General features: G+C 37.0%; 5 protein-coding genes and 2 pseudogenes across 6 annotated transcripts; 3 read left to right on the plus strand and 4 right to left on the minus strand.

Annotated features, from left to right (window-relative positions):
- Nucleotides 1-23,385: 23,385 nt before the first annotated feature.
- On the plus strand, nt 23,386-26,362 carry LOC137713396 (ras-related protein RABA2a). Its single transcript, XM_068452688.1, has 2 exons — nt 23,386-23,671; nt 25,586-26,362. Exons 1-2 carry the CDS (start codon nt 23,507-23,509, stop codon nt 26,069-26,071), a joined length of 651 nt encoding a protein of 216 aa, XP_068308789.1. The 5' UTR covers nt 23,386-23,506; the 3' UTR covers nt 26,072-26,362.
- A 2,896-nt stretch (nt 26,363-29,258) lies between these two features.
- On the minus strand, nt 29,259-32,413 carry LOC137713403 (ras-related protein RABD1). Its single transcript, XM_068452700.1, has 8 exons — nt 32,347-32,413; nt 32,164-32,236; nt 31,974-32,021; nt 31,821-31,868; nt 30,970-31,041; nt 30,383-30,538; nt 29,781-29,884; nt 29,259-29,503 (listed from the first exon to the last, which is right to left on the minus strand). Exons 1-8 carry the CDS (start codon nt 32,358-32,360, stop codon nt 29,413-29,415), a joined length of 606 nt encoding a protein of 201 aa, XP_068308801.1. The 5' UTR covers nt 32,361-32,413; the 3' UTR covers nt 29,259-29,412.
- A 5,793-nt stretch (nt 32,414-38,206) lies between these two features.
- LOC137713414 (leucine--tRNA ligase, cytoplasmic-like) lies at nt 38,207-44,003 on the plus strand. Its single transcript, XM_068452708.1, has 3 exons — nt 38,207-38,397; nt 39,408-42,713; nt 43,636-44,003. The coding sequence occupies exons 2-3, from the start codon at nt 39,427-39,429 to the stop codon at nt 43,640-43,642; spliced, it is 3,294 nt and encodes a 1,097-aa protein (XP_068308809.1). The 5' UTR covers nt 38,207-38,397; nt 39,408-39,426; the 3' UTR covers nt 43,643-44,003.
- Nucleotides 44,004-44,133: 130 nt separating this feature from the next.
- Nucleotides 44,134-47,977, minus strand: LOC137713424 (uncharacterized; annotated as a pseudogene).
- A 34-nt stretch (nt 47,978-48,011) lies between these two features.
- On the minus strand, nt 48,012-56,688 carry LOC137728279 (tRNA (cytosine(38)-C(5))-methyltransferase 2-like). The gene is made up of 7 exons (XM_068467116.1): nt 56,442-56,688; nt 49,713-49,807; nt 49,501-49,611; nt 48,783-48,876; nt 48,587-48,705; nt 48,198-48,499; nt 48,012-48,083 (listed from the first exon to the last, which is right to left on the minus strand). Exons 1-6 carry the CDS (start codon nt 56,686-56,688, stop codon nt 48,233-48,235), a joined length of 933 nt encoding a protein of 310 aa, XP_068323217.1. The 3' UTR covers nt 48,012-48,083; nt 48,198-48,232.
- Nucleotides 56,689-57,418: 730 nt separating this feature from the next.
- On the plus strand, nt 57,419-60,621 carry LOC137713433 (receptor-like protein EIX1). Of its 2 annotated transcripts, XM_068452734.1 has the most exons (2): nt 57,419-60,000; nt 60,111-60,293. In XM_068452734.1, the coding sequence occupies exons 1-2, from the start codon at nt 57,602-57,604 to the stop codon at nt 60,145-60,147; spliced, it is 2,436 nt and encodes an 811-aa protein (XP_068308835.1). In that variant the 5' UTR covers nt 57,419-57,601; the 3' UTR covers nt 60,148-60,293. The 2 variants fall into 2 exon arrangements, with proteins under 2 accessions (XP_068308835.1, XP_068308826.1); XM_068452725.1 differs by having other exon boundaries at nt 57,424-60,621.
- A 4,281-nt stretch (nt 60,622-64,902) lies between these two features.
- The window catches only part of LOC137728289 (tRNA (cytosine(38)-C(5))-methyltransferase 2-like), a 2,746-nt pseudogene continuing 270 nt past the window's right edge, over nt 64,903-67,378 (minus strand).

Raw genomic sequence — 67,378 nt, forward strand, 5'->3', positions numbered from 1 at the left:
CGAAACTACTGACGAAGAACTCCGACGAGACATAACCAACATAAGTAGGTCACCTTTCATGGATGAGATCGACCAGGCAAAACCTATGCGCAAGTTCAACATGCCACATTTCACCTCTTTAAAGGGAGATGAAGACCCGGAAATAGACCTAAAACACTACCGTAACGCGACAAACCTCTACCGAAACAACGACGCCCTCATGTGCAAGATATTCGCCACTACTTTGCAAGGCGAGACATAAGATTAGTTCCACATTCTACCGCCGCAATCTATACAAAGTTTCAATAAAATTTCTTTGGTTTTCACAAAAGAATATTCATCTTATTGCTCGATCAAAAAGAAGTTCGACCACCTATTCAACATCAAGAGGAACCCAAAGGAGTCACTTCGTGATTATATGAAGATGTTTAAAGCAGAGAAGGCGAAGATAGTCGGAAGCAACGACTTGATAGCTACTGCAGCCTTCCAAAAATGACTCCCAACAGACCACCCATTAATCGAAGAATTGATCATGGAAAAAGATCTAAATCTGCCAGACTCATTCGCTCTGGCAGAGAAGCATACACTTTGGGACAAGGCTTGGCAAGCAGACAAGGCACTCAAGCAGCCTTGAAAAGAATTGGCAATAGTTTAAAAGAAGGAGGATGGAAAGCAGTACAACAACAAAAGTAGGCCAAAGACCAAGCATAAGGACCGATCCCCTAAAAGAGGCATGATGCCGAAGAACTATACTTAGTTCTCAATCCCAATCCACCAAAAAGTCGATCTACATAGCCCAACTTGTAGAAATCGGCTTGACACTGAACAAATGAAGCCTCTAGCCCAACCGTATCACTCTTCAGCTGCTCGTTCTCCTCGAGCAAACCAATACGGACGTACTGCAGGTCATCATTTCTTTCTTCAGACTTTGGTAAGCCCATATTCTGACCCCTCACCCTCCCTCACTTTCTTTAAAATATGGCAAACTCGAAGTCAAACGGCCTACCAAAGAGTCGATCTACATTGCCCAACTTGTAGAAATCGGCCTGACACTGAACAAGCGAAGCCTCTAGCCTAACCGTCTCAGTCTTCAGCTGCTCGGGATCTTCCACTGCGCGGATTTCCTAAAAAATGAAGTCATAGGCACGTACAGTCACAGCCAAACCTACTACTCTAAGAGCACTCATCCATAAACTAGTTACTAGTAAAAATAACATAAAGAAATGTAACCAACGTTTATTGGAAAAGCAACCCTAAAGATTTGGGACCAAAAACGATTAGCGATGACCATTGAATAAGTTTCTTTAGCTTGAGTTGGGTTAAAATCACGGAATGTATTTGCACCATCACCATCTTCAAATGTGTCAATGTGTCTTGCTTGTAGGTATATTATGTTTTTTTCCTACCTTTTAATTAGGCTTCATATCTCGCTTACAGGTATAATATAGAACATTCATATATTTGTTAATTGAGTTAAGGTAGAATGTTTTGTAGATTATTTATATTAGTATATTAGTTTTTTTTTTAATTTTTTATAAGATATTAATTAGATTTTTTGGATTTGAAAAATGCATAATATTAGAAGATTTTAATTGATTTTTAATATTTAAAAAATATATAAAATGAGTATAAAAGAAATAAAAACATGTAATTAGATAACTGGACTCATTTCTAAAAACCACCTATATTTTTGGATCTAGATCTAAAAGCCCCTTTTTTTTTTCTTTTTTTTTGGGGGGGGGAGAGAGAGAGAGAGAGAGAGAAAGAAAAAGTACTTAAACTAAAATCAATAATATAAAGAATTTGATGATTTTATGGATCTATTTGATTTTATGATACTATACATAGATATAATTTACAATTTTCTCAAGCCGTGCAAGGAGAAAACTTCTTATATGTTTCTAGGGGGAGTATTATTCATCTATCCCAATAAGCCCTTTATCAAATCATTGCAATTGATGTTAGATCCCAGCGAGAGGGAAGAGATCTTTATAAAGTGGGTTTTTATGCCGATAAAGAATCAAATCTATTTAAATGTTCCTACTATTCTATATGTCCTTGAAAAGGTGCTCAACCTACAGGAACTGTTCATGATAGTTTAAAAAAAATAAAAAATAAAAAAATTGGATGATTTGTATATAGCCTTATATAAATTTTTTGTTTCTTTGCTATTTCCTCTTTTGTTCTATTTATATTATTCCTATAAAAGAGTGTCTTTTATAACAACAAAAATCTATTTAGATTTTATTGATACTAACTTTATTGATATATAAAATAGAAAAAAAAAAGATTAAGTGAACAAATAATAAATAAATGAAGTAATCAGGTCTATAAATACAAAATTTGAGACTACTGTCAACGAGTCAAGGAACAAATAGAAAAACACAAAGGATGCCTGTATCATCCTACATCGCCTAGGGGAGTGGATTTTGTAAGCCTTAATTGTCACATCCCGGCCCGAGCCCCCACCACATTTCGGGCTCGACTCCACCATATCACGATATTGTCCGCTTTGGGCCCCGACCACACCCTCACGGTTTTGTTTCTGGGAACTCACGCGAAAACTTCCCCGTGGGTCATCCATCCTAGGAATGCTCTCACCTGAACTCACTTAACTTCGGAGTTTCAATATGCAGATGTAAGATGATGTCTTACTTGATTCAAAGTTGGATGATGGAAATAAAAATGGTATGAAAGTCGTATTTTCCTTTTGTATTGAAGTTTGGGCAGTGTTCTATAATTAATTTAATCATTATCCAATTCAGTTTATCTTTCCATCCGATGCTCATTTGGCTTTATATCTGGTCTACTGTTGACGTTGTAGCTGCGCAGTGTGTCATATTCATGTTCTATCAATAAGAATTATGAGAAGTTATTTGATATTTGTTCTAGGCGATGATTGTCGGGACACCTCGATATTCGTGTTAGGGAGTTGTAGTGCGGACCTTAGGTGAGTGGGTCTTTTCCTTTTTGTCGTATATATATGATTGATAATTCCATAAACGCTTTTAAATTTATTTATGCACTTTATGCCATGTCATATATATATATATATATATATATATATATATATATTCTAAATATTATGAGATGGTTGAGTTTTAGATTGCGTTATGGCATATCCATATCCATATTACCTACATATAATTGTTGTGAATGCTTTGAAGTGCTAAGGTGCACGCGGGACGCGCAAGTAAGTTCAGGTGAGTTTATGATGTTATTTGAAATGATTGAGTGATGGCATGACTATATGTATGTTATAGGCAACTCCGACCTTGTTGTACAGTTTGTAATAATAGGCAACTCCAACCTTGTCTTACAGGTTGCAATAATAGGCAACTCCGACACTGTCGTACATGTTGCAATAATAGGCAACTCCGACCCTATCGTACATGTTGCAGTAATAAGGAAACTCCGACCATGTCGTACAGGTTGCCCATGAGTCGTACAGGTTGCATTAGGAAACTCCGACTCCTGTGTCAGCATAGATTGAGGAACACCAGATTTTATTATACTATTGCTGATATGTAGTGATTTGGAATATTTATGGATTTACTATTGTTTTGCAATTCATTTCATACTATGTCGTAGTATGACTTTTTGGAAACCATACAGGTTTTACAGCGAGGGTTATAACGTTTTCAAAAGGTTTTTATTAAAACTTCATTTTTAGGCCCACTCACCTTTGTTTCTTTTTGCCCCTCCAAGTTTTAATAGGTGAGCTTTCTTATCGACGAGGATTTGTGGCAAATCTTGGTATTGAAGATTACCTTCGACGGTTTGATTCTCAATCCACTCTATTGTACTTTACTTATGCTCTGACGTCACACGTGAAATGGGTTCATTCCCTCTCACAGTGCACTCTTGTATTTAGGCACTTTTAGGTTTAAATTCATTCACATTTTCCACATCACTACATTTTATGGCTTCCTCACCTTCCAGGTGTCGGCCAACACAGCTCAATTCGGAGTCCTAATGGACATTCCGGGTCGGGATGTGTCAATGTCACTTGCTTATTATAGTGAATAAACCTCATTTTTTATACTTAATTTATTTTTCCACTAATATTGTATCAATGTTGTGTTGTATAGAAATGTTATATATAGTTCCAATCCAACACAAGGTCTTAGTTTTTTTTTTTCCCATATTTTTTCTTATGATTCTAACAAATTGAAATTGGAATTGTTAGTTATATGTATAAATTGTTTTTTCTTTTGTATTCTTTTCTCAACATTCATATTGACAACAGTGTATCAATTAAATACAATCTGATCATGGATAAAAGGATCCATTTATATCTTTGTCCCATAGCTTTTATTTCATTCAAATAATGGGTTCTTGTATTATTTGTGATACAAGAAGCCTTTTTTTTAATTAAGATTAAACTCAATAAAAATCTATATATAATATAGAATTAATGGATGACATAAGAGACAATGAACTATTTATAAGTATTTTACTTTATCTGTAACAACCCATCCCTAATTTTATAATTTTATTAATTTTAAAAGAGTGAATTGACGAAAATGCCCCTAGAGGCAAGAATGTTGATTTTCATTGACCATCGTATAGTGAGACGTATGACCCATTATTTAGGGTATTCTTGTAGTAATCGACGATAAGAACACGTGGGCACAAGCGGAACCGAATTCAGAGCTACAATGAAGATTCTACGAAACACCGATTACTGAGGACATTTTTGATAAATTCACTATTCTAGATATGCCCTTATTATTTTTAATATTTTCTTGGGAGATTTTTTCATTTTCTACCACCTCACCCCACTCCCATCTCTCAAGCTCTCATCTCTTTCCCTTCTTCCTCGGCAAGCACTGAGAAGGTGCAACAACCTCGAACCACCACCAATTGTCATCTCTGGCGAGCCAAACCTTCAAGCCACTATCAAATCTCGCCACGTCGATGAAGGTTATCAGCGTTCCAGCCCAGAAATACAACCAAGGTTACGAACTCGATCTCCATATTTCCCAACAAGAACATGATTTTTCGAGCAAGATAGGCCTGTGTTTATAGGGTTTAGGGACAAAAACCACGCGGGGATGCTTTCCCCAGTTTTTTCGATAAGGAGCCCGAGTTTTGCAGGCCATTTTCGACCAAACTCTGATCACGACTCAACCTTAGATTGGTATATTTCAATTCCTTATCTCATGAGCTTCATTTTGACTTTTGTTTCATTGAAAATGGTTAAGAATCAAGGTCGAACATAGCTCGAGATCCAAAAACCCATTTCCGAATCCAAACCCAGGATCCGACCAGGCCTATTTCTGAAATGAATCTGGAATATTGCTCGAAATATTCCTTGCGTTGACCTTTTAAAAATTTTCTTGGAAACCCTCCTAGGTTAATTTCGACGCCCCGGGTTCATTTTTGACATCCGTTTAGTGAAATTCCAAAGTTTTAACATAGTTGACCGCCTCGGCAACTCAGTTGACTTTTTCAGGTTGATTGTTGACTTTTCATTGACTTTTTACAAAAATTAATTGGGACCCTTCTTAGGGCATTTTGATGCCCTGATTTCAAATCCGCCCTCTGTTTTTTGAAATTCGATTGTGTAAAAATGTTCCTTTATTAACCGTACTTAGTACGATTATGTGAATTTACATTAGTACGTTATATATTTACGTGAGTGGTTTCATTTTCACATGAAATGCATTGCAAGGATCTTCGACGCCCTCGAGGCAGGTTCTACCCGACGACATGATTTATGAGGGGTTTTTTCTTTTATATAGTGTGTGTGTATGTGTGTGTGTGTGTGTGTGTGTGTGTATTTGTTTAGTTTCCATACATACATCTAATAATGAATTTTCTATGTGAAGCCATAGTTAAATTAACGTTTATAAGAAATGTTGTAATGATGAGAATTAGGAAATCATTATAAATCCTAAGGGATGCCTTAATTATAGTTATGGTTATGAATAGTATTATGTCGACATGAATTACCGATTTACCCCTGCATGATTTTATTTATGTTATCTGCTCATCATGTGCTACATTGGTGTTAGCGCTCCGCCAGGGCCAGGCTTCACGTGTATGTTCACATCATAATGTACGCTCACTTTGGATCCATTGTAGGTGTCAGTCCTGTCCTAGATTGATATAGGCAATTAGGACTCGTATGTGATGCGCATAGCTCCAGTGTTCACGTGATTGTAGTACTATAGCATAAATCATTATTACATCCAGTCATGTTCATGTTAGAATACCTCTGATGAGCTCATGTGTCAGTATAAGTCGATGGGCGCCTAATATTACATGTTCATTTATGCGAGATAGTGTGATTAGTGGATGTCATATGTTTTATATGTGAAGTATCATGATTTATTGTATTTATGAAGTATTAATGTTTACGGTAAGTGTGTTCATACTATACGTAGTATGCTATATTTGGAAACTAAACTTGTTTTACAGCGAAGGTTATATGTTTTCGAACAAGTTTTTTAAAGCTCTATTTTAGGCCCAATCACCCTTGTTTTTCGCCCCTCCAGGTTTAGTAGTAGAGTTTTCGTGTGGCAATGATTCTTGGCAAATAAGGGTATAGGAGAGTATCTTGTTGGCATAATTCTTATCTTACTTTTACTATATTTTACTTATGCTCTGCCATCACATGTAGACCTAGCAATTTCTTACATGATCCGTTGACACGACATGCAAATGACACGAAAATAATGAGTTTTGGGTCAACACGATAACAAATCGGGTCGTTATCTGGTCACACGATAAGAACCCGTTAATAACGGGTCCTTAACAGGTTTACACGAATGTGACACGAATAACTTGTTTCAACACACTTAGAAAAAAAAAAGTTTTTTGATGATTTTATTTCTTTTTTAACTACTAAAATAACATACTATAAATATTTATTACTGTATTATTATTTTATGTAAATTTAAATTTAAGTTTTATTTATTTATTTTTATAGTATACCATAGGCAAAGAGCGAGATTAAAAAATTATAAAACACATTAAAATTAAAGTATCAAGTAATTTAAAAATACCGAACACATTAAAAAAATTATAATAACTAATTTATAAGTGCGAAAAATGTGGAAACATATGCAAAGGCTCGTGATCGCATCTTTTACGCTTTGAGTATGGGTACAACGTCGTTTCAATTTTTAAAACCATACAAACCTTCATGAATAGTATTTTTAAGGGAGTTCAAAATAAATAAAATTCATCATCATTAATCTACAAGTCCAAAAAATGTGAAAGCATGTATAAACATGCAAGGTTCCTTAACCTTGAAATACAAGTCCCTTCATTCTACATATCCTTGAACACTTGGTATTCTATAGTAATGTACTAATATTTTTTTATTAGACTCTTATTTTGGAATATGTAATACTTGAAAGACAAATATTTTATATTTTTTATGTTTCGAAGTAATATTTATGTGACAATGTGGTATGCATATACTAATTTACTATTATGTTTTCTAGTTTTTTTTCGTCCCTTATGTTTTTTATTCTCATTATTTATTAATTTAAAATATATATTTTCTTCAACGGATAACGGGTCGAGTCATATTACCTGATAATACAAACGAGTCGGTTTCGGGTCAAGTCATATTATCTATTTACTTTAACAGGTACTACATGACACGACCCTTTAAGATATCAGGTATGACACGAACATGGAAAATATGACACGAATGTCAGGTCTAATCACGTGTGAAATATGTTCATTCCCACTCACATGCGCACTCTTTCAATTAGACAATTTTAGGTTTAAATTTACTCACATTTTCCACATCACTACACTTTATGGCTTCATTACATTTCTGGTGTCTACCAGCACAACTCGATTTGAAGTCTAGGTGGACATTCTGGGTCATGATGTGTTATTATCCCTATTTTTATCTGAGAGTTTTTTGTTCTTTCATCGGATCTGTTCATTTTTACTATGTTAAGAATCTAATAAATTAGAATGTTAATTTTTTTTTCTATTTTAATGTTTTGATTAGTTTGGATTGCATTGTGCAATTCAATCTTTTCTTTTTATTATTGAGATTCCGATTGTATCTACATATTCTAATTATTTTATTTGGGCTACTAACTCAACAGTAGAGTACTCAACTTTTTAGTGCAGCTATCATCCTTTACACATTTGTATGCAGTGGTGAAGTTACATAAGAGCAAAGAGGGGTGGCCGCCCCTCCCCTCGACGAAAATCAAGCCCAGGAGCAATGGTTCCGCCCTTCTGGTCCCGTCGGAAGTGAGCAATCCCTTCTGGTTCTCTGGTTTTTGGTGCTCTGCAACAACAGCAGCGTTACTGTGTTTCTATTTTCTATTTTCAAAACCTAGGCCAAAATGCCTCGTTTGGACCTGGGCAAAGAAAAAAAAATTTAGTAGAATGGTGCGTTTTGGTTTCTAATAAAAGGTGTGATAGCAGGGACCATGCATTGTTTTGTCATTTAGTAGCACGTGATCGTCGAAGCCTTAGCATTAACATCCTTCTATTCTTCTTTCTCGTGGGATTTTGAATGATTTCAACGCTGTATTTTTCTTAATAATTTTGATATGGAATTGGAACTACGTATGCTAGCAAGATAAATATTGGCTTACATTTTAGTAGATAAAGTGTTTTTTTTTCTTTCAATCAACCATGTGTCTCAATAAACAATTGCACATCATCAATATGTTTATACTAACACATTCGACGTACTTGTGCACCCATTACATATGTACAATCGACCAAACCACATGTATGTACCCAATTATTAAATTCGTCATAGAGTACAAGAATTTCATTTTATTTTCACTAAGTTCGTCATAGTGTGGCAGTTTGTAATTAATATTAATAAATTATTAACGTCATTGTTATTGTCTACTATCTAAAAGGATTTGGTTGTCTACATTTTTTTTTAACCTTACACCCATTTAAACCCGCCCCTCCCCCCCCTCCAATTCTTGGCTTCACCACTGTTTGTATGTATCAAAAGATTCGTCCATACCATATGTAGAGTTTGTAAGATCACAACTAATCCTGAAAGGAATAAATGGAAAAATCAGCATGTCGTATAAATGGATAATTCTGAGAATATTTCATTCTTACCAAATAGGTCCAAAACCTTATTTAAATTTTTTGAATTCTTATCGTGTAATAAAATAAATGAATTTGGTCGAGTAAATAAATGGGTAGAACCCTACTACGGTTCCAATTATAGGAAAACAAAAAGTAATGAGCTTCTATTCTTAATTTTTGAATGATTACCCGATCTAATTAGATGTTAAAAATATATTAGTGCTTAATACGGGAAAAACTTTTCGCATGAGTGGATTATAAATTTCTTATGAGTCCTAATTATTACCTATTACCCATTATGGGGTAGAGATAAATGTGTAGAAGAAGGCAGTATAGTGATAAAGATTATTCAAAATCAAAAGAGTGATTGGATTGAAATAATAAGGGACTTATATCCATCTTGTTACCCTAGAATGAACATAAATCAATTAGATGAAAAAAAAGAGGCTAGAGAGTCTATTGAAGAGTCTTACTTGTTCCGAGATATTTTCTTACCGTAATACCTTGTTTTGATTGTATTGTACTATGTATCATTTGGTAACCCAATAAATCCCCTATTTCTTTTCTTGTTCAAATTTAAAATGGAAGAATTTCAACGATATTTAGAACTACCTTGTTTTGACTATATCGTACTATGTATCATTTGATAATCCCAAAATTCACCTATTTCTTTTCTTGTTCAAATTTAAAATGGAAGAATTTCAAGGATATTTAGAACTAGATAGACATCAGCAACATGACTTCCTATACCCACTTATCCTTTGGGAGTATATTTATGCACTTGCTCATGATCATGGTTTAAATAGACCGATTTTGTTGGATAATGTAGGTTATGACACTAAATATAGTTTACTAATCGTAAAACTTTTAATTAGTCGAAGGCATTAGCATAATCATTTGATGACACTAAATATAGTTTACTAATCGTAAAACTTTTAATTAGTCGAATGCATTAGCATAATCATTTGAGTATTTCCGCTAATGATTCCAATCAAAATCAATTTTTTGGGCACATCAAAATTTGTATTCTCAAATGTTGTCAGAGGGATTTGCAGTTATCCTGGAAATTCCGTTTTCCCTACGATTAGTATCTTCCTTAGAGGAGACAAAAATTGTAAAATCTTATAATTTACAATCAATTCATTCAATATTTTCCATTTTAGAGGACAATTTCCCACATTTAAATTATGTATCAGATATACTAATACTATACCCCATTCATCTGAAAATCTTGGTTCAAACCCTTCGCTATTGGGTGAAAGATCCCTCTTCTTTACATTTATTAAGACTCTTTCTTCACGAATATTATAATTTGAATAGTCTTATTACTCCCAAAAAAAAAAGTGATTTTTTTCAAAAAGTAATCCACGATTATTCTTGCTCCTATATAATTCTCATGTATGTGAATACAAATCCATTTTACTTTTTCTTCGTAATCAATCTTCTCATTTACGATTAGCCTCTTCTGGTATCTTTTTTGAGCGAATACATTTCTATGAAAAAAAAAAAATTATATATATATATATATATATATATATATATATATCTTGTAGAAGTCTTCGTTAATGACTTTCAGACCGCCATCTTATGGTTCTTTCAGGATTCTTTTATGCATTATGCTAGATATTGATTTTTCTTAGAATGATACCCCTAATATCAAGAAAAATCAAATCTTTCTTCGAATGAAACCCCTTTTCTGATGAATAAGTGGAAATGTTATCTTATCTATTTATGGCAATGCCATTCTTATGTGTGGTCTCAACCAGGAAGGTTTTGTACAAACCAATTATCCAAGCATTTCCTTGATTTTTTATTTTTATTTTTTTGGGTTATTTTTCAAGTATGCGACCAAACCTTTCGGTGGTACAAAATCAAATACCAGAAAATTCATTTATAATGGATAATGCTATAAAAAGCTTGATACATTAGTTCCAATTATTCCTTTGATTGAATTTTGATATTATCGACCGATTTGTGCATATATGCAGAAATCTTTCTCATTATTACAGTGGATCCTCATGAAAAGAGTTTATATCGAATAAAATATATATGTGGTATCCCGTCCCCAGATTTATTGTATTTTCTTCTCAATAATAATGAAATTATCAAAACAACCTTAAGATACCAAGCAGACCTTCCACGTGGACCTCAATTTTCCCTTCACTTTTCAACTCTTATTTTTATAAACTAGTTATGTGTAAAACTATCGGGAGAATTTTAAAACTTGAATTGCGACCTTGTGCAGTGCATCACTGCCTTCTTGTGATGGGAGACTGATTTTGTGCAGTACACCCGTGTGAATCATGCATCAGCCTTATTAAGGCTTTGTGCATATCAATGTTTACCCTTAAATTTTTATTATTATATTGTCGCAAATGGATATTACATAAATATTTATTTGGGTTTTAAACACCCTACTCTCCCACTCCATCAGACACCATCATTACTTTTCCACTATTAAATCTCTCTCACTTCTTCTCTCTCGTTCCATTCCCCATTTTGTTCTCATGTGAGCCGGCCCTCTCTCGACCCCTCACTCAACTATCAATATACATCATTACTCACACTCTTTCTTCCACATTAAACTACACATCACCATCACTCCCTCTTTTTCCCCTCACTCTAGCCGGCTCACTCTCCCTCCCAATACCTCACTCTCTCTCTCTTTCACTCACATCCCACTGACATCTCTCCCACCTCTCTTAACTCTCTCCCGCAGCTCTCCTTATCCTTGCACACTCAATTCTTCCTCTCGACACAACCCAGGCGGCCACCATACCACGTCCAAACATGACCCAAACTCACTGAAAAATCACCTAAGCTTCTAGAACTTGTCCCTATACTCAAGAAAGCAAGAAATATGGAGAAAACGAAGAAATACTAAGATCAAAAAATGAACAAACCCGACGAATCGAAGCCCTCCATCTCAGTAAGGTGAACCTCCCTCCTTTAATCTGGACTTTTATAGTGCGTTTTACAAGCTTGCATGCAAGTTTCTGTGCGCTTAACGTATGTTCAATGGTCTGTGATGCATCATTTATCTCTTCAAATTCATAAGAATTCCTGAAATGGGAATGCAAAGCTCCACAATCTTCAAGAAACTTAGCATTGTTGCTCTCCACTATTCTGGTGAATGCATTAGGAGAGTAGAACCTGAAACCTTTGGATTTTTCTGCATAACCCACAAAATAACAACTAGTAGTCCTCATGTCTAATTTCTTTTCATTGGGATTATAGAGTTTACATTCACAGCTACAACCCCAAGTATGAATGTGAGCTAGACTAGGCTTTCTTCTTGTCCATCTTTCGAATGGTGTGGATGCAACAACTTTAGTTGGTACTTGATTTAAAATGTAAGTTGCTGTTTTGATTGCTTCTCCCCAAAGAAATTCTGGCATTTGTGAATGAGAGAGCATACTCCTTACCATCTCCTTCAAGGTTCGGTTTCTTCGTTCGGCAACACCATTTTGTGATGGTGTACCAGGAGTTGTATATTGAGCAGCAATTCCTTCTTGTTCCAGAAAAATGGCAAATAGTCCCTTTTGTTGTCCTTTCTCTGTGCACATTCCATAATATTCACCTTGGACCTTACAACTTTAATTGATTTCCCCAATTGTTTTTCAACCTCTAACTTAAATTTTTAAAAACAAGTTAAAACTTGAAACTTTTGAGAGATCAAAAATTTAAAAGCGTATCTGGAAAAATCATCTATGAAAAGAACAAAGTATGAATTGCCACAGATGGTTTTTGTTGGAAATGGTCCACATACATTAGTGTGTATAATCTCTACAAGATCTTTACTTCTTGTTGCTGTCCTTTTGCTTGTTGAGTTTGTGGTTTTGCCCTTAATGCAGTTAATACATTCTACAGATTCATTAAGGTTCAATTTTTGCAAAATACCATCCTTGATTAACCTCATTAATTATCCTTTCTTTCCAGATATGAGCAAGTCTTTGATGCCAAAGCATATAAGATTTGTCATCAAAGGACACACGTTTTGAGGCTAAATGTTCTATATTGAAGCATTCTTGATGGTAAAACTTGCCAAAGATCACCATTGGGAAATGCATAACCAATAAGATTGTCAAACTGATTCTTGAAATAAAATTTAACCTGATTAACATCCCCTACAAATAAAAAACCATCCTTGACAATTTGAATTACAGAAAATAAGTTCCTTCTCATGGAAGGAACATAAAGTAATGTTCCTTCTCATGGAAGGAACATAAAGTACATTACTTAAATTTAAAACATAACTAGTTGATAATCTTAGTTTGACAGAACCAACAGACTCAACTACAACTTTATTCCCATTTCCAACATAAACATTGTAGATCTCCTTACTTGTTCTCTTCTAGCTTTGAAATCCCTGCAAAGAATTTGTTGTATGTATTGAACAACCTGTGTCAAACCACCAAGAGTTTTGAGGAATGAAAACCATATTTGACTCTACTGTCACAAAAACATTAATTCTTGATTAACCAAGCTTTAAAACCAGGACAAACCTTTCTTAAGTGAACCTCAGAATGACCAAAATGACATCTTTTGACACCACTATTATTATTCTTAGGTCCATGAGCAATGGAGGTTGCTTGAGTTTTTGCAGGTAACACAGTGGATTTGAACTGCTTCTTGGAACCAGAAGTTGTGCCAGCAATTAACACAGATTTCTTGAATGCAATTGACTTCTTTCCCTTGTAATTCTCATTTCTATGTACTGTAGTAATCTTCCCCTTGCCTTTTCCAGCATTCACAAGGTTGGCAAATTCACTAGTCTCAACCCTCGTCTTCTTCAAATCTTTCCTCTTCTTGACAGCAAATAGCAATAACTCATTTATACTCCAAATCTCCTTCTGTGTGTTATAACTCATTTTTAGTTGCTCAAAATCATTGGATAAAGAGTACAGCGCCATGTGCACAAGAAATTGATCTGTAATACCAATATCCATTGCATTCAACTTATTTGCAATATTGACCAATTTTAGCAAAAGTTCACGAATGCTCCCAAAACCATCATGTTTTGTGTTAATGAGTGTTGACAAACGTGCACAAGTTTCAGCCTTGTCTGACCTCTTAAACTTCTCTTCAACTCTGTCCATATAATTCTTAGCCAAATCACAGCTAGGAATTCCTCCTCTGATGTGTTTCTACATCGAATTCTGCATGATAAGCAAGGTATTGGAAGTATCAGTGGTTATTAGGGTTTCCTAGATATTAGGATGGCTTCCGTGTTATCAGGTATTAAGAGGCTTTGTCAACTGTTCAAGCTTGTGTCTGCCCGAGTATTGGTTGTTCCCCAGGTGGTTAATAACCGGGTTCCTTGTGTTTAGGAGTCTAGGTTGTCAACTCCCCTTAATCATAGAGCCAATGCCCTAATTTCAGTATTGTTGTTTTGCCTTCCCTAAGCCATCTGTTGTGGCGTAAATTAAGGAAGGCCTTCTCCCTATTTATGTGGGTTGTACATTGTAATTACTTTTATGATGAAATACAAAAACACAACAAAGAAAAACAACATGGTATCAGAGCAGGGAAAATAACCTGCTTCTGCTTTACTACTTGTTGAGCGTGTTCATCCTCCAACATGGCTGAAGAAAATCCATTAAGATCAGATGCTGAAAGTTCACCGATGATTTCATCCGGGAATATGCCTGAGATGGATGTTAATCCAAATCAAAGGTTAAGCTCAATTCTGTTGAATGAGTTTAACTATTTGCCTTGGTCGAGAGCTGTATCCCTCGCTCTAGGTGGAAGGTCCAGGTTATGGTTCATAAATGGGAGCATCGAAGTACCTGATGCTTCCTCACCAAACTATGAATCCTGGCTTAGCAAAGATCAGCTGGTTATGTCGTGGCTCATCAATTCCATGGATCGCAAGCTAGCTGAAATATTCAGCTATTCGGAATCCTCATTTCAGCTATGGGAGACTGTCAAGGAAATGTATGGCAGTCAGAATAATGTTGCACGAGTCTTCCAACTGAAAAGGGACATATCCAATCTACAACAAGAAGGTAAACCATTTGTGTAACTCTTAGGGAGCATGAAAAGCATGTGGAATGAATTAGAAACATATCGTCCTCATACGATCGATGCTGCTGTGATTCGCAAACGAGCAGAAGAAGACAAGATATTTCAACTTCTGTCTAGTCTCGATTCAGAATATGAAGATCTACGAAGTCACATACTCATGAACTCTGAACTCCCTTCCTTCACCAGTGTATGTGCAACAATCCAACGTGAAGAAGTGAGGAGGAAGGTCATGAACATGGGTACAAAGGCTAGTGTACCTTATGCCAGGGCTTATCTGACCAACGAGAGGAAGTACAAAGGAAAGCACCCACATTTGAAATGTCAACACTGTAACTATACCGGTCATGTCAAGGAAATGTGCTGGATTTTACATCCAAAATTAAAACCGGACTTCATGAAGGACAACAAGGGTACACAAAGGATGAACCGTACTGTACATCGTGCCAATCATGCTTCTGCCTCTACTTCTAAGGGGTCTGACACATTAAAAACCTTCACAGCAAATCCTGCTGAACTCATGAATGAGTTTGCATTGTACCTTCAAGGCAGGAAAGGAAGTGATGGAAGCAACCAAGGAGACAACTTGGAAGAAGAAAACTCGATGGCTTTACTAGGCAAGTTTGCTGGTTTCCTGGAGGACTCAAAAGCCATACCCCAAGAAGACATGCAAGGTATCATGAAAGCTTTTAAAACTGCTCTTAATATAAATATGTTGCATGATTTTTGGGTTGTGGATTCGGGTGCCACAGATCATATGACCAACCATATATCTAAGCCTAATAAGTTTGAAAAATTATCAAATCCCTCTCAAGTTTCAACTGCAAATGGGGAGAATGCAAGGGTTTTAGGAAAGGAAAAAATAAACCTAATGTCTGATGTAATTGAGTCAGTGGCCCTATATGTTCCTTCCTTTCCATTTCAACTCCTTTCTGTGGGTAAAATCACAAAAACCTTGAACTGTTTGGCCATATTCTCCCCTCACAATGTCATTTTTCAGGATTGTGCCACCAAGAAGACGATTGGTGAAGGGTTTTTCCTAGATGGTCTCTATTACATGTCAAAGAACAATCCCAGGGGGTTCCAAGTCAAGTTCAATCCCATTCAAGAGAACCAATTGTGGCATCAACGTTTAGCTCACCCGGCCCCAACCATTTTGTCGACCTTGTTTCCAAATCTAGGAAAGGATGTAACCTCATGTGAAACCTGCCATTTGTCTAAGGCCACTCAGTTACCTTTCAAATCTTCATTGTCCAAAACTAGTAGATGTTTTGAACTAGTTCATTCTGATGTATGGGGACCTATTAATGAATCTTTTGATGGTTATAAGTACTTTGTGATCTTTGTGGATGACTTCTCTCGAATCACATGGTTATATCTTTTAAAGTATAAGCATGAAGTAATGGAAGTGTTCAAAGACTTCCATAACCTTGTTAAAAACCATTTCTCCTCTCAAATCCAAACTCTCAGATCTGATAATGGTACCGAATACACATCTCATATCATGAAACATTATTTAAGCACTCATGGCATCATGCACCAAACAAGTTGCGTTGGTACACCTCAGCAAAACGGTGTTGTCGAACGAAAAAACCGTGACTTGCTTGAAAAAACTAGAGCTCTAATGTTACAAATGAATGTACCAAAGAGATTTTGGTCTCAAGGGGTTATGGCAGCTGCCTATATCATCAATAGACTCCCCAGCCGAGTCTTGGAGTTCAAGTCCCCTCTTGAAGTTATGAAAGGAAGCAAGATCGACCTCTCACATCTTAGGGTTTTTGGCTGCATATGTTTTGTCCACATTCAATCTCATCACCGAGACAAACTAGATCCCAGAGCTGCTAAATGTATATTTCTTGGTTACTCTTCTTCACAAAAGGGATACAAGTGTTATAATCCCCAACTGAGGAGATTACTTGTGTCCAAAGATGTTCAATGTGAAATGACAAGCCAAAGGGATAGTAGTATTTTAGATGTGTTCCCACTGCCAAACGTCGAGCTTGAAGCCTCATCAGAACAAGGTCACAACCATGAAGTCACAGATGGTGACATTGACGGCTGCACCTCAGGAGATACACTGCACGAAGGTGGGGACAACCAAGATGATACTCACACTGAAATTCAAGGTGTCAATGGATGTGAGACACCTACTCCTGCTCCACGCCGAAATCCAATGCGTGCGAGACAACTTCCCACAAGGTTTCAAGACTTTGTCACCTACAAACCCACACATCCCATCTCCAACTATGTGACGTACAGAAGAGTGACACAGGAACATGCATCCTACCTAAGTAGCATTTCACGATATAGTGAACCTCAGAGTTTTGATGATGCCAACAGCCAAAGAGTGTGGAAGAAAGCAATGAATGAAGAACTTCAAGCCCTAGACCAACACAAAACCTGGACCATCACCAAACTTCCAAAAGGCAAGAAAGCCGTGGGCTGTAAATGGATCTACAAGTTCAAATTCAATTCAGATGGATCGATTGAGAGACACAAAGCAAGGTTGGTGGCTCGGGGATTCACTCAAACGTTTGATGTGGACTACAAAGAAACATTTGCACCGGTGGCAAAAATGAACTCAGTCAGGGTTCTATTGTCTGTGGCTGTAAACAAGGGGTGGTCCATATACCAAATGGACGTAAAAAATGCATTCTTGCATGGCGATCTCCAAGAAGAAGTCTACATGAAGTTGCCACCAGGGCATCCCCAAAGCAATGAACCTGACTTAGTATGCAAATTGCACAAATCTATCTATGGGCTGAAGCAATCTCCCCGAGCTTGGTATGCCAAGTTAAGCTCAGTACTCATCAGCGTTGGTTTCAAAAGTAGCAATGCAAATTCCTCACTCTTTGTTCGAACTGGAGCAGTGGGCAAACTGGTTGTACTGATCTATGTCGATGACTTGATAATCACGGGGGATAATCCTGACGAGATCTGCAACCTGAAACAATCTCTCAGACAAAGGTTTGCAATCAAAGACCTTGGAATCCTGAAGTACTTCCTAGGTATAGAAATGGCAACCTCTCACAAAGGACTATTCCTTAACCAACGGAAGTATGTCCTGGACTTACTCAAGGAAGCCAACATGATCGATGCAAAACCTGTCATCACCCCTCTCGACAGCAAAATGAAACCTACCTTGGATGGCACGCCACTCACGGATATCAGCTATTATCAGAGGCTGGTGGGTAAGTTGATTTATCTAACCATCACCAGACCCGACATCACCCATTCTGTGAGTGTCGTGAGCAAATTCATGCAATCCCCAACACTCGAACATCTGAATCTTGTTAAAAGGATCATACGTTACTTGAAAGGTTCCGTGGGACGAGGTATCATCATGAAGAAGAATGAAAATACCCAAATCATGGGGTATTGCGATGCTGATTGGGCAGGCAACGCCATCGATCGTAAGTCCATTACTGGCTACTGCACATTTGTAGGTGGAAACTTGGTCACCTGGAAGAGTAAAAAGCAAACTGTCATTGCCAGGTCAAGTGCAGAAGCCGAGTATCGTGTCATGGCTTCAACTGCATGTGAATTGATATGGCTGAAGGGTCTTCTGTGTGATTTGGTTGAACCAACCACACTTCCTATGTCCTTATTTTGTGATAACCAGGCTGCAATGCATATTGCATCCAACCCAGTGTTTCACGAGAGGACGAAACACATTGAAGTTGATTGCCACTACATTCGGGAACAAGTTCAGTCACAGGTGATTCAGACACACTACACCCGCATCATTGACCAACTGGCCGACATCTTCACCAAGCCCTTGGCCTCGCATCAGTTTCAACGTCTTCTGTCCAAGCTTGGCTCCATAAATCTCCTGGATCCAGCTTGAGGGGGAGTATTGGAAGTACCAGTGGTTATTAGGGTTTCCTAGATATTAGGATGGCTTCCGTGTTATCAGGTATTAAGAGGCTTTGTCAACTGTTCAAGCTTGTGTCTGCCCGAGTATTGGTTGTTCCCCAGGTGGTTAATAACCGGGTTCCTTGTATTTAGGAGTCTAGGTTGTCAACTCCCCTTAATCATAGAGCCAATGCCCTAATTTCAATATTGTTGTTTTGCCTTCCCTAAGCCATCTGTTGTGGCGTAAATTAAGGAAGGCCTTCTCCCTATTTATGTGGGTTGTACATTGTAATTACTTTTATGATGAAATACAAAAACACAACAAAGAAAAACAACACAAGGACATTTGATTTGCCCTAGCCCATCTTGCAAAAACTTCTCTTTCTTGTGCAGTACTCTGATCTGTCAATGCAGAAGGTTGACGAACCTTGAATGCTATGTTAAACTCCAACATACCAAGATTCATTCAATCTGCTGCTTCCATGGCTTGAAATTATTGCCATTCAATTTCTCTACATTCACCAAACTCATCATGTTGAAACCTGTGGCCAAAAATAATTACAAAAGTTTCTTGTCATACTTTAACTATAGACTCAGTCGCACCTTTGGGCAAGAAACTGTCTATATAATGAATTAGTTCCATATTTTGCATAGCCAAGTCATTGACTACAAAAACTATCCTTATAACAGTACCTTTGGGTAAGTTAGAGCACAAAGATAGATTGTAATCCATTACTCATTATACACTGATTATACAAATGAACCCAGTAAAGTCACTCCTTGGGAAGCATTTTACTTGTTAATATTTGTAAATCACACTTTCTGCATTATTCTTTGATTTCTGAAAAGTATCTAGCCCTACACTTTGGTGTTATATAGACTCATCTCAGAATATTTCCTTCTGTCATGAATGCAACATCAATTACATTTAAGTAATGATTCATTAGTGTGCTCATTTGCAATTCAGACCTTTTATTGCATAAATCATCAGGCATATACATACATACATATATATATATATATATGTCGAATTGCAACTAATTGATACTTGGTAAATTAATAACTGATTGAAATAACAAAGATACAAACGATGCAATTCACAGAATTCAAATTTCATGTACTGATATAATATTGCATGCTGATACCAAAATTGAGCACTGTCATGCACAGCGGAAGAAAATAGCCATTCTTTATCCGGAAAAAGGTTTCAGTTGTGTGGCTCTGATACCACTTGTAAACATATTTATGTATAAGGATCGATTACAACTAAACCAATATGACAGTGCTTGAAACGATAATTAAAATTGTGCATGATCATATTAAATGCAGTATGTGCATGGTTAGGGTTTGTGATAGTATAAGAAATATATTTCTTCGAATTGTGCATGATCATATTTAAAATTGTGCATGATCATATTTCATCCAACATAAATGCAGTATGTGCATGGTTAGGGTTTGTGATAATTAAAATTGTGCATGATCATATTTCAACCAACATATAGCTTTCACACCTCTCGGTCTTCACCAACTCCTTTGCAAGATCATCAATTCCTCTCAATGATGAAAACTCACTATACTCACTATGCATCTTCATATCATGAATGTAATTGTCAAGTTGAATTGGAAGATTTATAGGGCCCATACAATCAAAATCTTAAAGATAAAGTTGGGCTAGACGAACAATTTTTGCTTTGTCAAAAGATGCAAACGTATTTATCGAACTTAAACATGCCATACAAAGAAGCAATTTGGTGTTTACCTTATTGAAGCGATCATTCAATTCCTTTAATTGCGTATCAGGACTTGAAAATAGAGGTCCACACGATAGTAATAGAAGTTTGTGTGTCTTGGAGCTTTACTCCTTGATTTTCCGGGTACAAAACGCAAATCCTCCATGTTAGGAATGACAATATCATGCTCTTGACAAAACTTTTGTACATCATCAAGCAAGTCCCCAAAGTCATCATCTCTCAAGAATTGTAGTCTTTGCTTGCATACTTCCACTTACGTCATCGCATTCACAATATCTTGATCTTTCTTTTGCAATGACTCATTTGTAATTCTCAATATGAGTCTCATCAAAAAAAGGAGAAACACAAAATCAAAAGTTTGTATGTCATGGAGTAACTTACTTACTTCACCTAAATTGTCTTGGTTGGTATCATCCTTAATCCATTTAAGCACCTCCACCACAGCTTCAAATATAACAATAATACTAACTATAGTACCATAATGTGAGTTCCAACATGTATCATAAGGACGCATGAGGCTAATCTCTTGATTTAACCCTCTACCCGTTTCAAGATCACCAATATCAAGACCTTTCTTAATTTGTTGTAGTTGTTTCTCTCTAAATGCATCACGACGCTTACACGATGATCCAATAGTATTGACCAAAATACTAGCATTGTTGAAGAAAATGGCGACACCCTTAATTCCCTTTGCAACGGCTACAAGAGCTAGTTGAAGTTGGTGTGCAAAACGATTAACATAAAATGTTTGAGGATACTTGTTCAAAATCTTTGCTTTAAGGCCATTTATTTCTCCTTTCATATTACCAGCTCCATCATAGCCTTGTCCCCGTAAATTGGACATACTCAAATTTGTTGAGCAAATAATCTCTCAATGGCCTCTTCAAGCGAACTACTAGTTGTAGAGGAGACATGTTGCACACCCAAAAACCTTCAATCACTTCTCCTTCTTTGTTCGCATAACACAATACCACCGCCATTTGCTCTTTAGTTGAAGAATCACGTAATCCATCAACCAAAAGAAAAAAAAAATGTACCTTCCATATCTTTAGTAATTGCACCAATAGTTTCGATGGCACAAGCACGGACAAGATTTTTTGAATATCAGAAGAAGTATACTTGAGATTCTTGGGAGCATTCTCAAACAACCTTCCTAACTTTATCATTATGATCGGCAAGAAATTGCATAAGCTCCAAATAATTACCCTTATTGCTTGATTTGAACGATTCATCATCGCCACAAAAAGGCAAACCTTGTTGCAACAACCATCTTGTGCAATTAAGTGCGCCATGCAACAAAGTGTGATAATTAATGCAAACTTCATCAGTTTGTTTAATCACAAATGTTTCGAAATGTTGCTTTTGCGTCATCAAATCTCTAGCTTGTTGTAAAGCTTTATTATGAAGACTTCTAACACCTCCCTCATGACCTCGAAAATTGTCGAGTCCTTTCCTCCAATTTGTAAACCCAATCTCAGTGAAGACATCACTTTCGGCATTTCCCTCTTTATCACACTTGAATAGATAGCAATACAGCAAAATACAGCATCTTTTACTATACTATACTCCAATCACTTAAAATTATCAAACCAACGGGTGACAAAACATCGATTGTTGCTAACTTTTCTAGGCATGATGTGGTCTTTAGGTTGACAAGGATTATATTGGAGATAGTGTCGACGAATTGTTTCACGATAATTAGGTGGATAATCAAGCATTCAACGTCTATGTCCAGAGTCTACAGGAAGATTAGCCAGTATTTCATCCAACTAAATTACCTCACTTTGTTGGGAACTACCCGGAATACTCGAAGAAGGAATATTTGAAATATTCGAAGGAGGACTACTCGGAATATTCGAAGAAGGACTTAAGCACTATTTCTTATAATATCGTTCCATTATGTAACTGTATATGGAAAAGAAAAAAAAAGTCTTAGACTATTAATCCTAGAGTAAACTATACTATAGTCAATATGAGTACTAACTAATTAAACCAACAATTCAATTAATCAATACCAATATTCATATAAATTATTTAATACACAAAAATTCATTTCATAAATTAATATCAATAATCAATTAATCAATAACAAGAATTCAATTTTTACTCTAGACAATAATTTCATTCAACAATAATCATTCATAGGATTCATATTTATACGCAAAATAACTATATTAGTGTATTACTCTATGATTCTCTATTAATTAACTAAAATTTCGTATTAATTAATCAATTAGGGTTAGGGATAATATAAAATAGAAAGTTAAAAAATTTACCTAAAATTGAGCAATGAGCGGAAAACCAACCAACAAACAGTTGGCTGCTAGAGGTTGGCAGTAGCGACTGGCTTGGCTGAAATAAGGAACAACAAAACGAGACAGAGGGAGGAGGTGTTGAACCGTGAAACTGTTGCTGGGATTTTTGGGGGGGGGGGGGGGGGGGGGGGGGGGGGGGGGGGCGCAATAAGTATTCTAATTTTCAAAAAGTGAAGGCTTCTTTGAATAATGGAAGGCATGATGGGGACAGTGGTGAGCTTAGCCTTAATGTGGTTCAAATTTTTTTTTGACAAGAATCGAATCTAAGACTTCTCACTCGCAAGTGAAGATGAATACCGATAAATCTTAGTACCAAGAGACTCTTATTTCCAAAATCACAAGTGAATAAACCATTAAACAGTAAAGGGTAATTTAGTCAAAAGACTGGGGACATTTTGTATCTGCCAAAAAGGCCAACGAAACCCACATCACGGCTTTTGATTTTTGGTCCGTTCCACACATCTTCCGCTTCTGCTGCTGCTGCTTCTTCTTCGCTTAACATCGAAATTACAAATAAAAAACAGAGAGAAAGAGAGAGATATGGCGAGAAGGCCGGACGAGGAATACGATTACTTGTTCAAAGTGGTATTAATCGGCGATTCTGGCGTAGGGAAATCCAACCTCCTTTCCCGATTCACTCGCAACGAGTTCTGTTTGGAGTCCAAGTCCACCATTGGCGTCGAATTTGCCACCCGGACTCTGCAGGTTCACCTCCTCTCTCTCTCTCTCTCTCTCTGTATCTCTCTCTCGCTCTCCTGTATATATTTTTATATATATAGATGCATTACACACACACCCCCACGAAACCGATTGTGTTTGTATTTGTTACTGAGCCGGGATTGATCTCATTCTTTATGCTCGTTCTTAATGTTTCTTGAGTTAATTGGATCTGGGTTCTCTGAGAAATGCTTAATTGAACCGGGATTTGGATCGGTTTCCAATTTGTATAATGTGAAATTGTTCCAGATCTGCTAGTTTTCTTGGTTCCAGAATTGAATTCGATTTGTTGAATTCTCGAGAACCGATTCAATTGGGTTTGTTCTTCACTCCATGGGGTACCAAGTTCCATTTTGTAATCTGCTTACTTTTCTTTTGAAGTTTAAGCAGATCATATAGTTACTAATGATGTGAGAAATGAGAAATGGTGTGGAATCAAAGATGGATTGTCCCTAAATCCGATTGCCTATAAGAGAAATCCAAATTCCCTAACTACATACTAAAAACTTGCCCCTGCCTTTTGGAATCGATTACGGGCAGGCATTGTTGGGTTAGGGAGTTTGCTCTTGCTTGCCGAACATTGCCTTATGAGCCCTGAGGGAGTCTTGGGACGGTTGGTCATATCTTCTTTAGTTAGTCTCTTGGTATTTTTGTGGTGTTTAGATTATGATATCTTGACTGCGTTGGCGAGAAATTTATATGTAAAATTTTCAGTAACTTGTTTAAACAAATCTTAGTAGTGGACCAATACTGTTGAGATAACGGATTTCAAGTATGAAGACTGAAGAGGAAGGATCAATACTGGATGTTCACGAAACAATGAGAAGTGTGGATTTCCTCAAACTAGTATGCCGTCCAATGATTAGGACCCTTTATTTTTCAGTCCTCCATCAAGGTTTATAAATTAGACAAAATTGGAAATCATTTGGCCGTATGATAACCATCATTATCATTTCAATTTATCAGATCGTTTGCGTTTGTATGCACAATTTCGATGACTAATGGGTTCCTATTGGGCTAATTTTACCTTAAGTGATCTTTGAAGTTTAACCTAAGAAATGGATCACAAGTTGAAGTGACTGGAGGTTTGATTTCTACATTTTTCAATGATGTAGGCATCTCTTGGTCCGGCCCTGTATGTGGGTGTGTGTTAAACAGGTTCACTTATAAGTTGCTTGTGTTAGTGATACTCTTTCATATGTTTGACCAACTTTTAACTCGTGTTGAATTTCGTCTGTGCTTGCTGAACTTACTGAATATTTTGGGCCAAGTTGCCCAAAGTTAGGATTGGTCAGGTTCATACAAGCAAAGTCTCACCTCTATCACCCACCACTTCATTGCAATTAGATCACATCTAAAAGCTCTTCCTCTTGTAAAAGAATCATGACTTCAATTTATGAGATCCGTTGTGTTTGTATGGACAATAAATAATCTTTGAAGTTAAACCTAAGAAATGGACCACAAGTTGAAGTGACTGGGGGTTTGATTTCCGCATTTTTTCAATGATGTGGACATCTCTTCGTCCTTCCCTATATGTGGGTTTGTATTAAACAGGTTCACTGATAAGTTGCTTGAGTTGCTTGTGTTGGCGATACTCCTTCATATGTTTGCCAAACTTTTAACTCATGTTGAATTCTGCCTGTGCTTGTTGAACTTACCGAATATTTTGGGCCAAGCTGTCCAAAGTTGGGATTGGTCAGGATCATACAAGCAAAGTCTCACCTCTATCACCCACCACTTCATTGCAATTAGATCACATCTAAAAGCTCTCCCTCTTGTAAAATTATCATGACTGGAATATCATGCTCTATAAGACCTCCCTCAGTCGATAAGACAGTATTTTGGCTTACACTTGAGTGGATGAATGTTGTGTTGTTTAAGACCGCCTGTTCATTTTGTCAGGTCGAGGGGAGAACTGTGAAAGCTCAGATATGGGACACAGCAGGACAGGAGCGATATAGAGCAATCACGAGTGCCTACTATAGAGGGGCCCTTGGAGCTTTACTTGTCTATGATGTAACAAAACCAACAACATTTGAGAACGTAAGCAGGTGGCTGAAGGAATTAAGAGACCATGCTGACTCAAACATTGTGATCATGATGATTGGGAACAAGACTGATCTGAAGCATCTACGTGCGGTTGCCACAGAAGATGCCCAGGGCTATGCCGAAAAAGAAGGCCTTTCATTCATTGAAACATCTGCTCTTGAAGCAATCAACGTTGAGAAGGCTTTCCAGACAATTCTGGCAGAGATATACCGTATTATTAGTAAGAAGTCTATCTCATCAGGCGAGCCAACACCTGCAAGCATCAAAGAAGGGAAGACAATTGCAGTCACCGGAGATTCAGAGGTCAATACAAAGAAGGCTTGCTGTTCTTCAACCTGAGGTTGATTAAATTGAGTTTTTCCCGTATTTGTTCTCTTCCTCGTTTCGTATTCCTCTCTGTCGTGGGTTATTGCTTTCAACTTATTCTTGGTGCTTAGTCCTTTGTCAAACTATAATTTATTTTTCCCGTTGCCCGGGTTTTTTCTGTAAGGGGTATATCTATGAGGTATATAACAGTGATGATTAGATGGATGAAACACCTAAGTAAGATTAAGCCTCAAGAGGTTTGGATTGTATTTGTAGAAATACTTAAACAGGTCAGAGCCAAAATTATTACTTTTCACCTATTTACTAGAAACCGCATTCGAACTATTGCTATTAGAAACCGCTACGGTACGCTTGGTTTGAGGGAGTCATGGAGTCTAGGAAGGCTTATGCCTATACTCTCGCTCCGAAGTTGCGATGATTATTTTTTTTCGGTGTTTACTTTGAAACGAAATATGGTTTTGCGGTACTCGATATTTTTTAGGTTTTCTAACCAAAATGATCTTTGAGATTGACATACTTCTCACTTTGGTTCCTGAGATTTAAAATCGAAGGTCCTTGGGTTTGCATACCCTTAATTATTTTGAGTATTCCGTGAAAATATTTGTTCTATAAGAACCAAGATGATAAGAATATCATCAACTTAATAAATAATAGGCTAAAATTATTAGACAAATTTTTAGGGTATTTTTATTATTTCCTTATTTAATAGAGATTTTCACGAAAGACCAAAACGATTGTTCGTGGACAAACTCAGAGACTAGTTTTATTGATTTTTAATCTCAAAGACTAAAGTGAGAAATTATGTCAATCTTAGAGACCATTTTAGCTAAAAAGCCTATTTTTTTAAGAATTAAAAGCATTATGCAAGAGGCTCGTGGTTCAAGTAATCTTGTATTCAACATTTTTTTATGTTTGTTAATAGGAAAAATAAAATGGTACAACAAATTGTTAGGTCATTGCCACGTGTGTTTGGTTAATAATTTCGTCGTTTAATCTTTCTTCCACACATTGTTTCTTCAATATTGTGGTTCCAAAACCGTCGCCTTCACCTAGAATGGGTTTGAAATACTACGACGTGTTGAACAAATCAAGAGAAAATCTAAACCAAATACGGTGTATTAAATCCATCTCCACATTCAGGCACATTGTTTCTTCAATACGGTGATTCCAAAACCGTCGCCTTCACCTAAAATGGGTTGAAATATTAAACAGGTCTCGAACAAATCTAGAGAAAATCTAAACTAGATACGATGTTAAATCCCTCTCCAGATTCATGCACATTGTTTCTTCAATACTGGGGTTCCAAAATCGTCGCCTTCATATGAAATGGGTTGAGATACTAATCATGTGTCGTACAAATATAGAGAAAATATAAACCATATTCAACGTATTAAATCCAACTTCAGATTCAAGCACATTGCTTCTTCAATAGTGTGGTTCCAAAACCGTCCCTTCATCTAGAATGGGTTGAAAAAGTAAATCCTGTGTCGAACAAATTTAGAGAAAATCTAAACTAGATACGGAGTATTAAATCCATCTCCAGATTCATGCTCATTGTTTCTTCAATATTGTGGTTCCAAAATTGTCACCTTCACCTAGAATGGATTGATTGCTAACCACATGTCAAACAAATCTAGACAAAATCTAGACCATATACGGTTTATTAAATTCATCCCCAGATCCAGACACATTATTTCTTCAATATTGTAGTTTGAAAATCGTCACCCTCATCTAGAATGGGTTGAAATACTAACCACGTGTTGAACAAATCTAAAAAAAAAACTAAACCAAATACGGTGTGTAAATCAATCTGGCACATTGTTTCCCAATATTGGGGTTCCAAAATTGTTGCCTTCACCTATAAAATAGTTCAAGACCAAGGTACTATACACACAATTATAGTGCAGTCATGTATCGTTCTCTAATTCCTTAACGAGTATTGAATTCCATTTTCAAAATGATGGGGTTAATTATTGAAACATTTGACGACCAAGATAAAAAGGAGGGTGTTAGCTTTGTAGAGCTAAACAGGAGCAATTCAAAACATTGAATCGATGATTTAATAGAGGTATATATTCGCATTATTGTATCTATTCAATTTTAATTCTCTCGTTTTAGCAAACCTTTGTTTTCAATTCTACCAAAAATGTAATATCAGATTTTTGAAATGGGCTTTTAGGTCATTTCCTGTAGGGCATATTGGACGACGCATATGTAGGTTCAGTTCAAGGGGAAAGGGATGTCATCCCACATTCCCTCTGTTGAATTGCAGTGATTTACCTAAAGCTGAATTTTCCAAGTTGATCTCTGGCTCCAAACATACAGGAGAAAAGCTCACTGTAATATCCCTTGTTTTTTTTTTTTTTTTTTTTTTTTTACTTCTTTAGTTTTGCATTACAAGACGAGTCTTGCGCAACAGAAATGTTGCTTCTTTGTAACAAAAAAATCACGGTTTCAAGTCATGAAAACAATATCTTGGCAAAGCAATAATCCCCTCTCCCGACCCTCAAAAAGTGAAGAACCTTATTGACTTGGAATCGCCCTTTATATCTTTAATTTTGTTAATTGGTGTGTTCCACTCAACTGTCCATCATTTTAATTTTGGAATTTGATCCAAAATTCTAAATAAATTCAAATGAAAATTTTAATTCAAACGGATTGACCAAAGTGGCGAGGAAAGGGTCACGAATTTGATTTTCTTCCGTGTAAATGAAAGAAAAACATCAATTAAAATGCTTTAACTCTCCCTTAGCCCAAAAATTCAAATCATTTATTTGATGAAGAATGCCATCAAACCAAAACTTTGTGGAAGGGGCAAAGTGAAGAAAATATCCAAAGGTTTGTAAAAGTTGATTTGATTCTAAGGATGTCAGTCAAACAGGTCGGACGTGTTGGAATGTCAACCCAATCCTAAACAGCCTTTCACAATTCGGGTTTGATGGGCAAAAGTTCATTCAAGTTTAACCAGGTTTGGGTTCACTCGGGTTTTCAGGTCTACCCATCATTTGGGTTCAAACGCGAGTTCGTGTCAATTAAATCAAACTAATCTAATGGCAATCCATAGGGAGGGGGTGCAAAGAACACTCTTAAAATGCAACTATCACTCTTCAATCCTGCACGACTTTTTCCTTGCATTTTTCAACATTTTTTCGTTAATCCTGCAAATTTTTTCTTTCAATCATCGTAGACGTTTAATACCGATCATCTAACAGGCCTAATTCCAGTTTCTCCGTAGACAAAGATTCAAGTAGGCAATATTTTACAAGTTTCTGAAGGATCCACACGACAGTTCGGTCAACACAGTTCCACTGCCTTAGGATTTTATAACAGATTTGATACTAGGAATGGTATGACTAACCACAACAATTGCTGTTCTGCTGAATTGGCTGGCCCTTCATTTCTACAGTTCCGCTCGAATTGTTAGCAGTTGGTTGGTTTCCCATTCTGCAAAATTTTAAACGAAAAAACAATTACGAAGATAAGAGTTTACAAGCAAGTAAAACCACAATTTAGTATCTGTCCACAAAATTAAACAGTAACAAAAACAAAATAAAGTGCTATTCCGTAAGATTCTTTTTTAATACCTCTTCTTCTTTTAGGTGTAGTTTAAAGAAGAAATATATCACAGATTCTGACAGATATTTTACGGTTATCATTGGAGCAATTATTAGGTTAAAGGAGTTTAGAATTATAGCATGGAAGAGTTGATTAGTGGTTTTACTTTTTCTTTATCTCGGCAGCCATGGTTAAGAAAGCCTGCTCAACATTGATCGAGTCTTTAGCACTTGTCTCAAGGAAAGGGATCCCAAGCTCGTCAGCAAACGCCTATGGTGCATCATTACAAACAAGATAGAAAAGTTAAGCCACAGCAAGAAATTATTAACAAATCATTGTTATTTATAGACAGCTTGATAGACAAAGATTGTATGTTCATCAATGGAAAATCACTTTCTCTGACTCCACATTCATGGGAATCATTCAGAACGTCATTAGGAGCATTTCACCTTCCCGGAAGCTCAAACCTCGAACACCCACTCTACTAATGCAAAGCACTTTGAGGTACACTTCTTAATGTCAAAAAGAATTTATATTGCAGCACTATAATATGCAATAAAAATAACCATACTTGTAACTGGAAATAAGAGGTAAATAAACATGCAAATTAAGCAACATGCAAACACGCCCACAGTTTTAACAGTTTTATGGAACGGGTTTGATGCTTTTAGTGGACTGAGCATATCAACTGCCCAAAAGTGTGGTGAAGAAAATAAGCATTTAAAGTAAACTGATTAATTGTTCACGCAACTAAACTACAACATTTACCTTAGCAGTTTGTGTGTCAACAACCTTGTTCTCAACTAAATCACATTTATTACCAACCAGAAGCTTGCACACGCTGTCATTTGCATATCTGTCAATCTCATTAAGCCACTGCTTCACATTATTGAAGCTCTCCATCTCGGTAACATCATACACAATCTGGATGAATTCCAGTAGAATTAAGACTCTTTCATTTATGGTAAAGAATGAAACCACACATTACATTCTAATGTAATATGAAAAAGTCATGCATAGTTAATGTTTCAGAATAGCTTTAAAAAAAAACTCGCTTTCATTAACTACCGACTTTAACATAGAAATGAAAGAAAGATGGTTAAGGTAATATTAAGCGTTTTGATTTAAAGAAAGTAAAATATATACAAAGGGTCAATAATCTACATCAAATTTATAACATTCTCAGCTAACTTCATCATGCAGGTTTGATCAATTGCAGCAAATCATGTGCATCCATCCCAGTTAAGGGTTTCTAGTTCCAGGGGCTCAAGATCTATTCTTACCAATAATTTTCCTCAACCCCGCTAACCCCCAAGGCACAAAAGAAAATACAAAAAGCAAGTAAACAATCTTACAATTATCCCATGTGCTCCTCGGTAGTAACTGCTTGTTATAGTCCTGAACCGCTCCTGTCCAGCAGTATCCCACTAAATAACAGAAAAGATGAATATGTTAATTTCCTACCGAATGTTGATTAATCAACAAGCAAGAGCAATTGAACAACCTATTCAGTTTTCCATGAGGGATCATAAATAACATTTCGAATAAATATCCTGTCTATCAATTTAATACTTCTACTGATCTGCCTAGGTAAGACTTGGTGAACTGGACTTACAACTATTCTCTCATGCAAGAAACATACAATTTTGCAGTTGTTTCGGAACAAAATTTCTGTTAAGTTGAAATTGTTCATCAAGAATGACACTACAGAAAAGGCATGCAAATAGATAGCCAATAATGTTCATTTACATCAGAAGCTTATCAAATTTTGGAGAACAATTTAACCAAAAGTCCAATATACACACAAAAATAAGATAACACCAATTGATTCAAAACCCATAATAGACCCATAACAAAAAAAAAATTATTTTAGTCAAACTTAAACATACATGCTAAATCGGTTATGGTGAGATAGAATTGGTTAAGGTGGTTTGGACATGTGAACCGAAGACATATAGATGCTACGGTTAGAAGATATGATTATGAGACAAAGGCTCAGGACAGGAGGGGCAGAGGAAGACCTAGGAAGAGGAGCTAACAGAAGACTTGACGCAAAACCAAGCGCATTAGCATTCTAAGATTCATACAGTCGACCCCAGTTAGTAGGAGAAGGCTTTGTTGTTGTTGTTATACATGCAGAACTCACTGGCCCCAACAAGTAATTTCATTTAATAGAAAAAGAAAAACGAAAGCAACCGCTACTCACAATCTGCAGCTTGACTGTCTTGCCATCCAGCTCCACTGTTCTGATTTTCTGAAAATAATAAGCAAACGTCAACAAATAAACAAAAACAACAAAGCAATTATACAAATATAAATATATACATATACACATATACACACATATACATATACTCACAAAATCAACTCCAATGGTGCTTATGTAGCTGTCTACATAGGAATCATCCTGAAAGCAAAAATAAAAGGCAGCAAAAGGCATTAATTTGAGTACCAATTACAGAAAAATTAACCTCAAAACCCTAAAATTTATTTCTAAATAAGCACAACATTAATTTTTAAACATAAAGGAGAAAAGAGAATTGACTGACAGCGAATCTGAGAAGCAAGCAAGATTTTCCAACGGACGAGTCCCCAATTAGCAAAAGCTTGAACAAATAATCGCTAAAAAAAAAACCCAAAAAATGCACAGAAAATCGGTAAGATAAAATTCAGGCACGTGATAAAAATTGACAGAAATGGGAAGTTTGGGGGAGAAGGAAAATAGCGCTTACTATTCGTTGCTCATGATTGAGAGTCGGCAAATTGAAATCGAAAATGATGGGGGAAGATTTTTGGGGTTTAAAAGACACAAGGAACCCAAGGGGCTCTTTTGTCTTTGTATTGTTCTCTACTTCCTTCCTTACCTCACGCGTCAAATCCTTGACACTCCAAAAGCTTTTCCCGCGGCCCCACTTTAAAGTTCATCATTTTTTACCTCTGTTTTTTTTTTTTGTAGTTTTAACGAAAAACTTACAGTTCATTTTAATGAAAAATTACATTTTTACACTAAAAAATCAAACATGGTACTATTTGTGTTACCTTTTATTTTGTCCTTATCGTTAAAACTCAAAGTTTTTAAGTCATTTTCATTAGTTTTTCTTTATTTTTTTCTTCCGACCCTGGAATAGGTAGGTTACAGTAATTTACCACCAGTTATCTTAAAAAAAAAAAAAAAAAAAAAAAAACTAAATAGAAAATGATGATATTTTGAGTTTTTTGTTGAAAAATTTTAGTTTTGCATTTTTTTAGTATAATGATTTTTTTTTACATGTAAATCACAAATATTTAGTTTGATATCACATTATTAAGGCATATCTATTATTTAATTGGAAGTTATCGCATAAAATTTAAGTTTGCATTGGATCAACGTATGAATTTATTGTTTGATAATAAGACTACCATTAGTATCTTTTGTAATTCAGTTTAACATGATTGTACAAATTATGTAGAGGAGGACTTGTGATTATAATTGAGGTATTCATCTCCACATGATTTACAAAGATTTTTAAACTCATTTGATTAGACAAACAAAGTTAACATGTTAAACAATGGAAGTGCTAGTATGACTTTGCTTGTCTAATCAAATGAGTTCTATAAATCTTAACCATTGGCACGATCCGAGATCTATATGCTTTAGTTTGGGGTTTACCAAAAAAGCAAGTTTAGTGGCTCCTACTCAATCCAGATTCCTTGGTTGCAAATCTGCTCAAGCAAAATATCATCAGAAATATGATTTGCCAGTTGCCACAATATGTGTGCTAATGTGCAGAAAATGAAGATTGATTGTGAAGGAAGCTGCTTGTTTTGTAATGAACGGTCGCAAACAACCGATGATGTGTTTGCGCGATTGCTCACTGGCTGTCGGAGTTTGGAGGGCTAGAGGGATGTTCGTGAGGGACTATGTGACAAGCTTAGCCTGGAGTTGCCTAGGCACAGCTTTGCATTCGCTCTTATGATTCTATGGAAGGCAAGAAACTCTTTTTTGTACCAAGGGTACTGCTGCCGCTGGAGATCTTCGTAAGTGCAGAAGATAGGTTGATTAAATATCTACACCAAGGATTGACTAATAATAATGTAGTTCAAATTCATCTTTGGTGAGAATCGAAGTACTAAGTGGCCTTAGTTCCCTTGTTCTCTTACATTGATAGTTTTCTATCTTTTATATAAGTCTTTTCTTTGGCAAGAAAAGAAGATAATAGTTCACCAAAATCAATTATTTTTTTCTATTAAATTATCTAAAAAATGGGCAACTTCCAAAAGAAAAAAAAAAAAAATAAAAGGTCTTTAAAGTTAGTGGGCTTTTATCACTCTTAAATTTGATAGCCCATAAAGATGTTAATTGAATAAATGAGACGTCCAAAACTTCAACGTAGAAGGAAAAAAAAAATGAAAGTGTCAGCGTCTCTTTCAACTTCCTCACGAGAAAGCCGTTGTAGCCCTGCAATTCCTTCACCTCCTCCATGGATGGATTTTGAATTGACTAACATTATTTGACAAAATAATTGCCTTGGTGTAGCCTATATAGTCTTAGGGGTAGATCTCTCCCCCCTGCCGAAACATTTGGAGGGTCCCCGGAGGACCTTCATGGACGTTTTTCCAGCTTTCGGGTGGTCCTGGGACCACCTTGGTCCCTCTATGGATCCACCCCTGCTCACACCCGATAAGAGCAAGACTATTTAGAAACGAGTATGGAGAAAACCTAGCCAACATAATGAATTGTAAATCTAGTGAATTAACAGTAAGGAAACTTGCACTACAAGTTAACTGACTTTTAATAAACTGATCGTGATTCTTTTCTATGCTTATGCTTTGCTTGTTAAAGATTTCAACTTATAAATACGTACATATATGGTAAACAATGAGTTCTAAGCTCATCGGCCTAAGAACCGGTGTCGAATCCTCGAAAAGGGGTACGATCGATGTCTCCAAGTAGATTAGCATGGACGTGAAGCAAGTTGATTGACCATAACTTTGGTTTTTCATCATTGTCTTCCAAACCTCAGGCCAAATCAAGCAGGATATTCATTAATATTGTGAAGGATTACGTACAAAGAGGATACGGTGTTTTAAGGTGGCCAAATCATTGTCCTCCCTCGCACATTGTTTTTAACGAGTGAGCCGTCTTATTTGGTTAAATCTCAACCTTTGCGTTTTGTGTTTTAATGCGCACAATAGTATCATCTAGATTTAAGGCGAAGTTGGTCCGAAGTGGTGGCCTGCTGCTTGATCTGTTTGTTAGAGCAAAAGGACTTGGCCAAATCACTGTTCATTAAAAAATCAAGGTCCAATAACATATTTAAATGAAAAACGACATTGACACAAATGATTGGAATTTGAAACGTAAGGGATGACATACTAAATTAAAAGTATATTGCAGAGAGAAATTATAAAATTATGAACACTTCAAGGATAGAAGAGTGGATTACTTGCGACGAAAACTTGTCCATTCTAATTCTTCTTAAATAGGATTAGATGGAATGAATTTTCTTCATAGCTAATTCTCTTCTAATCCCTTCCAAATGAAAAGAAATTCACTCCCTCCTTTAAATATCTTGAAATTTGATCATCTCCAATTCAATCCAATTATGTGTATTAAACAAGCCCATAGGCTGACAAGGCATGGCTTGATGGCAGCACAAGATCTCATATGGTTCGAGGAGCCTCTGAACTTAATTGTTGATCTTCTTTAAGAGGATATTCAAACTATGTAATTATAGTGTGACATATTTTCTTTCTTTCAATCGAGTTGAAATTCTGACAATATTTTTTTTCAATACTCACCTTAAAAAACCGTATCCTCTTTGTACGTAATCTTTCACAATATTAATGAATATCCTACTTCTCTAAAAAAACAAACATTGGCAAAATTCAATGATTGAAGTTGACATGAGATCATGATTCATGACACAAAGCTTATCTATAAGAGCAACTGTATGGTATGAGTTCACCACCACAGATGTTTCGATTCAATAATATCTTGTCATATAAAGTAAAACTTACACATAATTATTCGACCAAAACGCTACGACGATGAACCAATTCTTTCTCTTCTCTCACAAACCATGGACATTGTGCACATAATCGAAATTTTTTTCAAAGTGCCCGGTATTTAAGTGGGCACTCCAATTGTCTTAATACAGGTGGAGAACCACAAAAAAAAAAATATAATTTCCTCCACTTATATAAGGACATGTGGAGAACCACAAAAAAAAATATATAATTTCCTCCACTCATATAAGGACATGTGGAGTACCGCTTGAATACCTAGAACTTAGAAAAATCTCTCCACATAATCTAAGGAAAAAATAAGGGGAAATTGGGATTACTAGCCCAGTTACAGACCAACCAACAGAAAATAGCCTAGCTTCAATTAGTTCTCTTTGATGAAAATACTCTTCATTTAAAACCTACTTTTGAAATTGAGTATGTGAAGTTAAAAGAATCCCATATCAGTGGAAGGATAAATCTTGCAAAGGCTTATAAGAGGTTGGACTGCACCCCATATTGCCAATCAATTTTATGGTGGAATCTCAACTTCTTCATGGTATCAGAGTAGGTCCACGTGTGAAGCCCAACGGCAACACGAGCTCCACATCATTTGTTTCGTGTTGTCCACGTATTTGACTTGAAAATTAGCCACATATTAAATGACGTGTGAGAATGTGGACGTAAAAGAGTCTCACATTTTACCTTCACATTAATGAAAGAATAAACCTTGCAAAGATTATAAAACGTTGAACTGATCTCCATATTACAAATTAACTTTATAATAAAACCTCTTCTTCAAAATCATATGGAGGAGATCTCTGAGAGTCATAATTTCAGATATGCCGACCCTTCTCTCTCAACCTCTCCGTCGACTCCTTTTGCTCCCACGCTGCACTCTCTAGCTAAAATCACAAATCCTAACAGAGCATTTGGAAGAACATGTTAAGGAATCTGTTCGGAAGAACATGTTAAGGAATCTGTTCGGAATAACATATTAAGGAATCTGTTCGGAAGAACATGTGCCAAAGTAGTTGCGTGGATGTCTCGATGCTTTATTCTCCTTCCACTCAGAAAATGATAGTGCTAATAAGTGGTGTCATTGAATTAAAAATGTTGTATTTGACATTGATTTTGTTAATTTAAATATATTTGGTTTTCTCCATTGATATCATTTTCGTAGATATTGTGTCCCTTTGGTGATACTATTTTCATCAATTGGATCTATATCTCATTGATACACGATCTACATTATTTATCTCATGTTCGATATTGTGTTGTCGTAGTATGTCGACATCGATTTCAATATTTCATCGAGATAGTGTCAATATTTCTTCGATATGATGTTCATATGACATTGATATTTTACCAACAACAAAGCACAAGCACATCAACGAAATATTAATGCCATCTCAAATGGCATATCGATAAAATATACGATGACTCAAAATATTTTGTTAACAACTCAGAGTAAGCACAAGCACACATAAGTGATAAAAATTGGGTTTACCTTCTATACACTCTTGTTAATTTTGTTCCTTGATCTTTGGGTTTTTCCATTAGCACATCACATATTGTTGAATGCACCCCTCATAAAATATTACTTATACACTTTAATACAAAAAGACTATTTAGACCCCATAAGATTATGAATACACCTCAAAATCATTTTTAGTGTATATTATTTTCTTCAAGCTCTCGAAGCCACTTTCACCCGCTGTTGAACTCAACGATACAATTCATTGCAATGTCATTTATCAAATATCAGTTTGTCTTTATAATATTTCATTCGATTGGCAAAAATCTCTTCAAAGAAAATTGAACCAGTTTGCTTTTGATATGGTGGAGTTTGCTATTGCCTGTTGAGCGTGTACAAAAAACAAATATTGAAAACCTCATGAAGAAACTTAGGGCAACTTGTCAAATTATTTCTCCTTACTCAAGCCAATAGAAGAAATAGTCTTTCAATGTGATGGCTTGATGATGAATTGATGATGAACACTTCCGAAATTATCTTGAACAACCTTTTGAATTCACTTGCTAAGATTGCAATGGCTCTATTCTATTTTTTTGTAGAACTTGGTTTGCATTCGATGCTTTTGATCCAATTTCTTCAAATATGAAATCTAAAATCCCTAATTGACAAAAAACTAAACACTCAATTGACATAAACCCAGATGTTGATGAAGAGTTTGAGCGTTAGGTGTCTTATTATTGTGTATGTTGGTTGTGAGGGTAATATTGGAAAAAATGTAGGGTGTATTAAGATAAATTTTAGTTTAAAAAGTAAAGGTGGGTTTTATTAAGTATGTGGGGTATAGTTCAATTTATTTAATTAAAATGCCAGAAATTAAAAATGGTATGTGAAAGATAAAAATAAATGTGTGAATATCACTACCCTTAAAAATTAAGAGCAATTTAACTTGTAATTTCGTCGAAAAAAAGAAATTGATTTTTTTTTTTTTTTTTTTTTTTTTTTTGAGAAAAAGAAATTGAATTTTAACAAGATTCGTTGTAAAGAGCTATTAAACTCAATTTTCCAAAATAAGCCTAATCTCAGAACCTGCCTCGTGGCCCAGTTAAAGTCCGAGTCCCCAAAGCCCTAATTTACTCCTCAGTCCTCATCTTCTTCCTAAGCTCTCCTTTCCTTCTCCTCCTTCCTTCTTCCGCTTTTATCACATCGTTATCGTCCCCAAAGAAGCAGAAACCCTAATCTCTCCCCTGGCTTTTCGTCTAGCTCGAGAAAACGCGCGCAAACTTTCATGTAATGCCCTGCCCTGTTCAATCTTGAACCGGAGGTATATTTCTCACTGGTTTTTTTCTTCTAATTTTTTCGGTTTCAAATATTTTTATTTGAGTTTTACTCGAGCTTATCGATCTATGCATTCTGTGATTGAATAGTAAATATTTGTTCTTTACAAATTGCTCATGTCGAATTAATTTACTGATTTTTTTTTTCTCGATGACTTAATTTACTGATCAGAATGAATAGGGGTTAAAGTGAAGATTTTTATTTTTATTTGGAAAATTTGAGTTTCTGAACGCAACTGCTACAATTTCCGATTAAATTTGATGTTTTAGTTTTTAGTATCTATTTGTTAAGATGGAATTTGGATTTCTCTGATTCTTTGATTTGGTTAGTGTAAGTGCATACATGTGAATATGTACGTATGCATGTATGCACAGTATTTAAATACCGATATTGATGGAAATATCGATATGCAAATTTGTGGAAATATAGATGGATATATCGATATCAATATGGGTTGCAAAAGATGGAAATTTACTTAAAAACGTTTGAAATTTAAAATGAAATTCGAGGAATGTCAAACACAACATATAAGTGTTTCTCCGAGATTTAACTGATGTTGGAAATATCTACGAAATCTGTCAATTTTGGCCGAAATTGAAGAATTTCTCCAATATGGATGAAGTTTAGATTCCACTCCCTTTCAGTTCTTCCTCTGATTTTTTGAAACATCAACCATATCGAAGAACTTTTAAACACTGTGTATGTATGTAGTGGTGATGTGTACGTATGTAGTGGTGATAACTGGTTTTTATCTAGCTGAAATTTACCTTCGAATTATGTGAATAACCAGTGCGGACTTGCTTGGCTTTTAATCCTCTATAATAATAATAATTCTTTGCTTTTTTTTTTTTTTTAAAATTGTGCTACAACCATATTGCCTTTTCATTCACTCAAAGGGGTTAATTTTAATTTGGATGTTTTACTTGCATTTTTATTTGAGGTAATAATGCCCTTGGAACGCTGGTTTGCTTATGTAAAACATTTCACTTTTTGCAGTTTCTGTAAGATTACTGAAATGGCAGCTGAAGGTGGTGGGAGGAGCTTCGCCAGGAGAGACCACCTCCTTGAGATTGAGACAAAGGTTCGAAGCTGGTGGGAAGAGAAGGATGTTTTCAGAGCTGAATCTTGTGAAAAGCCTCCCGAACCTGGGGAGAAGTTCTTTGGAAACTTTCCATTTCCGTACATGAATGGTTTTTTGCATCTTGGACATGCATTCTCACTCTCCAAGCTAGAGTTTGCTGCAGCTTACCATAGGTTAAGAGGTGCCAATGTGCTTTTGCCATTTGCTTTCCATTGCACTGGCATGCCTATCAAAGCGTCGGCTGATAAACTTGCGAGAGAGATTCAACTGTTTGGCGACCCTCCAGTTTTTCCAAAAGAAGTGGAACAGGGGAGTCAGGAAGTTGAAGCAGAAACAGAAGGTGCAAATAGTGGAGCACCTCCAGATAAGTTCAAGGGAAAGAAGTCAAAGGCTGCATCAAAATCAGGTGGACAAGCATACCAATGGGAAATCATGCGTAGTTTTGGCCTCTCCGATAGCGAGATATCCAAATTCCAAAATCCATACAACTGGTTGACATTCTTTCCTCCATTGGCAGTGAAAGACCTCAAGGCTTTTGGATTGGGATGTGATTGGAGGCGGTCATTTATTACTACAGACATGAACCCAGTTTTTGATGCCTTTGTGAGGTGGCAGGTGAGGAAATTAAAATCCATGGGCAAGATTGTGAAAGATGTCCGTTACACAATTTACTCTCCATTGGATGGGCAGCCATGTGCAGATCATGATAGGGCAAGTGGCGAAGGTGTTCAGCCCCAGGAATACATCCTCATCAAAATGGAGGTGGTTGCACCTTTCCCATCTAAACTGAAAGTGTTGGAGGGAAGGAAAGTGTTCCTTGCTGCAGCAACACTGAGACCTGAGACCATGTATGGACAAACAAATGCATGGGTATTGCCTGATGGGAAATATGGAGCCTTTGAAATCAATGAAACAGAGGTACTTATTCTAACGCAGAGAGCAGCACTTAATCTTGCCTATCAGAAGTATTCTAGGGTCCCAGAGAAACCTACTTGTTTGGTGGAGCTCACGGGCCGTGATTTGATTGGCCTTCCATTGAAGTCACCACGTGCAATCAATCAGATTATTTACACTCTTCCTATGTTGACTGTCCTGACAGACAAAGGTACTGGGATTGTGACCAGTGTGCCTGCTGATTCTCCTGATGATTATATGGCCTTACATGATTTAAAAGCCAAACCCGCTCTTAGAGCAAAATATGGCGTGAAGGATGAGTGGGTCATGCCCTTTGAGATTATTCCAATTATCAATATTCCTGAATTTGGAAATAAAGCTGCGGAAAAGGTCTGTGCAGATCTAAAAATCAAGAGCCAGAATGAGAAAGAGAAGCTAGCAGAAGCCAAGAGGCTGACTTACCTGAAAGGATTCACTGAAGGAACACTTATTGTGGGTGAATTCGAAGGATGGAAAGTCCAGGAGGCAAAACCGTTGATAAGGAGCAAGCTCATAGAGGCAAATGAAGCAATTGTATATAGTGAACCTGAGAAGCGGGTGGTGTCACGATCAGGTGATGAATGTGTTGTGGCTCTCACAGATCAATGGTATATCACATATGGGGAACCCGAATGGAAAAAACTGGCTGAGGAGTGCTTGTCCAGCATGAATTTGTATCATGACGAGACAAGACATGGATTTGAACACACATTGGGTTGGTTGAATCAATGGGCTTGTTCACGATCTTTTGGGCTTGGGACTCGTATTCCCTGGGATGAAGAGTTCTTAGTTGAGTCGTTATCTGATTCAACTATTTACATGGCTTATTACACTATTGCTCACATTTTACACAATGGAGACATGTATGGTTCCAGCAAATCTGTAATTAAACCTGAACAAATGACTGATGAGGTCTGGGAGTATATTTTCTGTGATGGCCCATATCCTGAATCATCTGACATCTCGTCATCCATTCTTAATAAGATGAAGCAGGAATTTGAGTATTGGTATCCTTTTGATCTTCGAGTGTCTGGCAAGGATCTAATCCAAAATCATTTAACCTTCTGCATTTACAACCACACGGCAATTATGCGCAAGAAGCACTGGCCTCGTGGGTTTAGATGCAATGGGCACATCATGTTAAATGCTGAGAAGATGTCTAAGTCTACAGGGAACTTTAGGACCATTCGCCAGGCAATTGAGGAATTTTCTGCTGATGCCACGCGATTCTCATTGGCTGATGCTGGAGATGGTGTTGATGATGCAAATTTCGTATTTGAGACTGCAAATGCTGCTATTCTAAAGCTAACTAAAGAGATCGCATGGATGGAAGAAGTTTTAGCTGCAGAATCCTCTTTGAGAATAGGTCCTCCTTCTACTTATGCTGACAGGGTCTTTTTGAATGAGATAAATATTGCTGTGAACAGGACTGAGCAGAATTACCGGGATTACATGTTCCGAGATGCGCTCAAGACTGGGTTTTACGATCTTCAGGCTTCTAGGGATGAGTACAGGCTTTCATGTGGTTCTGGGGGCATGAACCATGAATTGCTGTGGCGTTTTATGGATGTGCAGACACGTCTCATTACCCCAATCTGTCCGCACTATGCCGAATATGTATGGAGGGAACTTTTAAAGAAGGAAGGGTTTGTGGTTAATGCAGGATGGCCTGTGGCTGATTCTCCAGATCTGATCCTCCAGAGTGCCAACAAGTATTTGCAACATTCCATTGTTGTTATGAGGAAGCTTCTTGAAAAGCAAACTTCAGGCTCAACAAAAGCCAATAAGAAGGGTCCTCCAGTTAAAACCTCGATGGAAACCAAAAGGTTGATTGGTTTGATATATGTAAATGAGCAGTTCGATGGATGGAAGGCGGAGTGTTTGAGGATACTACAAAGTAACTTTGACCGAGATACTCGCACTTTTGCTTCAGACAAGGTAATTCTGGAGGCTTTGCAAAGAAGTTCAATTGGTCAGAGTAAAGATTTTAGACAAACCCAAAAGCTTTGTATGCCTTTTTTGAGGTTCAAAAAGGATGAGGCGGTTACTCTTGGGGTCCATGCCTTAGACTTGAAGCTACCATTTGGAGAGATTGAGGTCCTTCAAGAGAACTTGGACTTAATTAAGAGACAAGTGAAGGTGGACACTAAGGGACAAGTCGAGCTTGAAGAAGTAGAAGTTCTGTCTGGTACCGACCCTGATGCTCTTGCTAAAGCTGGTTCACTTGTTAAATTAATAGAGCAGAATCCGCCATCCCCTGGAAGCCCAACTGCCATCTTCTTGACCCGGTAATTATAAACTTGCTGATACATATTTGCAGTTTACATAAATGACTTTCAACTCATTCATAATTTATTTCACACATTTGCAAATTACAACACACATTGAAAACCAAAGTGTACTTTATTTTTTCAGTTATAATTTTACAATCATTATTTAGTGCTGCACTTGTTTGCTGGTCGATGGAGGGGAAAATTACTTTATATAAGATAAACCCTCTACTGGAGGTGAGGATTTAATTGTTTCTTACCCCACCCCGTAATCTCACAAACCAGATTGGAAGAACCAATAATAAAAATAACAAAAACTGTTTACAGATCTTTGATGTGCCACATTGTGTGCTATCTTGAGGCAATTTTGTTTTGGGGTTTGAGGCATGTTATGTGTCACGTTGGTGTAGATATGTTTTATTAACTTTTTTAGCGAAAATTTGTAATGTGTCGCATCATGTTGCACTGGTATATATATGTTATTAATGAAATAAGGCTTGTTCATCATTTGTTAGGTGTGTCTAAATGAGTTTGTGTTTGAAGTATAATGTCAATTTTGGTAATAGTTCGATTTTATGTTGTGCAATGTTCAACTCGAGTCTGGATGCAATGTTTTGTTTTTTAGGGTTTTGAGACTAATCATTGCATCCTTGGTGTTATTCATTAGTATGCATACTTGGTTTCTTCATTGCAAGATTTTGGTTGATTACGAGCAAACTCCTCTTCTTTTTGCTGATATTGATAGTAAGGGCGTCAGTCCCTGTGGAGATCAACCTTGCTTGAGCCATTTGCACTACAATTACATTGTTCTCTTGCAAGTATTTCTATGTGATAAAACCCTGGCTTTGCAGATGGCTAAAATCATATCACTATACCCAAATTATGTATTCTGATTCTACAGCCTTATCTCATTTCTATTTCATCTCTTGTATATCAATAGGTCATAACTCCGCTCTCAAACGTTGGCAATGAAAAATTAAGCCGGCTTGGAAGGTGATCCTTCTATACTTTGCTTGACAAGGAACTAGAGTGATTGCAGAAAGGCTTTCTGCAGTCAAAGCATATGTGGAGTTTTAAGTTACGTGTTGCTGAGAGAATTGCTTGCAGTGAAGATAACACATGTCAGACTTCTCCAATGATAAACTGGGGGAGGTTTTTTTGGGAGTGGCGCCTTGTATTTGAATTTTTGAATATCGGAGTTTAGTTTTGTGTTACTGTTCAGCATGTTGTAGACTTACATTATATCTTCAACAGATGGATATAACTTTTGCTTTAAAATTATTTCGGACCACCATATCGATGGTTTAATTGTTGCGTCCAGTCCAGTATATATTTGCAATTATATTCAGTTCATTCCCTGGGTGTAGGAATCTTTTTTCTGTTGAGAGGAAAGTGTGTTTTTTGGTCATTCAAATTTAACATCCTGTGAATCTGATCCGAGCTGGTTTTGCAAAGAACCGTCTGAGACCTTGGAGTCGGTGTTTTAAGGTGTGACACTGTCAAAGCACTCCTCAGTCTGAGTTCCAGAACTGGGCAGGTAGACAACGGGCACTCAAGAAACTTGTTCGGTCGCATCAATGTCCCGGAAATTACATATCAATGGAACTAGTGAAGCGCATCGACAAAACTTCCGCCCTTCCTGGTCGTTTTCTAGTTCTTGTTTGACGCCCGTGAAGCAGGCGTAATTACTAACTTCGAAGTTAATATCATCGAAGTTGACCGCCGCGTGCTAGTAGTTGCCGTTTCTCTTAGCGACAACCGGCAATACACTGATTGTGTCCATCAAGTTGTACTCACCGTTAATCTATTGTAGTCATTGATATTGACACTCTTTGCAATTCTCACAAATATATTTTTCTTTTTAATTATAGAAAGTTTGGAGTACAAAATGAGAATTTTAGAGTACCAATAACAATTTCCCCCTTGTAATAGATGAATATTGGTTTCGTAACAGGTTATATACCTGTGGAAAATTGAACTGAAATCTCTAGTGTAAAAATAAACTGAAATAACGGTTTAGGGTTAAGGAAACACTTAACTTGGACAACAAGAAAACTCAATTCTATTTTCTTCTTTTTCGAACAACGGTTCGTTTCATCGTTTGTGTTTTTTGTGCCTTTCACTTCCGCTGCTACGCTTGTGCTGCTCGTGTCTTTCGTGCCTTTCACTCTGTCGCATACGCTTGTGCTTGTTGTGTCGTTTGTTCCTATCACTTTCACTTTCATCAGACTCAGAACTAGCACTCTCATGTTCATCTTCATCTGACGCTTGATTTTGTTCTTGCAATATGAGCCGGGGCATCTGCTTCAAGTACTCGCGCAGGTTCTTAGTGACGCCGCCCAGCCCAATGGATGTGAAAAAGTTAATAGCAAAGCGGGTGTTCTTGGGATTATCCTTTGGGAAAATAGAATCATAACAGCCCTGCATCTGCATTGCAGGATCATTGAGTCGCTCATTCAGCAATCGAATGCCAAGATGCTGTGACAATTCCTGGAAAAGGAACTTGAGGAAAATCCGAGAAGATGAAGTGGTGCCCTCTTCCGTCAGGCGTATATAGGCCAGCACATGCCAGGGGAGGGCGTCTGAGCTGAGTAAATGCGCAAAAAACTTCGCAACATTACGTAGACTATTTGTTTCAAGACGGTGGATCATGGAATACTGCTGCACAAAGCACTTCTCGAAGTTTTGTTGGTAGACTTTGTTGATCAAGCAGAACCTCTGCCCCAAGAGACCATAATAGCGGCTGTAGGTTCTCTCCTGACTGCAGCATTCCAGAAGCATGATGCATACTTCCATCTCTTGGCCAGGCTCGAGCTTAATCTCCATCAGCTTATGTCCCACCTCCTCGAAACATAAACCGGACATGCTTGTAAGATAGATTGTTCTTCGAAGATTTACGAGATTAGTCTGTGTCTGGTCACTTATTTCCATCTGCTGCTGCTCATTCTCTTCCTCTTCCTCTTCATCATCCTCACTATCCGAAACTGCATCAACTGCATCATAAGTACTGGCTTCTTTATCTTCAGACTCGTCACCGAGAATGGTTTTCTTGAGTTCTTTGTACCGCTTTTCGCTCTCGAGGTAATCAGGATCGGGCTGAAAGAGATCAAGGCTAGTCTGTGGATCAATCTCATCTCGAAGAGAAATCTCATGCGTCAACTGATCTTCTTGCTCTACTAAGTCCAGCTCGGGAAGAAAAGCCAGGTGACCCTGAAACTTGGCCCGTTGCTTAGCGAACAAGTTTTCGATCTATGTCTCCCTGGTAAAGAATTCCACGAAAGCGCTCAAAGATAAAATAGAGGCCTTTAGGCGAAAGGTCCCGAAGCATTGATCCACGTTCAGTCACAAAGACAACGGCAACTTCAACCTTGAAGTCTGTAGGATTGTCCAACAGAAAAGTGAGCAATTCCAAAGCTATAATCTCGTGAGCCACCTGCTGGTTCACCAGATGCGCTATGAACTTCGCGGCGGCTAGTAGCCGAAGCTTGTCTTTTCGCTCAAAAGCTCTCTGAAATCGTAGCTGAGGCTTGTCTTTTAGATCAAAAGCTCTCTGAAATTGTAAGACGAGTCTTCCCAATAAAAGCTGACCAACCTCAGGAAACTTTGTGTTGACAACAGCTACCAATGCTGCAAGCACATTTAGTGAACCAGGGCGACGCCGTCTGCGTTTTCATGCAGGATTGGCAGAATAGACCACGTCCGCGAATCAGATTCTCGGCCAAAATTTCCGGGATTATATACTTGATGTTGGTGACATTCAACTTGTTGACAAGGCCGTTGATACTCTTTCTGAGGGCGTCCCACGTCAACCGCTGATACTCAACGCTTCTCTTATCCTCGACTTGTTTCATCATACGGGACAACTTGAATGGGGGCATGTAAACTCCATGAGTTTCATCATCGTGTCCCAAATAGTGACGACGTGAATTCGGCCCGCTGTTTTTACAGCCATCTTCGGTCGCCAGCCTCCTCTGACTCATAGAGATCGCCATTGCCGCCATAGTTTTGGTGCAGCTGCAAAAGATAAAACAACCCTATATTAACCCTAAATCCTTTTATATAGGAAGCAAATGTAAAATCGTCTACGAATTGGAATACTAGTAGGAATCGGAAAACTAATTAATAAAGAACTCGACCAAAAAAATAAATAATTAGAACAATTCCTTGTGGAAGAAGGAAAGAGAGAAAGTTATCTAAAATCCTAAAGTTTCTTAAAAATTAAGAAAACTATAAATTTATCTTTTCAGATTTTCACTTGGGTCCAATCTGTTGCATGAACTTTATCTCAAAATATTCTTTTACGATAAAATTTTCATTTGTGACCAGAACACGGTGGTACGTCATGTGTTTTTATATAAATGGTGGAAAATTTTAATTTTTAAGTCATTAACTTTTTAACACACATATCCTACCATTTTGTATAGAGATACGTAGTGTATCACTCCATGTTTCGATTACACTGAAAAATCTCTCTTCCATTACTATAATGTAAGACAAACATGAACCAAAAAAAAAAAAAAAAAAAAGATGAAAATTAGACCGATAATTTACATTTTTCAATTGTACACATTCGATATTGTCACGTGCTGATCCCGAGATACATCCAAGATTGACACATGGCGTCACCAATACTTGTACATGACATGACCAAAATGCAAATAATTTTTTTTCTTTTGTTTCATGACTGCATTTAACCTTTGTTAGACCGCCTATGTACCGAAAGACAGAATCAAGCCATTCGAAATTCCCTATTCAATTTAATTTTGTCTTTCTAATAAGAAACCACAATTACCAATATCCACCAACCAATTCTATTCATTCACAGCCAAAGTTCCATAACCTTTATTTAGCAACCTAATCGATTACTACTAAAATTATTGAAAACGGGACTCGAATTTCCAAATTCGATGTCCGAAACCCACATGCACTGCCGTACATATTTTTATTTTATACACTAGGTTGGAGAGCAAAAGGCATTTTCAAAGTGCTAAATACTTTGGAGACAACCGAAGGGCCTGCCCGCCACGTAGTTTAAGCAATTTTTAAGGCCAACAAAACGACATAAAAAAAAAAAGGAGATCAAAAGAAGCAGCAGACCTTGTTAATGAAGAAAGATGAACAGTTCCTGCCAACATTGCTTGGAGGCCTAAAACATCCAAGCAACAATGAGCCAGATAGAAGTTTACCTTTCCGATCGCAACCCATCTGTCATTATTCCATACTTGGAGCACACGGATCCTATAATTTTCCATGCTAATCCAAACGTGTAATCTAACCTGCAGAGTTGCCAAAAGGGAGCCTGTACCCTTCACATATCGATAGTAACTTTTTGTAAAACAACATCGTCTTGAATCAGGATAGACGATATCTAAGCCACATTAAGGATTCCTTGAGAGAAAGGGAGAGGAGGGCGGAGTTATTCAACAGAAATAACATAAATAATGATTTAAGACAGCGATCCTAATATTTGTATTCTAGTACGGACAAGGCTCTTTATCTTACTTTTGCATTCTAGGAAGAACTGGAGATTTTCCTTATTATAGCCTCACTGCATAAACATCCATTATTCGTAAAATTTCTGGATAAATGAATTTATGAGTTAAAACTCTTGGAAAGAATAAGAGCAAGAGGTTTCCAACAGCTTCTGAATGACCTAGAAAACCAGTGAGAGAGGAGGCTACCAGGCAAAAATAGCGTGGCCTGGAATATGGTACACCAAACTGTAACAGACGCAATATGAACTCCTGCAGAACCAAATTTGTTCTTCCCAATATCTCTATCATTTTTGTATGCTTATCAGATGTCTGCAGCCAGGAGATAAAACAAAGGAATTGGAACAAAATCAAATCAATATTTTACCTACAATTAAGGTAAAACTTTCAAGAATTGACCTCAAATCCGACAACATTTTCCACAAATAACACCATTGGAGGTCGAGATGTGTGTGGTATCAACTCAATAATGTTGAGAAATGAAAATGCCTGAGCATCGCCGGATTGCTTCTGGAGACCTATCCATAAGTAACTAGTGAAAATCTGTTTAAGCCGTTGCCATACATCTGTAAAGACGAAAATGATGAAAACTAACACTGTCGAGTGTAAGGTTGGCAAGGAGGAGAACGAAGCCATGCATCCGCCCCAATACGGTCGAGATCAGCAGCAGTAAGGCTCTGAATATTACCCTGTACAGACAAGAATATTCAAATTTCAGTGCAAGATGAGCTCAGGTAGGTTTAGGAAACATCATGTCTGAGCAGTTGAAAAGCCAAACATCAAAAAGCAGCTCAAAATACCAAACACCGGAACAAATGGTACTAATCCAAAACTGACCCAATGCAGAACCAGTTGAAAAGCACTTTTAAACCAAAATATTCAAACAAAATGTAAAACATCCAAAACTAACAGCATCTAAGAGATTAAGCGCCTGTTTGGAACTGTTCATGGAATGACAAAAAGTAATTTTTTATAACCAAAAGTGCTTCCGCCTATTTTGGCAAAAAAAACTTAAATAAGTATTTTGGATCATAAAAGCGCCGGAAGCATTAAGCACTTTGCATTTCAATAACAATTTCAACAGATAAAAGCACTTCTACAAAAGCGCTTAAGAGCAGAATGATTCTTACAAAAGCAGTCTCAAGGATCCCTAAGTGCAAGAAACTCAAATTGGGTAGCCATATATATACAAACTTTTGATCCCCAAGTAATCAACAAACACCACAAATTTGTACTTAGGCTGTGCACACTGTATAAAAAGGACCTTGAATTTGGATAAAATTACAAAATTAAACTAAAAAAATGGGAAGAACCTGATAGGGACGGTGGCCGAAATTGTGCTGGTAAACGTCGTTGGCGGTGTCGTTGATGTCGAACGCTTCCACAACTTCGGCGTTCACTCCTGCCCTCATTAGCGAGTACGTCTGACAATCGCAAAGATGCAAACTTGAGCAAAAAGCGTTGAAGAAATAAAAAAATGGGAAAGCAAAAAGGGGTATTTTGGGTATTTGGGTTATCGTATTACCATGCCGCCAATGCCGCAGTAGAACTCGAGGACCCGCCATGTCAGACTCACACAAAATAAGTAATTCAATTCCTCATTTTGATGGAATTGGACTCCTTAATTGGAGGTTGTATTCCAATTCCAAGAGTATGGAGGAATCGGAATCCATTTTTCTTACCCATTATCCTTAAATATTTATGATAGTTTCACTTTTGTCGGCCATCACTTTACCTAGCAAAGACCTCTTGTGCTTGGTTATTTTTCACAGTTTCTTGTTTTTTTAATAAACACTAGCATATATATGCCCACATACAAAGTGTGCGTGTGAACATTTTTTTATTTGGTTTTTAAACAGAAGAAGAGAGGAAGAGAGTGAGAAAGAACGTGGGAGTGCGGATGCAAGGGAGAGACGTTTTTTTTTAGGTTACATGTTGCTATGAAGCATCACTACAGCAGAGGTGTCATTGAACTAGGAAGTTGTGGTGGTCTGTTGCATGACAGAAGATCAAATTGCAAATATCTTCACCAAGGGACAAACTCATCTACCTAAAACAACTTCTGGGAGTGAAGCAGGAAAGCTTTAAGAGGGAGTATTAAAGTTAACCTATGTTATCTTTTTGCATGTCCATTTTGGTATTTTTGTAAGTCTTTGCATCTCCAAACTATTGCCACATGTATGGCTTAGATGTTTTGTAAAGAGCTGCCCTATAGTATTAGCAGTTGTCCTATGTACTGGGAACAATTATCCAAAGGGGTGTGTATCCACACACCCCTTTTTATTCTCACACACCTCTTGTTAATTTCTGTCCGTTGATCTTCTTTAATTTATCCAATCCGACAGTTGAAAACTAAAAAGATGTGAGAGAAGTAAAAAAAAGTGTGTGGATATCACATCCCTTATCCAAATAAAAAACTCTTCATGTGAAAAAAAAACCTCCTTTGCTCTCAGTTTTCTTCTTTGGTGTTTATGTATGTGATGACATCCCACATCGCTCAGGGAAGTGATCCTTATATGTATATTCATATCCCTACCTAGCACGAGGCCTTTTGGGAGCTCACTGGCTTCGAGTTCCATGGGAACTCCGAAGTTAAGCGAGTAGCGCGCGAGAGCATTCCCAGGATGGGTGGCCCATCGAGAAGTTCTCCTGTGAGTTCCCAAAAACAAAACCGTGAGGGCGGGTCGGGGCTCAAAGCGGACAATACTATCAGTTTTTATTTGAACCAAAAGATGTTCATTGAAATAATAAATCCAAAGCTGCTACATAAGTACTTATCATCCTCCCCACTTAGGGACACGTATTATCTAAGGTTTGACCTCGTTATTAATCACATCACATCTGAGTAGCTAGAAGTTTCACACAACAGTAAATACAACAAGGTGCAGTGCTATGCATAACCAAAAGTGTGATCATGCAATAATTATTATAACATAGAACTGCAGTAAAAGAGCCATCACCCAAAACCTAGAGGATGAAGGCCTCACTGCCAAGCCCACTTGTCCCCACTGATATTCTCCTTAGTCTCGTTACGTCCTGAAGGGGTCAATAAAACAAAATGTGAGTGGACCAGTTTTATCACAATTATAAAATCCTCATTTAAACATAATAACCCTTGTTTTGAAAATATACATAGTGAAAAACTATATAATATAATACTACCATAATAGTAAAGTCTCATTCATCAATATCAATGAAAAACCATCAAGTTAGGTCCAGAAATTATATCTTCCTTCAATCAATCATGTTAGCATCCACTAACATAAGTATAGCAAGCAGGAAATATACTAGCATCAACTAGTTAATCTCAATACCGGTAATAATCATCAACCCTAGCGTCTACTAGAACAAATATAACCTGCAAAACAAATCTACGACTAAAGATAGCTATACGACAAATCACATGATGACCATGTGGTGAAAATAGATCACAAATGATCTAAAGATATTATAAATATCGTCACTAGTCTCGTCAGCGACTAACATATTAATATGCATCCACATATCAAGCATATGTAAGCGTGTGTGTGTGTGTGTGTGTATTAATGACTAATTATGATTAAGCATTGCTCTTTTTCAAATTTTAATCATTTGACATGGTGATTATTACCATGGTACAGTGGTCGTATGAGGTGGTGGCGACAACAATGTTGGTGCAAGTGTCACGTGGTAATTGTTGGCAAGATAGTGATATTCTATGTATTGTCTTAAGTGGTTGCAATAGTAGTAGGGATGGTGATTATGGTGGAGACATGTTGATGGGGTGGTGGAGGAATGGGGGTGGGGCCGTGGTGATGATAGTGGTAGAGAAGCGAAAGGAAAGAGCTCTACAACAAGGAGGTATATACAGTCGTGCAAGGTTACTTATAGGACAAATTTGAGATATCTAACACTTAATTAGACACATATGAACTGTTGTGAAATATGATTGTTAAATTTGAATTAGGATTTGTAGTTATCTCGTTTGTAAAATAAGCATGTTAAGTTGAATCGAACTGAATCGCAGTATGTAACAACACCAATAGGGTCAACAGTGGGAAAAGAACCTGTCAATTGAACATCACTGGTGTGGCACGCCATCTCAGCAGCCATGTTAGTCTGTAGCATTATATCTTGCATCTCTTTCCTGAAGTCTGTGTGGTGATGTATTACTCGTAATTTAGCTATGAGGGAACATGAAAAGATGAAGTTACGCTTTATGTTCTTTTGTGTGCCTTTTTACGTGGACTAGATTTTCCGTTAAGCGTACGAAACTTGGATTTGTCAAGGAATTCTGATTGATCCAGAATGGCTGTTAGAGTTTGTGACTAGAAGATTCTGTTAGGGATCTTCAATTCCAATATATCGAACTCATGTATCTTTTTTCTTTGGATAATGGGCAGTTTGTAATCAGGCTTTTGTTATATGCAGTTGTTAATATGAAATATAATCATTGTAATTACTCGATTACACAAACACAATTATTGGTACAGTGTATATGTGCAGAAATAGTTAAGAAAATTTGACAATGATAGCATAAAACTTTCCAAACATTGGCATAGTCAAATTAGTTAAAGCACTGTCTTTCCTCTCTACACTCAAGTTCAAATCCTCCTAGTTTTCGCTTGAATTATGGCATAAAACTTGTATACAATGTTATTTTGGAACTGTGAAAACCCAGAGCTCCAAGGCATGTTTAACAACAATGAGCCAAGAATACTCCAAAAACCAAATGAAAACCCTAGTCCGTAGCTCGGATGGAACCAACTATCTTCAAGTAAACGACCAATTCCTCCCTCTTTTTGATCACCCGATGAAACTGCACTTTCAACATGGTATATATTGGTATTCAGACCATCTTCCATCCTAATCGAATCTAGAATCAAGGATGAGAAAAATGATGAAGATATGAATTAAATATGTGACGTCCCACATCGTCCAGGGGAGTGATCTTTATATATATATTTCTATCCCTACCTAGCACGAGGCCTTTTGGGAGCTCACTGGCTTCGGGTTTCCGAAATTAAGTGAGTAGCGCGTGAGAGCACTCCCAAGATGGGTGACCCATTGGGAAGTTCTCGTGTGAGTTCCCAGAAACAAAACCGTGAGGGCGTGGTCGGGGCCCAAAGGGGACAATATCGTGCTACGGTGGTGGAGTGGGCCCGGGAAGTGGTCCCCCCGGGGTTGGGATATGACAATTTGGTATCAGAGCCTACCCCTGGCCGCGTGTGTGCCGACGAGGACGTCGAGCCCCTAAAGAGGGTGGATTGTGACATCCCACATCACCCAGGGGTGTGATCCTTATATGTATATTCTCATCCCTATTTAGCACGAGGCCTTTTGGGAGCTCACTAGCTTCGGGTTCCATAGGAACTCAGAAGTTAAGCGAGAAATGGGCTAGAGCAATCCCATGATGGGTGACCCACTGGGAAGTTGCTCGTGAGTTCCCAAAAAAAAAATCGTGAGGGAATGGTAAGCCCAAAGCGGACAATATCGTGCTATGGTGGTGAAGCGGGTCCGGGAAGTGATCCGTCCCGGGCCGGGATGTGACAATTTCGTATCAGAGCCTAACCCTGGTTGTGGTGTGCCGACGAGGACGTCGGGCCCTTAAGGGGGTGGATTGTGACATCCCACATCGCCCAGAGGAATGATCCTTATATTTATATTCCTATCCCTACCTAGCACGAGACCTTTTGGGAGCTTACTAGCTTCGGGTTCTATGGGAACTCCAAAGTTAAGCGAGTAGCCTGCGAGAGCATTCCCAGGATGGGTGGCCCATCGAGAAGTTCTCGTGTGAGTTCCCAAAAACAAAACCGTGAGGGCGTTGTCGGGGCTCAAAGCGGACAATATCGTGCTACGGAGAAGTTTGACCGTGGCGATGAAATTTAGGTCAGATCCAATACTATCAGTTTTTTTTTTTTTTTTTTTTTTCCTTTGAAGTATTAGTGGGATTTAATGTTATTTATTATTTTTGTTAGATGCTAATAATGAGTTCAGTTTAAGTTTGCAATTTTATATGAGCATATTGTTAAAATTTGTTAGTATTTTCATGGAAGATTATGTTAATGGAGAATCCGGTTTATAATTTTCACACATGGTCTCTAATGTCTACTCACAATACTGTAAGCCATTATCATGACTTCTAAAAATTGGAATCGGTCTAATCATTCTCAAAGTACCCCTTATTTCAATGTAATAGATTGTGGAATATATATACTTCTATCAGTAGAAGGCGACTTAAATAATTCACTAATGAAGTGCACAAGATGACCATTTCAAAGTGCATTTAACTACTCCCATTCGTAAGGAACTTGATTAGTTCCCTAACGCTATGTTTGGATGAGAAAAATAAATGTCAGAATTTGGATAAATGTCAGAATTTGTAAATTGACTTGCACTAATTCCTTTGTTTGGATTTATAAACATAGGAATTTAGAATTTCACCGTGAAAAAAACCTTGGAAATTAGGACCTCCAATTCCCAAGTTTAAATTCCATGTAAGTAGGTGTCATTTCTCAATTTATATGATTGAGAGCTTAAAAATAACAAATTCCGTATTCAATTCCATTGTTCTCTTAGGTTAACCAAACAAGAAAATTCATAAATTCTAGAAAATAAAATCCCATCAATTCAATTTCCGTCATTTTAAAATTCCTTATTAATCTTAAATTTCTTCGTCCAAACATAGTGTAAATGTATTCATATCGTCACTTATAGAATCTTAGTCTTCACTAATGTCATTGCATATAATTAGATAACATAATTCAGCATTTCAACAATATAAAATCTTAGTCTCCACTTATATATCTGTTAATGGATACATGAGATTAGCTTGGCCAAGTAATTCATATGATTCCATGGTGAGGAATAGCTTGACTTACTATCTCAACTTGCGGCATTGGTTAGGTAATGCTCAACAATTGTATTTTCTTCCTACATTTGTTTATGGTGGATTGTCCTAGTCCTGGTGGATACACCTGCTGCTTTCCTTTTCACCGTGACCTCTACTACAATCCCATCACCTCCCCTTTCCTGTGCTTCTGACATCGTTCTTTTTCTATGTAAGCTCTTAAACCTTTGTAGAACTCATACATGTTGTGGTGAGTTCAGTGTTTGGCTATCAATCACTTTCAATTTTTATTTACATATTATTCATTTCATTGTCTACCAATCTTCACATGTGATAAATAGTACAAGTTAATTTGTAGATTTTGTTCAAACTTTCTGAGATTTGATGTGTCTTCAAATTGTTTAACTGGAGATCTGGAACCATGACTTCTGCCAATCCATGAAACCAGGTGGTGGGGGAAAGCCATTCAGGGAACTCCGACAGCTAATTAATAGAGACATTTTCCTTTAGAGATTAATTGACGACTTAAGATTCGTTAGAACTACACAGTTTGGTTATGGTAGAGTAAAATAGCGTGATTATCCGCATATATTGTGAGATTATCAATAGCATTATCTATCAAAACTTTTGTATGTAAATAGTGTAAAAAGTATGTACACATCAAAGTATTATCCTTTATCTATATATATAAAGGGAGAAGACCAGTTTGGTGAAGCATTCAAAATACCAAAAATTGTCCTTCAAGAATTCTTAAAATTACAATTGAACCATAAGAATTTAAAGTAATTCACCACATTTTAATTTTGAATGAATTTTAAATTTAAAACTTTAATTAAAAAAAAACTCCCATGTTAGTGGGCGGTTTCATGGTTTTGCTTCATTTTTTTTATGAATAATTTTTTAATAAAAATATAAAATAGTTATTTAAAAAAAAATTAAAAGACATAACCTAATATAAAAAGGTCAATTGCCACACGCGTATGCGTGTGGCAAGAGGCTAGTGTATAAATAATACTAAATACAAAAAAATTTGTACGGTTTTCATTCCCGCATCACCGCACTGGCATCGTTTGCTAGTTACCATTAACACACGTAACTTAAAGTTTTTATATCCCTCATAGCAAAATTACCATTAATACAGCACCACACAGACACCAGGAAAAAGAGATGCAAGATATAATGTTACATATTAACATGGCAGCTGAGATGGCGTGCGACACCAGTGAAGCTCATTTGACATGTTCTTTTCCCAATGTTGACACTGTTGGTGTTGCATACTTCAATTAAGTTCAATTCAAATTAGCATGCTTATTTAACAAATGAGATAACCACAAATCCTAACTCAATTGTGAAAATCATATTTCACTATATTTCAGGTGTGTCGAATTGAGTGTTAGATATCGCAAACTTTGTCCAGTAAGCAACCTTGCACGACCAAATACACCTCCTTGTTGTGGAGCTCTTTCCCTTCGCTTCTCTCTACCACTACCATCACCACGCCCCATCCCCATTCCTCCACCACCCCAATACCATGTTGCCCACCACAATCAGCACCCCTACTATTGCAGCCACTTAAGACAACACCTATACTATCACCATCTTGATGACCATCACCACATGGCACTTGCACCAGCTTTGTTGGTGCCACCACGTCATATGACCACTTTGTCATGGTAATAATCACCAGTTCAAATAATGAAAATTTGAAAAACAGCAATGCTTATTTATAAATTAGTCGTTAAAATATCTATGACAATCCACAAATTCTATTAAACTTTCTGATAGAAGTCTCAAAAACTCCATTATAATCCAAATAGAATTCAGTAAAATTCCACATGGATCAAGCTCAAAATTCATATATTCATAATTCCGTAAAAATCCATCAAACTCTATATACGATACACCACCTAAGATTATCTGAAAGCTACTAGCCCTGATTTCTGAAGCCAGGAAGATTTTGAGCAAACATTAAACAAAAAAAAAAAAAAAAAATTCTACCCTAATTAAAAGTTTAAAACCACACTAGTTTTCTTTGGGGTTGGACCAAGGACCATCTTTGTGCGTGGAAAATTAGGTCTGAATGTGATATGAATAAGGCATGTCACACTTTTCTTTTTCCATTTCGTCTTTTTCTTCTTGACTGACCTAAGAACTAGTCAGCAACGCGTCGGTCTTTTTCCATTTCGTCTTTTTCTTCTTGACTGACCTAAGAACTAGTCAGCAACGCGTTGGTCTACCATGATGTGGAGATGGATGTAGACAAAATAGCAGCTCTTTGATAAGCAATCGTGACTTTGTCTATTGCTTGACCGACACTGTATTAGTCTTGCAACCCTTATGAGTGCAATTATGCCAAGTACAACATGCAGCATGGCCCTTAGGAAATTTCCTGGCACTGCTCTTGAGCGTGACACGCTTACTGACGCTGGTATTATCTTTCAACATATTGTATTGAGTAGGCCACAATTGGACCTCCTCTCCTCAATAATATGTTTATATAACTGGATGAAAGCACTACAAATTACTCATTCCCCACTCACCCCAAAGACTTGATATATAGTTTATATTAAAAAAAAAAAAACCATATGGATAATCCCATGAGAGTTGTTTCACTTCTCAGATTTCTAAGCATTGTAATAACTATTAGCATTTGCTCATGCAATGGCAATCTGATCAGTGCGCCTTGCAAGGAATATGAGAGACAATCACTTTTGATGTTGAAGCAAGACCTCAAGGATCCTTCAAACCGGCTTTCATCTTGGGTTGGCAGCGAAGGAGACTGCTGCAACTGGACTGGAGTTATCTGCGATAAGAAAACCGGTCATGTCTGCGAGCTCCACCTTGGGAATTATTATGCAGATGAGGAATTTTCAAATGAGAGTTTGTGCTTGGGTGGTAAGTTAAATCCTTCTCTGCTCAATTTAAAGCATCTTAGCTACCTGGACCTATACGGAAATGATTTTGAAGGAAAACAGATTCCTAGCTTCTTAGGTTCGTTGAAAAGTTTAAGATATCTCAACCTTTCAGAAGCAATGTTTGGAGGAACAATTCCTCCTCAACTAGGAAACCTCTCGAGTCTTCGCACTCTTTCTCTGTTTGATAACAAATTTGTAGTTGAGAACCTTCAATGGATTTCTGGCCTTTCTCATTTGCAACACCTGGATATTGCTGCTATAGATCTTAGCAAAGTATCACATTGGTTGCAGGGGACAAGCACACTTCCCTCTCAGCTGGTAGAACTACATATGTCTGAATGTTATCTAGGTGTCCTACCAGGCGGAATTTCGAACATGACTAGTCTTCGAGTTCTTAATCTCGATTACAACTCTATCAGTTCTATAATTCCCAAATGGTTGTATACTTTTAGCAATCTTGAAACACTAGTTCTTTCAGAAAATAACTTTCATGGTGAAATTTCAAGTTCCATTGGAAACTTAACAGCCCTTGTCAATCTTGACATATCAGACAACCAACTTGATGGGAAAATCCCAAACTCATTGGGAAACCTTTGTAAGCTGATGTCTCTCCAATTTCCGAGGAACAATTTCAGCGGAAGCATTTCAGAAATATTTGAAAGCTTGTCTACGTGCAGTTCAGGTCGCATTGAGTTTTTAGATCTATCAGATAATAATCTTTCAGGTCATCTGTCTCAGCTTGGTAACTTCAAAAATTTAGGCTCGCTTTACTTTTCAAATAATTCAATATCAGGTCCAATTCCAGTATCCTTGGGAAGTCTGTCATGCTTAGAAGGTTTGGCCATTGGTAACAATCAATTAGAGGGTGTTGTCTCCGAAGTTCATTTCACCAATCTTACAAAACTGAAATACTTTTCTGCGAGCGAAAATTCGTTGACTCTGAAAACTAGTCCAGATTGGCTTCCTCCCTTCCAATTATACACCTTGTTTCTAAATTCTTGGCATCTAGAGCCATCAGAGTTGCCTGCATGGCTTCAAACTCAAACAAATCTGTATGCTCTTAACCTGTCAAATACAGCTCTTTCAGGTATCATTCCTACCTGGTTTTGGAACTTTTCTTCTCCTGGATTACTATTTGTGGATCTCTCGTCCAATCAATTGTACGGAAAAGTTCCGAATATAGATTCTAGATTTTCAGAAGTAATTAACCTAGGTTCTAACCAGTTCCACGGTTCATTACCTCTATTTTCTTCCAACATAACTACACTAGATCTTTCCAACTCATCATTTTCCGGAACTCTCTTTCATTTCTTGTGTGACAAGACTGATGGGCCAAAACAACTTGAAATTCTTCAGCTTCAAGACAATTTTCTCAACGGAGAAATTCCTGACTGTTTGGACAATCTGCAATACTTGAAAGTTCTCAACTTAGAAAACAACAGTTTGGGTGGGAACATTCCAGCCTCCGTTGGGCACTTAGGACTCCTCCAATCGTTGCACTTGCGCAATAATCACTTATCTGGAGAAGTACCTACTTCCCTACAAAAATGTGAGTCCTTGGTCCTTCTTGACCTTCACAGAAATGAATTTGTTGGAAGCATACCAACATGGATTGGTAAAAGCCTTTCACATTTGAGATTTCTCAACCTCCGTTCGAACATGCTTCACAACAACATTCCTCATGAACTATGCAATCTCCGAAATCTCCAGATCCTGGACCTCGCGGAGAACCACCTTTCCGGAGCAATACCAACATGTTTCAAGAATTTCACAGCCATGGCAAATTTTTCAAACTCGAGAGACCCCATTTTGTTCTCCTCTGAATCATTTGGTGATGATGAAACTTCTTTCCAGTACAACTACATAGAGAATGTAATCTTGGTGAGAAAAGGTAGGGAGGTGGAGTACAACAAAATACTTACTTTGGTGACAAGCTTGGACCTTTCAGACAACTTTATATCCGGAGAGATCCCTAAAGAGCTGACCATCCTCATCTGTTTGCAATCATTCAACTTATCAGGAAATCTTTTGGCTGGAAACATCCCTTCAAAGATTGGTGATATGAGATGGTTAGAATCTCTCGATTTCTCGAGGAACAAACTTACCGGTCAGATTTCTCCAAGCATGTCAAAGTTAACATTTCTAAGCAACTTGAACTTGTCCTACAACTATCTGACAGGACAGATTCCGGAAAGCACACAACTTCAGAGCCTTGATCGGTCAAGTTTCTTTGGCAATAAACTTTGTGGACCTCCACTGGAGAAGTGCAGCACAAACCATGGTGGGAGTTCGGTTTCATCGGGTGATCAAAAAAAGGGAGGAATTGGTCTTTTACTAGAAGACGGTTGGTTCGATCTGAGCTTGGGACTAGGGTTTGCATTTGGATTTTGGAGTGTTCTTGGCTCGTTGTTGTTGAACATGCCATGGAGTACTGGGTTTTCGCGGTTCCAAAATAACATTGTGAGCAAGTTCTATGCCATAATTCAAGAGAAACTATGAGCATTCGAACTGAAGTGTAGAGAGAAAGAGCGTTGCTTTAACCAACTTGGGTACGCCAATGTTTGAAAAGCTTTATGATATTACTGTTGAATCTTCATAACTATTACTGCATGTATAAGTTGTACCAATATTTATGTTTGTGTATGCGAACAGAGTAATTTTCTTGCTAATTTCAAACAAATACGCAATTATCATAATCGTATTCCAAATAAACAATTGCACAACAAGAATCTAGTTACTGCTCATCATCCAAAGAAGTTTAGTTCTTCCCTTTCACTTCTCTCTACTTGCGTGAATCACCTCCTGTAAATATGACAATTTCAATACCATCATAAGTTTAGGCTCATAGCATCAGAATTATTATTTTAAATTGAACATATCATATGCTTGTAATGTCATGACACTATCAAAACAGAAATATTAGTGCCTTCAGATTACTATCATCGAAGTACATAAACTAAAAAGGAAATAAATGCATGCCAAACAGGGGTTTTATATGGTAAATTCGGAGCCATGTAAGGTTGTCAATGAAATGCACAAGGTACCGACAGTTAAGGAGTCTCGAATAAACAGATGGATGTGGATCATATAAACATTTCAGAGTTCATTACGATAAAACAAAAATACAGAAAGTTTACTGGGCAAATTCAGAAAGTGCATGGAAATAGTGCTAAACTAACATAGCTTTTTATGTCAAGCAATACGGAAAATTGATAGAAAATACAGAGTTCATAGAACAAAAGATGAGGTAAACTGCATCAAGCAAGCTGGAAACCTTATAAAAGTTCATGTTCTTTGCACAAGATGAGTCCTGGTTCCCAGCAAAGCTGAAAAGAACCACATCAAAGAAACAGAGGAAACAATTGTATCATTTGCTGTCGTACACCAAGAAAATTGGAAATAGATTGTCCCACTGTACACGCCAAAATGATAAATCCCAACATCATCTAAAGCTTTTGGAAGCAAGGCAAGGCAAGCAAGGGTCCAACCTTGGCCCTGAAAATACAGGGATTTGAAATAAGAACCATGAAACCGAACTCTGTATGCATTCACATGGTAACAAGTAAACCAAGCACAATTCAATGAGTAAAAGGATAATATGGCATTACAACACACTTCATATTCCATGTGATATGCAGAACAAAATAACCAATCTGCCACATACATAATGATACCATCTCATTCAACCAATAATTAATGATAGAACCGAAAGATGGTGCATGATGCATTAGCTAGCAATACATGCAAGTGGGGGGTAAGAATATGGTGATCCTTGTTCCCGGATCAAAAACTTGGTTTTTCATTTTACCTCGCAAAAAATCTAGAATTCAGACACAGAAGTCCTTATGATAAAACAAAAACCATAAGGAGACTAAGTGTTCATCCTTGTCATCACCATAGAACTAAACAGATGTAATTGAGTCACAAGAGACAAGATCCTGGATATGTACAGATCCTCTCTGGTTTAATACTCAATAAATACTGCACATAAGAGCTACAAAGCACAAGCCTTCCGAAAGGGAAAAAGGGTGCAAATATTTACTTCTTAATACGATAAAGTACATAGCTTCCCAATTACAAATTTTACATACTTACATCACTGGACATTGGAAACTTTGGAGGAAAAAAAAAAGAGACATTGGAAACTAAAACAAGCACAACAAAATGTAGCAATATATACTTGTTTCTTACAATGGAGAAAAACCGGTAATGAGATTATTAAAAACAGATGACACGAAACAGTACAGATTTCCCAAGTTTAAATTTCAGTACAGATTGAACAATCAAGATAAGCATGAGAAATTGTAACAATTATTCTCTGATTCTAACAAAGAATGCTACTGAACATCCTAAAGATAAAAGTTATCTACGATTGAAGTTTGTTCCTGGAGAAAGTAAGTTCCTTACTTCCATCAAATATTCATCATTTGAAATGTGAAGTGAAATACGGAGATTTGTCAACAACGCTTCTTGTTCCCAGCTTAAGGACCCAGAAGCATGCATTGCCACCAGAGTATTGCGATAAGCATTCAATTCTAACCTATGTATTCCTGCTGCTACATCCTCTTTTAGTGGAAGGGAAAAGCTTTCATGCGCATACTTTTCCAGATTGAAGTGAAACAGTTTACAAATTCAAAGTATGTTGACTAAAATGAAACAAAACAAAAAATAAGCAAAATATACTCAACCCAAAGCCCCAATATATCAAACTGCACCAAGCTAATGAAAAGCTCCAAATTTGAATACAGTATCAGACTCGGAGTTCTTGGGCAAGCAATTAACACCAAAATGTTTAGCAAAACAATCCAAACGTATTCAATTTAACATAAAAGTAAACGAACAAAGCATTGAGAGCGTATATTCGAAACCCTAGAAATCAAAATTAGAACAGATTTGACTCACCTTGCTTGAGATTTTTGGAAATTCGATCAATACGCGAACAATATTGCTCTGGATCCTTTGTGTACCGGCTTCAATTAGGGATTTCCAGTCTGTAGGGTTGAGAATTGCGAGCTTGGAATTGGGAGGAAAATTAGAAGGTTAGGGTTTGCACTTTCCTGTTTGTGTGTAAGAATATGAAGAAAATGAAATTGTTTACGAATTTATTGGTTTATTTATTTTTATTATTTTTTTTTTTTTTTTTGGTCCGTTTGAAGTTTTGCCCTCGTACAGAAGGGAGCATACCCTTGGGTTAATTTACACCTAATTTTAGGAGATTTATCACTTTGATTTTTCTAATATGTTTTTAATTCATTTTAAGGAAGTGGATGGATTTTTATTCTTTTTTTATTTATTTATTAATGTTGATTTAGAAGTATTTGGGTGTTTACTTGCTTCTTAAGTGGTCACTCAGTAATACGATTTGGTGGTATTCATTTTCATGTGAAAGTGAGAGGTTTTAAGTTCGAATATAATGGATAATGAATTCGATACCAAATTAGGTTACCCATTGTGTTGTTTTGCCGAACTCTCTCTCCCTTTAGTGTAAAAATATCGATGTACTCAAAAAAAAAAAAAAAAACGCCTTGCTTCTCAAGTGTCCAACATTTTTAAGCATCTTATTCCATCAACAAAAAAATGTGGCCAACAATTTTCTAAACGAGGAATTTGTGTCACTTAATACTACTGTAACATCCCACATCGACCAATAGAGAGAGGGTGATGTGCCTTATATGTACATACCCACCTCTATATAGCACAAAGCCTTTTGGGAGCTTACTAGCTTCAGGTTCCATCGGAACTTCGAAGTTAAGCGAGTTCGTACGAGAGCAATCCCAAGATGGGTGACCCACTGGGAAGTTCTCGTGTGAGTTCCCCGAAACAAAACCGTGAGGGCGTGGCCAGGGCTTAAAGCGAACAATATCGTGCTATGGCGGAACTGAGACTAGGATGTGACACTACAATCTAGTATTCCTCTTCACTTATAAGTGAGATGTCTTAGGATTGATTCTCGCCAAAGACGATTGAACCACTTTATTATGACTCGCCCATCATGAAGCTTAGCCTTACTCTCCCACCCTCCTTAATGTAGATAATATCGCTTGTTAAATAAAAAACGAGAACTTGGTGAACAAGTTTTGCAAGATGAATTGTCTTTGGACTTATTTGAAATTATATTTATAGAGTATTTATGCTCACAGGCACTATTGTACTATTGTTAAGAATATTATTGGAAACAAATTGATTTTTTAATTAAAAATTCAAGTGTTCTTGTAATCAGAAAAAATGAAAAATATTTCCAATCCAATACACCAAAAATATTTGAAATAAAATGTTATTCCTTTTTCTTTTTTTTTTCAATTCTAAACGCGATAGTAGCTCACACGCGCTAAAGTTACTTTCTACCATTGATGCATCATAAAAATTAACGACAGTCACCGATGCACGCGTGCGCATCCGTCCTAGGATTTACACTTTTTTCTTGACAAAATTAACTAAAAACGACAACTAAGAGAAAGAGTCAAGCTAGAGCTGTTGAGACAATTGAAAAGGAAAATTAGAAGTCCAAGATGGAACAATGACAACATTATTACCCATCCAAGCCAGCACATTTGCCGCATAATTAGTTTCATGAAACGCTCAACTTTCTCATCTCTCTATATTTATCTTCTATATGTCATCTACATTTCTTCCGCATCCCGTTCATCATCCTTCTTTCGCATTACTTCATTGCTAAATGGGCCCTAGGGTTCCCAACATTTTGCTCTAGAGATTATTTTCGAAAACAGTTTCTTGGGTCCGGCTGCAATGGTATATTCCACCCAATGAGATGAACTTTAAACAAAATCTAACTGTTGCAAACATTCATTAAATGTCTACATGTAAGATCTAATCGTTGATTTCCATACCGCTCAGACATTAGTTATCATGAAAGAAAAATTGCATCTTCTTCCAACTCTTTCTTTCAAGGTGAAAATTCACTATAAGACATGCACATGAGAAACGTCGGAAAAAAGTTGAGAAAAGAGTGGATTATAGAAATCTTTTGCTGATAAATCGGAGAGAATTCGAAACCAAATCGGAACCAATTTCACAAAATTATGAATCCTCGCACGTCTACACTGAAAACTTTCATACAACATCGAGCAGTATGTGCTCCAACGCTATAATTTAATATACCATAGAAATGACAACATATTATGTTACATGTTAGAGTTAGCAGAGATACCCGGGGAGAGAAGTTTAAGGTTAGTGGTTGATATAGTGAGCCAAACGTATAGCTGTGGGTGAGATCTGCATCTACTGCATTTGGGTGTCTTTAGAATAATCACGATGATCCGACAAATAAGTATTTGAGTAACGGAGCAACCACACTCAAACTGTTCCCCAGCAATGCATAACTGCAGCATAAAAGAAACGGACAGAAAACGTTAGTCTTGCTGAACAACCACTGTCATGCTTAACTGTAATATCCCAACAAAACAGGAAGCTGAAACTTCTTGACATACACCGAATAATTTTCGTCAAATAAAAGGCACAGCATTGTTTATTTTCTGCCAAAATACACATCAAGCTGAACATGAAATAGTGGCATACTGTTGCCTAAGGCTTATGTGCTGTGGAAACTGAAAATCTTCCGGGAGAGAATGCAAATTAGCAAACTAAGTAGGTCAAAGAAAAATTATCAATTAACACACCGAGAACATGAACCTAATAAATGAAGATCCCTAAAAGATATGTCTAAACGAAATTAGCATACCTCCCTCGGGGTAAAGTATCTAAGGTGCTGCTCCTTCAATAAAGATGCTTTATCCTTATTCTTTGGCTGCATGCATGTCACAATTTTGCAAATGTCAAGTAGCGGAAAAGTCATTGAAATTGTTTCTTACTGAGTCATTATGACCAGGAACTGAACCGTGAAGTATAAGAACTTGAAATAGTAACGAAAAAGGATACCCATGGCACTTCCCCACCTCTCTACCAAGCTTAATGGAACAATGTACTGATCTATGATGCCACTACAAAATCCATTCCCTTCATCTTTCTTCAATATTCCTTCAGTATTTGTAGAACCAGTAGTGGTGCCCACAAAATTGGACTCTGATTGGTCACTGCAATTCTTGAATTAAAGAAAGCTTTCTATAGGCTCACAATATTCAAGTAACGTATCCCGGCTCTCTTGTGGTTCATTGAGTTCAGAGAACACTGTCTCATCAGCATTTGCATCCCCAAATAATGGCCCTAGCAAGCGAAGAAGCTGATTATCGAAAACTTGATTGTGAAAGGTTGAAGGTTTCCTCTTTGCCTGCAGGATAAATGAATTTATGTGTTAACTCTTGAAAGAATAAGAGCAAGAGGTTTCCAAGAGCTTCTGAATGATCTAGAAAACCAGTGAGAGAGGAGGCTAACGGGCAAAAATAGCGTGGCCTGGAATAGGGTACGCCAAACTGTAACAGACTCAATATGAACTCCTGCAGAACAAAATTTGTTCTTCCCAATATCTCTATCATTTCTGTATGCGTATCAGATGTCTGCAGCCAGGAGATAAAACAAAGGAATTGGAAAAAAAAATAAATAAATAAATCAATATGTTACCTACAATTAAGATTAAACTTCCAAGAATTGGCCTCAAATTCGACAACATTTTCCACAAATAACACCACTGGAGGTCGAGATGTGAGTGGTATCAACTCAAGAATGTTGAGAAATGAAAATGCCCGAGCATCGCCGGATTGCTTCTGGAGACCTATCCATAAGTAATTCGTGAAAATCTGTTTAAGCCGTTGCCATACATCTGTAAAGACAAAAATGATGAAAACTAACCTTGTCGAGTGTAAAGTTGGCAAGGAGGAGAAAGAAGTCATGCATCCGCCCCAAACAGTCGAGATCAGCAGCAGTAAGGCTCTGAATATTACCCTCTACAAACAAGAGTATTCAAATTTCAGTGCAAGATGAGCTCAAGTAGGTTTAGGAAACATCACAAAGCAGCTTAAAATACCAAACACCGGAACAAATGGTACTAATACAAAACTGACCCAATACAGAACTAGTTGACAAGCGATTTTAAAATATTCAAACAAATTGTAAAACATCCAAAATTAAAGCATCTAAGAGATTAAGCGCCTGTTTGGAACTGTTCACTAAAAGTAATTTTTAATAACCAACCGCGCTTCCGCCTACTTTATGCAAAAAACTTTTTAAGTATTTTTGGGGCATAGAAGTGTCGGAAGCACCAAGCACTTTGCATTTCAATAACAATTTCAACGGATAAAAGCACTTCTACAAAAGTGCTTTTGAGCAGAGTGATTCCTACAAAAGCAGTCTCAAACGATCCCTAAGTGCAAGAAACTCAAATTGGGTAGCCATATATATAAAAACTTTTGATCCTCAAGTAATCAAACACCACAAATTTGTGCTTAGGCTGTGCACACTGTATAAAAAGGAGCTTGAATTTGGATAAATTACAAAATTGAACTAAAAAATGGGAAGAACCTGATAGGGACGGTG

Source organism: Pyrus communis, chromosome 1 (genome assembly GCF_963583255.1).
Source record: "Pyrus communis chromosome 1, drPyrComm1.1, whole genome shotgun sequence".
Lineage (NCBI taxonomy): Eukaryota > Viridiplantae > Streptophyta > Magnoliopsida > Rosales > Rosaceae > Pyrus > Pyrus communis.

Coding starts and splice junctions, on each gene's coding strand:
- LOC137713396 (XM_068452688.1), top strand. CDS start 23,507: ATGGCGAGAAGGCCGGACGAGGAATACGATTACTTGTTCAAAGTGGTA. Junction 23,672..25,585: donor TTGCCACCCGGACTCTGCAG/GTTCACCTCCTC, acceptor TCATTTTGTCAG/GTCGAGGGGAGAACTGTGAA.
- LOC137713403 (XM_068452700.1), bottom strand. Junction 31,869..31,973: donor GCACCATTGGAGTTGATTTT/GTGAGTATATGT, acceptor TATTATTTTCAG/AAAATCAGAACAGTGGAGCT. Junction 30,539..30,969: donor GAGGAGCACATGGGATAATT/GTAAGATTGTTT, acceptor GAATTCATCCAG/ATTGTGTATGATGTTACCGA.
- LOC137713414 (XM_068452708.1), top strand. CDS start 39,427: ATGGCAGCTGAAGGTGGTGGGAGGAGCTTCGCCAGGAGAGACCACCTC.
- LOC137728279 (XM_068467116.1), bottom strand. CDS start 56,688: ATGACAAAGTGGTCATATGACGTGGTGGCACCAACAAAGCTGGTGCAA. Junction 49,808..56,441: donor GGTGTATTTGGTCGTGCAAG/GTTGCTTACTGG, acceptor CCTCCAATTAAG/GAGTCCAATTCCATCAAAAT. Junction 48,706..48,782: donor CCAACCTTACACTCGACAGT/GTTAGTTTTCAT, acceptor ACTTATGGATAG/GTCTCCAGAAGCAATCCGGC.
- LOC137713433 (XM_068452725.1), top strand. CDS start 57,602: ATGGATAATCCCATGAGAGTTGTTTCACTTCTCAGATTTCTAAGCATT.